The sequence below is a fragment of the Oncorhynchus tshawytscha genome, unplaced genomic scaffold (assembly GCF_018296145.1).
Source record: "Oncorhynchus tshawytscha isolate Ot180627B unplaced genomic scaffold, Otsh_v2.0 Un_contig_3324_pilon_pilon, whole genome shotgun sequence".
NCBI classification, from domain to species: domain Eukaryota; kingdom Metazoa; phylum Chordata; class Actinopteri; order Salmoniformes; family Salmonidae; genus Oncorhynchus; species Oncorhynchus tshawytscha.
This window is the reverse complement of record NW_024609683.1, coordinates 119,112-185,000: the sequence shown is the minus strand read 5'-3', so window position 1 is coordinate 185,000 and position 65,889 is coordinate 119,112. Positions and strand designations below refer to the sequence as shown.

Sequence of the window (65,889 nt, the reverse complement as noted above, 5' to 3'; positions counted from 1 at the left end):
GATGGTTACTCTAACCTGGACTGTTAGGCCAGGTGTTAGGCCAGGTGTTAGGATGTGGGAGTTACTCTAACCTGGACTGTTAGGCCAGGTGTAGGCCAACCTGGTGTTAGGCCAGGTGGACTGTTAGGCCAGGTGTAGGATGGTTACTCTAACCTGGACTGTTAGGCCAGGTGTAGGATGGTTACTCTAACCTGGACTGTTAGGCCAGGTGGATATTCTAACCTGGACTGTTAGGCCAAAACCCAACGCGCAGAGCGAACGGCTGAAGGAATGAACTGCAGAAGACCTTCAGATGGATCTTGGGCTGGATACGCTCTCTAAAACTGTCAGGACCATATGGTTCTGATGAAGGAGGAATATTTTCCATCAAATCTACCAATTCTGCAAGAAAATTGCAAGCTTCTCCCGGGCATCCTGGGTATTCCTGTTCAACCTGAGTGTGACATAATTATACCTCACTTAGTTGATGTAGCCTGGTTTTAAAAGTAGGCCTATGAAGCGCTGTTAGCTGAGCGGTAATATATGGTGTGGTTATTATTCCAGCCTAGTGGACATTAGTTTTAGTCTACCTTCGACTGAAACATGTTAGCCAACTTGTTAAGTCCTTTTCTCTCCCCTTGTACCTGGCTATCAGGGGGATTTGGAAAGGTTGTGGCTGTTTTTATATTATGATAACCCACTTACTGTGGCATATCTGATGCTGTGTATAATAAACAGATTAACAATAGCATAGATTCAGCACCATGGATAGAGCCCCGTGAATCTGACTAGTCAAGCCTGTGATCTCTCTGAGACGGATTTGGAAAAGTCGCTTTTTGATGGTAAAGTTCTGATGTCCGCAATTTTTTCCTCTTTAGACATGTCACCCACTTTGAAGCTAAAACAAAGTCAAGTCACAGGCCTGCAGATGAGACAGAGATCCCAAATAGTTGGTTTCTTAGTAAAAACAAATATTTTCGACAAAAGACGTCCGCAGGCTTCCCAACCGAAACAGTTCGGAAGAGTTTGTGTAAATATTATGATGACATTTTGTGACGTTTTTGTTTGTTTTGGACTTCAGTGAGGGTTTTGTTTGTTTTGGACATCAGTGAGGGGTTTTTTTTTTTTGGCTGTTTGGGCGCAGCCTTTCTGGAGGCAAGCTGAAGTTCGGAGCCGAAGCTCCTTCGTTGGTGATTGGTCAACAGTAACGATTCTTTAATAACGAGAGACGACTCGTTTTCATGCATTTTTTCATTGAGAAATACTGCACCAAACATCTTAGTTAGATGAAAGAACGTGTTCTTAACTGACTTGCTTACTTAAATAAAGGTTCAATTAAATAAAAACATTTAAAAAATGTAAAATTACGAGACTAAAATCTCCTCTGCAAAACGTCAAGGGATTTCTTGAGTTATCTTAGATTAATTCTGACTATTTTGAGGAAATATACTTCATCTCAAAATGGACAAACAGTACTATTGCCACCTTTTTCTAATTTTTCAAGCAAAGGTCTTTTAAAGGAGTATGAGGGCACTCGTTCGGATTCGGCTCGCCGAGTTAGGCTAGGCGCCAGCCGAACTGAAGAATGCTGACGCCTTAAGCCACACACCAGGAAACTTCCTCTTAAACTGTGCATCCTCTACTTAAAGGCTGTTATCACCCCCTTGAGAGGAGCCCTTTTCCATAGGCTAAAACATGTTACCTCTCACGCCCCTGAGTCGAAACAAACGCAATGCTCGGTCCCTCTGGGTTACCCTATCATAATGAATCTGCTATCATGATGAATCTGCTATCATGATGAATCTGCTATCATGATGAATCTGCTATCATGATGAATCTGCTATCATGATGAATCTGCTATCATGATGAATCTGCTATAATGATGAATCTGCTATCATGATGAATCTGCTATCATGATGAATCTGCTATCATGATGAATCTGCTATCATAACGAATCTGCTATGAATCTGTTGATAGACAGCATTCCCCCCAACAGACTTCCACCCACCTCAACAACGCATGCTGGTCATGCCCCTTTGTTTTATAAACCCTGCACCTATTGGAAATCATCTTGTAAGTCATGTGACTATAGGTCTACCTATCCCCTCCCTGGACAGTAAGTCATGTGACTATAGGCCTACCTTTCCCCTCCCTGGAGAGTAAGTCATGTGACTATAGGTCTACCTTTCCCCTCCCTGGGCAGTAAGTCATGTGACTATAGGTCTACCTATCCCCTCCCTGGGCAGTAAGTCATGTGACTATAGGTCTACCTATCCCCTCCCTGGGCATGTACTAGTCTACCTATCCCCTCCCTGGGCAGTAAGTCATGTGACTATAGGTCTACCTATCCCCTCCCTGGACAGTAAGTCATGTGACTATAGGTCTACCTATCCCCTCCCTGGACAGTAAGTCATGTGACTATAGGTCTACCTTTCCCCTCCCTGGACAGTAAGTCATGTGACTATAGGTCTACCTTTCCCCTCCCTGGACAGTAAGTCATGTGACTATAGGTCTACCTATCCCCTCCCTGGGCAGTAAGTCATGTGACTATAGGTCTACCTATCCCCTCCCTGGACAGTAAGTCATGTGACTATAGGTCTACCTATCCCCTCCCTGGACAGTAAGTCATGTGACTATAGGTCTACCTTTCCCCTCCCTGGACAGTAAGTCATGTGACTATAGGTCTACCTTTCCCCTCCCTGGACAGTAAGTCATGTGACTATAGGTCTACCTATAGTCCCCGCGATATGCAACTGTTCAGGGAAGTCAGCAACCAATAAACGCAGTCAGTCAGGAAAGCAAATGCCAGCATCTTCAGGCAGAAATTTGCATCCTGTAGCTCTAACTCCAAAAAGTTCTGGGACACTGTGAAGTCCATGGAGAACAAGAGCACCTCCTCCCAGCTGCCCACTGCACTGAGGCTAGGTAACACGGTCACCACCGATAAATCCATGATTATCGAAAACTTCAACAAGCATTTCTCAACGGCTGGCCATGCCTTCCTCCTGGCTACTCCAACCTCGGCCAACAGCTCCGCCCCCCCGCAGCTACTCGCCCAAGCCTCTCCAGGTTCTCCTTTACCCAAATCAGCTGGGCTTGACAATCTGGACCCTCTATTTCTGAAACTATCCGCCGCCATTGTCACAACCCCTATTACCAGCCTGTTCAACCTCTCTTTCATATCGTCTGAGATCCCCAAGGATTGGAAAGCTGCCGCAGTCATCCCCCTCTTCAAAGGGGGAGACACCCTGGACCCAAACTGTTACAGACCTATATCCATCCTGCCCTGCCTATCTAAGGTCTTCGAAAGCCAAGTCAACAAACAGGTCACTGACCATCTCGAATCCCACCGTACAATCTGGTTTCCGAGCCGGTCACGGGTGTACCTCAGCCACGCTCAAGGTACTAAACGATATCATAACCGCCATCGATAAAAGACAGTACTGTGCAGCCGTCTTCATCGACCTTGCCAAGGCTTTCGACTCTGTCAATCACCATATTCTTATCGGCAGACTCAGTAGCCTCGGTTTTTCTGATGACTGCCTTGCCTGGTTCACCAACTACTTTGCAGACAGAGTTCAGTGTGTCAAATCGGAGGGCATGCTGTCCGGTCCTCTGGCAGTCTCTATGGGGGTGCCACAGGGTTCAATTCTCGGGCCGACTCTTTTCTCTGTATATATCAATGATGTTGCTCTTGCTGCGGGCGACTCCCTGATCCACCTCTACGCAGACGACACCATTCTGTATACTTCCGGCCCGTCCTTGGATACTGTGCTATCTAACCTCCAAACGAGCTTCAATGCCATACAACACTCCTTCCGTGGCCTCCAACTGCTCTTAAACGCTAGTAAAACCAAATGCATGCTTTTCAACCGTTCGCTGCCTGCACCCGCACGCCAGACTAGCATCACCACCCTGGATGGTTCCAACCTAGAATATGTGGACATCTATAAGTACCTAGGTGTCTGGCTAGACTGTAAACTCTCCTTCCAGATTCATATCAAACATCTCCAATCTAAAATCAAATCTAGAATCGGCTTTCTATTCCGCAACAAAGCGTCCTTCAATCACACCGCCAAACTTACCCTAGTAAAACTGACTATCCTACCGATCCTCGACTTTGGCGATGTAATCTACAAAATAGCTTCCAATACTCTACTCAGCAAACTGGATGCAGTTTATCACAGTGCCATCCGTTTTGTTACTAAAGCACCTTATACCACCCACCACTGCGACTTGTATGCTCTAGTCAGCTGGCCCTCGCTACATATTCGTCGCCAGACCCACTGGCTCCAGGTCATCTACAAGTCCATGCTAGGTAAAGCTCCGCCTTATCTCAGTTCACTGGTCACGATGGCAACACCCACCCATAGCATGCGCTCCAGCAGGTGTATCTCACTGATTATCCCTAAAGCCAACACCTCATTTGGCCGCCTTTCGCTCCAGTTCTCTGCTGCCTGTGACTGGAACGAATTGCAAAAATCGCTGAAGTTGGAGACTTTTATCTCCCTCACCAACTTTAAACATCTGCTATCTGAGCAGCTGTACAGCTGATCGCTGTAGCTGTACATAGTCTATCGGTAAATAGCCCACCCAATTTACCTACCTCATCCCCATACTGTTTTTATTTATTTACTTTTCTGCTCTTTTGCACACCAATATCTCTACCTGTACATGACCATCTGATCATTTATCACTCCAGTGTTAATCTGCAAATTTGTAATTATTCGCCTACCTCCTCATGCCTTTTGCACACAATGTATATAGACTCTCTTTTTTTTCTACTGTGTTATTGACTTGTTAATTGTTTACTCCATGTGTAACTCTGTGTTGTCTGTTCACACTGCTATGCTTTATCTTGGCAAGGTCGCAGTTGTAAATGAGAACTTGTTCTCAACTAGCCTACCTGGTTAAATAAAGGTGAAATAAAATAAATAAATAAATACCTATCCCCTCCTTTGGCTGTGTGAGATATGGTACCTGTTGGCCCACACACATACATGAATGTGAATGTGACAATCATTCATTGCCCATCTCCGTTTGGAAAACATGCGGGGCCCACCCAGAGCCTCTAGTCTGTCTCAGTGAAGTGAGAATAGCCTAATTCTAGAATACCCCCCTATCGCTTTAAGACGCCATGTGGGAGGGGCGTGGTCAGACTCACGACAGCAGTGGAAACGCGATGAACGTTGCACCGGTGTACAGCAACCCCTGACAGAAGCACAGAGGATGCATCATAGCTACTATTTTACTCTGGAAACCAACTTCACTATCTTATTTTGGTGCTGATTTGTTTAAAACAAAAAAATTATAATAGAATTGGGAGTTTGGAAGAGTCGATTGGATATATATTCTCTACATTTTGCCTGGTCCCGTTGTTGAGCGGATCCTAGCCTACTGCAAGACAAGCCAACAGACAACGTTGTTGTGTGATGAACGCGCCCTTGTCTTGAACCTGGGGCCTCTTTGAAACTGTCACGCGGATCAACGCCTTGTGGATGGGATGCTTTTCACGGTGAGTTCCGCGTGGCCTATGCATGCGCTTGAAATTAGATTCATTAAAAAAAACTTAATTGTGGATATTTTATTCCGTCTTGATCATAGTGCATGCAGTTTACAAACAGACAGAAGCGCAGATAGGGGGGACCACGGGGGGTGAATATTGGGAGCGGAGACGCTTTTGTAATCATCAACCAGGCTACTTACTGTTCCCTCGTCAGTGATCCTCGGCCGTATTGAAACTGGCCTTAACTGGGGTCATTTCATGATTCTCTTTTTAACAGCTTAATTGGAGTAGTTGTCTCCTTTCTGTCGAGTGTAGATTATTCCTCACATTACAAACAGCCAATTGCAACATGCGGTGGTTTTGGGCGCTGCCGGGTGCCTGTTTATTGAATGCAACGATGTTGCAAAAATAGGCTCGTGTTACTTTGTTGCCTTTTCTGTGTCCGGGTTCATGATCATTTGCTTTGAGTCTTGAACTCAATAGAATAAGACGGTGTTTTTTTTTGGTTTTCTGTTAGAATTCTGCTTTCAGTGGACTTATAATTATTTTCATATTTCTTAACTTTATATTCGACTGATTCATTTAGAAGTTGTGTAGCTTAAAGGAATTCAAGGAAATATGGCGCGAGTCACATTTTATTATGGTAAAAAGAGAACGTCGCTTGTATTGAAGGCAGTGGGGCTGTAGCTCCTGGATACGTTGTCTAGACCAGGGGAGCGTGATGGCCTGAATCTATGAGGACGGTGAGACGGTGGGGTTGTAGCTCCTGGATACGTTGTCTAGACCAGGGGAGCGTGATGGCCTGAATCTATGAGGATGGTGGGGGTAGCTCCTGGATACGTTGTCTAGACCAGGGGAGCGTGATGGCCTGAATCTATGAGGATGGTGACTCCAGTGAGACGGTGGGGTTGTAGCTCCTGGATACGTTGTCTAGACCAGGGGAGCGTGATGGCCTGAATCTATGAGGATGGTGACAGGGTGGGGTTGTAGCTCCTGGATGAGACCAGGGAGCGTGGGCCTGAATCTATGAGGATGGTGACTCCGGTGAGACGGTGGGGTTGTAGCTCCTAGATACGTTGTCTAGACCAGGGGAGCGTGATGGCCTGAATCTATGAGGATGGTGACTCCTGGTGAGGGGTGGGGAATCTGAGGATGGTGAGCTCCTGGATACGTTGTCTGAGACCAGGGTTGGCTCCTGGAGCGTGACCAGGGAGCGTGATGGCCTGAATCTATGAGGATGGTGTTGTAGCTCCTGGATACGTTGTCTAGACCAGGGGAGCGTGATGGCCTGAATCTATGATGATGGTGAGACGGTGATATCTTTTCTGATGTCCTCCATCATACCATGTCCACGAACAATGTCCCCTTTCATAGCCTAACAACTAATTGGTTGCACGAAAGCACTTTCTTAAAGAACATGCATTTGACAGAATGGGAGAAAATGCATTTTTGCCAACTCACTCTGCAGCATTGGGAGAAGTGAGTTTGGATCTCAGGCCAGAGAATTGTTCAATCATTAACCAGCAGACATTAGATAAAGTGGAACTGCTGGTGACAGAATGGACAAACGGACCCTTTTAAGTCCAAAACTGTACACACACACACACTTCGTAGCAGACATTTCACCTACTGTTTAGCCTCTCGTCGTGCGTGTGTGTGTGCTCTAATACACTGGTCAAAGTGCATTCCATTCTCCCAAACCATTACCCTCCCCGCCAGAGAGACCATTGACATGGCAACCAGGTCTGTGTCACTGGGCATCAGATCAGCTCATTGGCTGGGAGTCCTCTACTGCCTGTGTTCCAAATGGTACTATAGTCACTATACGGTGCACTACTTCTGGCCAGGGCCCATAGGGGCGGATAGAGAGAATAGGGAGCCATTTGGGACGCACAGTCTCTGGTCCTCCTGTCATAATGGGGGGGGGGGGGTCAGGGTTTCTAACGTTTTGCTGAATCAAGAATATTGGCGGATAAATCAAATGTTTCAATTGTCATTAAATGAATGGATCTTTTCATGTGTCTGTGTTCCTGTGGCAGCTGTGAACCGCTGTGTTCTGTCTCTCACCATGTACTGTGTAGGGGGGCATGTCTTTGTGGGGGAAGGCCATGTCTTTGTGGGGGAAGGCCATGTCTTTGTGGGGGAAGGCCATGTCTTTGTGGGGGTGTGAGGCCATGTCTTTGTAGGGGGGGGAAGGCCATGCATCCTGCTTTAAACTCTGTCATAGAATGTGTGTGTACATGTGTGTGTGGGGGGGTTGACATTCCAGGAAATTCCAACATAAACTGTTATTTTCTCCTAGGAATGTCTCTGTGGACTGTGACACTTAGCTGAATGATACTCAGTATGTGGTGAAGGGTTGTACCCTGTAGTTTGGTTGACTGATGTTGTGTTGCCAGTTCAACACTTAGAAGTTGGTCTTTCAGGGACACTTTGAAGTTGTAATGGATCCATCTGTATCATTGGTTCTCCTCCTCTGGTCCTGACTGTTTACTGTTCTGACAGGTTGTCCCCTATAGGTTGTATCCCAACTGACACCCTGTCCCCTATAATCTGTATCATTGGTTCTCCTCCTCTGGTCCTGACTGTTTACTGTTCTGACAGGTTGTCCCCTATAGGCTGTATCCCAACTGACACCCTGTCCCCTATAGTCTGTATCCCAACTGACACCCTGTCCCCTATAATCTGTATCATTGGTTCTCCTCCTCTGGTCCTGACTGTTTACTGTTCTGACAGGTTGTCCCCTATAGGCTGTATCCCAACTGACACCCTGTCCCCTATAGTCTGTATCCCAACTGACACCCTGTCCCCTATAGTCTGTATCCCAACTGACACCCTGTCCCCTATAATCTGTATCATTGGTTCTTCTCCTCTGGTCCTGACTGTTTACTGTTCTGACAGGTTGTATCCCAACTGACACCCAGTCCTCTACACTCCAACTCCCAACTGACACCCTGTCCCAACTGACACCCTGTCCCCTATAATCTGTATCATTGGTTCTTCTCCTGTCTATAGTCTGTATAGTCTGGATCCCAGCTGACACCCTGTCCCTATAGGGACACCCTGTCCCCTAGCAGGATCTTATGGAGAGCACTATAGTGGACAGGGTGTCAGTTGGGATACAGACTATAGGGGACAGGGTGTCAGTTGGGATACAGACTATAGGGGACAGGGTGTCAGCTGGGATACAGACTATAGGGGACAGGGTGTCAGCTGGTATACAGACTATAGGGGACAGGGTGTCAGCTGGGATACAGACTATAGAGGACAGGGTGTCAGTTGGGATACAGACTATAGGGGACAGGGTGTCAGCTGGGATACAGACTATAGAGGACAGGGTGTCAGTTGGGATACAGACTATAGGGGACAGGGTGTCAGTTGGGATACAGACTATAGGGGACAGGGTGTCAGTTGGGATACAGACTATAGGGGACAGGGTGTCAGTTGGGATACAGACTATAGGGGACAGGGTGTCAGTTGGGATACAGACTATAGGGGACAGGGTGTCAGTTGGGATACAGACTATAGGGGACAGGGTGTCAGTTGGGATACAGACTATAGGGGACAGGGTGTCAGTTGGGATACAGACTATAGGGGACAGGGTGTCAGTTGGGATACAGACTATAGGGGACAGGGTGGTGTTTAGGATGCAGACATCATTTGACTGTGTTGTCCTCTAATGCTTTTGGCACACAGTTCTAACGGTCTGTAACTAACTAACTAACTAGGTCTGTGATTTGTGCACAGGAGTTAACCTTTGACCTTTTGGATCATTCACTGCGGCACAGCAAACTTGATGTAACCCCTGTTATGTTGCCACAACATATAAATTCCAAGGGGGTTTGGTGAGTCTCAAATGTCACTGTGAATACTGTTTGTTCCTGGGACCCTTTCGTTTCAGGCCTGATAATAATACTGTGTGTGTGTGTGTGTGTGTCAGCGTGATAGTAGAGTTTGTTCACAAGCCAGAGGGCATGTTTATTCAGCAACCCCCTGCTATCTGGGGTCCCAAGGACGTCCGACTCATTATACAGTCCTCTACACTCTCCTCATTATACAGTCCTCTGCTCTCTCTCTCGTCGTCAGAGTCCTCTGCTCTCTCTCTCGTCACACAGTCCTCTGCTCTCTCTCTCGTCGTCACACAGTCCTCTGCTCTCTCTCTCGTCGTCACACAGTCCTCTGCTCTCTCTCTCGTCGTCACACAGTCCTCTGCTCTCTCTCTCTCTCTCTCGTCGTCACACAGTCCTCTGCTCTCTCTCTCTCGTCGTCACACAGTCCTCTGCTCTCTCTCTCTCTCTCGTCACACAGTCCTCTGCTCTCTCTCTCTCTCTCTCGTCGTCACACAGTCCTCTGCTCTCTCTCTCTCTCGTCGTCACACAGTCCTCTGCTCTCTCTCTCTCGTCGTCACACAGTCCTCTGCTCTCTCTCTCGTCGTCACACAGTCCTCTGCTCTCTCTCTCTCTCGTCACACAGTCCTCTGCTCTCTCTCTCGTCGTCACACAGTCCTCTGCTCTCTCTCGTCGTCACACAGTCCTCTGCTCTCTCTCTCGTCGTCACACAGTCCTCTGCTCTCTCTCTCGTCGTCACACAGTCCTCTGCTCTCTCTCTCTCGTCGTCACACAGTCCTCTGCTCTCTCTCTCTCTCTCGTCACACAGTCCTCTGCTCTCTCTCTCTCTCGTCGTCACACAGTCCTCTGCTCTCTCTCTCTCTCTCTCGTCACACAGTCCTCTGCTCTCTCTCTCTCTCTCTGCTCGTCGTCACACAGTCCTCTGCTCTCTCTCTCTCACTCAGTCCTCTGCTCACACAGTCCTCTGCTCTCTCTCTCTCTCTCGTCGTCACACAGTCCTCTGCTCTCTCTCTCTCGTCGTCACACAGTCCTCTGCTCTCTCTCTCGTCGTCACACAGTCCTCTGCTCTCTCTCTCTCGTCGTCACACAGTCCTCTGCTCTCTCTCTCGTCGTCACACAGTCCTCTGCTCTCTCTCTCTCTCCTCTGTCGTCACACAGTCCTCTGCTCTCTCTCTCTCTCCTCGTCGTCACACAGTCCTCTGCTCTCTCTCTCTCTCGTCGTCACACAGTCCTCTGCTCTCTCTCTCTCGTCGTCACACAGTCCTCTGCTCTCTCTCTCGTCCTCTGTCTCCTCTGCTCTCTCTCTCGTCGTCACACAGTCCTCTGCTCTCTCTCTCTCTCGTCACACAGTCCTCTGCTCTCTCTCTCTCTCGTCGTCACACAGTCCTCTGCTCTCTCTCTCGTCGTCACACAGTCCTCTGCTCTCTCTCTCGTCGTCACACAGTCCTCTGCTCTCTCTCTCGTCGTCACACAGTCCTCTGCTCTCTCTCTCGTCGTCACACAGTCCTCTGCTCTCTCTCTCGTCGTCACACAGTCCTCTGCTCTCTCTCTCTCTCTCTGCTCTCTCTCTCGTCGTCACACAGTCCTCTGCTCTCTCTCTCGTCGTCACACAGTCCTCTGCTCTCTCTCTCGTCGTCACACAGTCCTCTGCTCTCTCTCTCGTCGTTACACAGTCCTCTGCTCTCTCTCTCGTCGTCACACAGTCCTCTGCTCTCTCTCTCGTCGTCACACAGTCCTCTCTGCTCTCTCTCTCTCTCTCGTCGTCACAGTCCTCTGCTCTCTCTCTCTCTCTCTGTCGTCACACAGTCCTCTGCTCTCTCTCTCTCTCACACAGTCGTCACACAGTCCTCTGCTCTCTCTCGTCGTCACACAGTCCTCTGCTCTCTCTCTCGTCGTCACACAGTCCTCTGCTCTCTCTCTCTCTCTCTCTCGTCGTCACACAGTCCTCTGCTCTCTCTCTCTCTGCTCGTCACACAGTCCTCTGCTCTCTCTCTCGTCGTCACACAGTCCTCTGCTCTCTCTCTCGTCGTCACACAGTCCTCTGCTCTCTCTCTCTCGTCGTCACACAGTCCTCTGCTCTCTCTCTCTCTCTCTCTCATAGTCGTCACACAGTCCTCTCGTCACACAGTCCTCTGCTCTCTCTCTCTCGTCGTCACACAGTCCTCTGCTCTCTCTCTCGTCGTCACACAGTCCTCTGCTCTCTCTCTCGTCGTCACACAGTCCTCTGCTCTCTCTCTCTCTCGTCACACAGTCCTCTGCTCTCTCTCTCGTCGTCACACAGTCCTCTGCTCTCTCTCTCGTCGTCACACAGTCCTCTGCTCTCTCTCTCGTCGTCACACAGTCCTCTGCTCTCTCTCTCTCTCGTCACACAGTCCTCTGCTCTCTCTCTCTCTCGTCGTCACACAGTCCTCTGCTCTCTCTCTCGTCGTCACACAGTCCTCTGCTCTCTCTCTCGTCGTCACACAGTCCTCTGCTCTCTCTCTCGTCGTCACACAGTCCTCTGCTCTCTCTCTCGTCGTCACACAGTCCTCTGCTCTCTCTCTCGTCGTCACACAGTCCTCTGCTCTCTCTCTCGTCGTCACACAGTCCTCTGCTCTCTCTCTCGTCGTCACACAGTCCTCTGCTCTCTCTCTCGTCGTCACACAGTCCTCTGCTCTCTCTCTCGTCGTCACACAGTCCTCTGCTCTCTCTCTCGTCGTCACACAGTCCTCTGCTCTCTCTCTCTCGTCGTCACACAGTCCTCTGCTCTCTCTCTCGTCGTCACACAGTCCTCTGCTCTCTCTCTCGTCGTCACACAGTCCTCTGCTCTCTCTCTCTCGTCGTCACACAGTCCTCTGCTCTCTCTCTCTCGTCGTCACACAGTCCTCTGCTCTCTCTCTCTCTCGTCACACAGTCCTCTGCTCTCTCTCTCTCGTCACACAGTCACACAGTCCTCTGCTCTCTCTCTCGTCGTCACACAGTCCTCTGCTCTCTCTCTCTCGTCGTCACACAGTCCTCTGCTCTCTCTCTCTCGTCGTCACACAGTCCTCTGCTCTCTCTCTCTCGTCGTCACACAGTCCTCTGCTCTCTCTCTCTCGTCGTCACACAGTCCTCTGCTCTCTCTCTCTCGTCGTCACACAGTCCTCTGCTCTCTCTCTCTCGTCCTCTGTCACACAGTCCTCTGCTCTCTCTCTCTCGTCGTCACACAGTCCTCTGCTCTCTCTCTCTCGTCGTCACACAGTCCTCTGCTCTCTCTCTCTCGTCGTCACACAGTCCTCTGCTCTCTCTCTCTCGTCGTCACACAGTCCTCTGCTCTCTCTCTCTCTCGTCACACAGTCCTCTGCTCTCTCTCTCTCTCTCTCTCTCTCGTCGTCACACAGTCCTCTGCTCTCTCTCTCTCTCTCTCTCTCGTCACACAGTCCTCTGCTCTCTCTCTCTCGTCGTCACACAGTCCTCTGCTCTCTCTCTCTCTCGTCACACAGTCCTCTGCTCTCTCTCTCTCGTCGTCACACAGTCCTCTGCTCTCTCTCTCTCGTCGTCACACAGTCCTCTGCTCTCTCTCTCTCGTCGTCACACAGTCCTCTGCTCTCTCTCTCTCGTCGTCACACAGTCCTCTGCTCTCCCTCTCTCGTCGTCACACAGTCCTCTGCTCTCTCTCTCTCGTCGTCACACAGTCCTCTGCTCTCTCTCTCTCGTCGTTACACAGTCCTCTGCTCTCTCTGAACAGATGTCAACATTCTAATGCATCTAAAGCACAGGTAACAGTGAAAGGTCAGGAAGCACACACACTCACAGTACAGTTTAGAAGTACAGTACCACGTAATTAAAACCGTATTGCTGCTGGTTGGTTTAGAGTAGTGTCTGTTTATTTGTTTAGAGTATGGATTGATGTGTTTCCCCGAGTTAATTTCTGTTGATATGGGAGACTCCTACTCCCCCTGCCCTTCCTGTGGGCTCAGACCTTTATACACACACACTCACACACTCCCCTGTACCGCCGCAGTGCGTGTCACCAGTAATTGCCATGTAAAGCTAACTGATGTCAGTTAACTTATCTTTCTCGTGTAATTAGGAACATTCCTTTAGCGCTGTGCAGTGCAGAACACAGTTCAACAGCCATGGATGTGTGTCTCAGATGTTCACCAATTAGTCCAACCAATGAGGTCAAGTCTTTGGTCCAGCTGGTGAACTGGAAGGCCAAGCCGTGTGGTTTAGGAACTGAGGACAGCAGTAATTTTAAGGAGGAAAACTTAACCATCCCCCATATCCTACTTCTGATAAAACCTCCAAGTGTATCATTTTTAGATGGCTGAGAATTAGAATGCATTTGAATATGTCTTGACTGTTCCGGAGTTCCACTCTGTTCTGATCTCCTTCACCCTCACTGTGCCCACTCTCTTTAGGCTGTGTAGTAAGTCTTCTAAATGCCATGGAGGGAGGTGCCCCCTCTGAAGGCCTCTGCCTGTTTACTTCTAGATGCCACGCTCAGTGCCATTACATCACTCTGTGCAACGGTTGAAAAGGGAGGGTATATTCCTGGGAAATGTCAACGTTTACCAGTAAACTACCAGTGTTTACCAGTAAACTACCAGCGTTTACCAGTAAACTACCAGCGTTTTGGTAATGTTCAAGGATTTAATGTAATTTTTTCACAAGACATCTAGTGTCCTTTTTGGGTCCTTCAGATTGTCCCAGATGTGTGTAATTATCTCCGGCCCTCTGTGTGGCCTTATAGTCAAATATTCAAAGATAAGATAAAATAAATAATAATAATAATAGGACAAGAAAAAAGGTAAATCATTATCCTGAATACAAACCATCAACTTAGTGAATATCATTGGTATTTAATGAGGGTTTCAGCATGAAATATCCTTTTAGTTTTCTTTAAACACGTTTATTTATCCTACTGTATCACGGTCTCTGTCCTACTGTATCACGGTCTCTGTCCTACTGTATCACGGTCTCTGTCCTACTGTATCACGGTCTCTGTCCTACTGTATCACGGTCTCTGTCCTACTGTATCACGGTCTCTGTCCTACTGTATCACGGTCTCTGTCCTACTGTATCACGGTCTCTGTCCTACTGTATCACGGTCTCTGTCCTACTGTATCACGGTCTCTGTCCTACTGTATCACGGTCTCTGTCCTACTGTATCACGGTCTCTGTCCTACTGTATCACGGTCTCTGTCCTACTGTATCACGGTCTCTGTCCTACTGTATCACGGTCTCTGTTGTAAATGTACTGGTGCCAAACTGGTGGTGAAAAAAGTGGATGGTTAGTTGGAGTTAATTGAATATAATGCCTGTGTGTACAGTGGCAGGAACCAGTAGGTATAAACCCTCTGGAATTACCAGGATTTCATCATCAGATCTGATCTTCATCTAAGTCACAACAACAGACAAACCCAGTGTGGTTCAACTAATAACACACGAATTAATGTATTTTTCTTGTGTATATTGAATAGATCATTTAAACATTCACAGTGTACGTTGGAAAAGTATCTGAGCCCCCCGAGGCTAATGACTCTCCAAAAGCTAATTGGAGTCAGGAGTCAACTGACGTGGAGTCTAACCTGGAGTCCAATCAATGAGACCAGATTGGAGATGTTGGTTAGAGCTGCCCTGTCCTATAAAAAAACCCTCACAAAATGTTTATTTGCTGTTCCCTAGTAGGGTGGCACATTTTGGGGAATATTCAGAGGTGGAAACTTTCCATGGGAATTAATAGAAATATGTGCAAAATAATATTTATATCATTTAAATGTAGATGTTTTTTTGTATTGGATATATTTACCTTACCATATATGGAGACAAACCTTTTACCTTATAAGTAGACATAATTACAAATGATTAAATACTTCCAATATACATATTAAATGTAGTTACGAAATAAACTTTAAATAAATGGGTTGACTCTTCACGTGAGATGATTTCACTGAAAAACAAAATAAAGGGAATATTGAATGATCTTCAATGATCCATTGCATCTTTAAAATGATAACCAAAGCTTTGGTTTCCTAGACTGTCTTCCTCTCAGGCTTCCATGTCTTCTCCCTGGACCTCCTCAATGTCCACCTCTTGAACATCAGACTCTGAGGCCTCATCTTCACTGTCACTTTCCAACCGTGTTGAGGATGGCTCGTTGTCAGGCTCAAAAAGCCGCAAATTTGCCTGGATGGCCACCAATCTTTCAACCCTTGTATTGGTCAGCCTTTTGCTTGCTTTGGTGTGTGTTCCCAAACAAGGACCAGCTGAGCTCCGAGGCGGCTGATGTTGGTGGGATTTGGAGGATGATGGAGGCAACAGGAGAAAGAGCCTCAGATCCACAAAGTCCCTTCCACCAGGTGGCTGATGAGATATGTTGGCACGACTGCCATATTGCATCTCCATCCTAAAGCCCTTGCTTGGAAGTGTACGTTGCCAAACTACCAAGAACCATGCCCTCACCCACGTCAAGGTGGCGAGACACAGTAGTGATGACACCATAGGCCTTGTTGATCTCTGCACCAGACAGGATGCTCTTGCCAGCATACTTGGGGTCCAACATGTACGCTGCGGCGTGTTTGGGCTTCAGGCAGAAGTCTTCACGCTTTTTGGTGTATTTCAGAACTGCAGTTTCCTCTGCTTGGAGCAACAGGGCAGGGCAGTACGGATTTATTCTCTTACATCTGCAAGCAGAGAACATCAGACAAGATGACATTGTCTCCCTCAACCTGTGCAATGGCTACTGCTATAGGTTTCAGGCTGCTTACCACTCTCCCAAAATACATCATCCAGGAGGATCCTCTTGATGCGGCCGTCCATATCTGCAGACTGTGATATGGCCGTTTCTTGGAGAGACTACTTCCCCTCCAGGAGACCGTCACACATAATGACAACACCACCCCAACAGGTGTTGCTGGGCAGCTTCAATGTGGTGCTCTTATTCTTCTCACTTTGCTTGATGAGGTAGATTGCTGCTATAACTTGATGACCCTTCACATACCTAACCATTTCCTTGGCTCTCTTGTAGAGTGTATCCATTGTTTTCTGTGTCATGATTTCCTTGAGGAGCAGATTCAATGCATGAGCAGCACAGCCAATGGGTGTGATGTGAGGGAAGGACTCCTCCACTTTAGACCAAGCAGCCTTCATGTTCGCAGCATTGTCTGTCCCCAGTGCAAATACCTTCTGTGGTCCAAGGTCATTGATGACTGCCTTCAGCTCATCTGCAATGTAGAGACCAGTGTGTCTGTTGTCCCTTGTGTCTGTGCTCTTGTAGAATACTGGTTGAGGGGTGGAGATGATGTAGTTAATTATTCCTTGCCCACAAACATTCGACCACCCATCAGAGATGATTGCAATACAGTCTGCTTTCTCTATGATTTGATTGACCTTCACTTGAACTGCATCCAGCAAATGAGTAGATAAAGCATGTCTGTTTGGAGGGGTGTATGCTGAGCGAAGAATATTCAGAAATCTCTTCCAATACACATTGCCTGTGAGCATCAGAGGTGAACCAGTGAACCAGTTGCGTACACAGTTCGAGCAAGACATTCATCATTTCTCTGACTACTTTCCTCCATTGAGTCAAATATACTTCTGATTCCAGGAGGACCGTGAGCTGTTGCTATCGATAAGGAGTCTGATTCATCATTTTCATCTCGAATAGAAGAGGGACTTTTGTCAGAGGTTGTGAGCCCTGGGGGAACTTTATGCACTTGGCCAGATGATTCTGCATCTTTGTTGTGTTCTTCACATATGAGTTGGCACAGTATTTGCAAATGGACACTGCTTTTCTTTCTACATTAGCTGCAGTGAAATGTCTCCACACACCAGATAGCGCCAGTGGCATTTTCCTGTAAATATTAGAAAAAAATGAGTAAAAAACCCGCACATACAACATCACGTACAGATAAATAGTTAAGCAGTTAGATTAAACAACTCCTTTGTAAGATAAATGTTTTAAAAATTAAACATGTATATGGAAGCCGGTGAATTAACACTCCTCAGTTAGCAGGTTCAAGCAAGCTAAAACCCACATGGTAGCAAAAATGAAGTAGCAGAAATTGTTAACAAGTTAGAAATGATTTAAACACACTTCGCTGTAAGCTACTATTTACTAGTTAACAAAAAATTATGTATATCGTATAAAATATTTTCACCCCACCCAGTATTGTAATCAAAACTTACCAGAAAGCGTGTAGTCCTTGGGTCAGACAGTGTAGTAGTGTGGGCTCAATAGCATCTCATTAGTGTGCAAGATCTTGAGAATCAGAATTTTGACTTGCATAAAGCTGGAAAAGGTTACCAAAGTATCTCTAAAAGCCTTGATGTTCAAATGGTCTATAAATGGAGAAAGTTCAGCACTGTTGCTACTCTCTAGGAGTGGTCGTCCTGCAAAGATGACTGGAAGAGCACAGAGCAGAATGTTCACTGAGGTTAAGAACAATCCTAGAGTGTCAACTAAAGACTGACAGAAATCTCTGGAACATGCTAACATTTCTGTTGACGAGTCTACGATACGTAAAACACTAAACAAGAATGATGTTACTGGGAGGACACCACGGAAGAAGCCACTGCTGTCCCTTTCTTCCTCCCTGACCCTGTCCCTCTCTTCCTCCCCTCCCTCTCTGACCCCGTCCCTCTCTTCCTCCCCTCCCTCTCTGACCCCGTCCCTCTCTTCCTCCCCCCTCTCTGACCCTGTCCCCTCTTCCTCCCTCCCTCTCTGACCCCCTCCCTCCTTCCCCCCTCCCTCTCTGACCCCCTCCCTCCCTGACCCCCTCCCTCCCTGACCCCCTCCCTCCCCTGACCCCCCCCTCCCTCCCTGACCCCCTCCCTCCCTGACCCCCCCTCCCTCCCTGACCCCGTCCCTCCCTGACCCCCCCCCTCCCTGACCCCCTCCCTCCCTGACCCCCTCCCTCCCTCCCTGACCCCTGACCCCCTCCCTCCCTGACCCCCCCTCCCTCCCCCTCCCCCCCTGACCCCCTCCCTCCTGACCCCCTCCCTCCCTGACCCCCTCCCTCCCTGACCCCCCTCCCTCCCTGACCCCCTCCCTCCCTGACCCCCTCCCTCCCTGACCCCCGTCCCTCCCTGACCCCCTCCCTCCCTGACCCCCTCCCTCCCTGACCCCCTCCCCCCTGACCCCCTCCCTCCCTCCCTGACCCCCGTCCCTCCCTGACCCCCGTCCCTCCCTGACCCCCTCCCTCCCTGACCCCCTCCCTCCCTGACCCCCCGTCCCTCCCTGACCCCCTCCCCTCCCTGACCCCCGTCCCTCCCTGACCCCTCCCTCCCTGTCCCTCCCTGACCCCTCCCTCCCTGACCCCCTCCCTCCCTGACCCCCTCCCTCCCTGACCCCGTCCCTCTGTAATTCTTTTCCTTCTTCCTGGTGGTGTTCTGGAGGTTTAGTCACATGCAGTTCTTGTCAGTGTTTAAACAGCAGCTCAGTAACAGGACAGAGGTCACAGCACATGGAGTCTACGTCACAAGTGGCACCATATTCCCCTGTTTTAGTGCACTACTTTTGACCTTACAGTCAACACTTTTTGTATCAACAAGCCATAGTTGAACGCACTTTGTTTAGCTTTCAGGCTTATCTTTTAAACCCACGCCGGATCGCCCATAGGGTGCACTAGGCCCCATAGGGCTCTGGTCAGAAGTAGTGGACTATATAGGGAACAGGCTGCTATTTAAAACTAGTAGAAACATGTTCCTAACGGTCTCTGTTGGATCCTGACTGAGAGGAGAGGGCAGCATTCCATAGAACACGTTGCCTCCCCATGTTGTCCGCGTGGGAGGTGTGACACGAGCAATGCTGATGACCTCACACACACACACACACGTTAGGTGAGCGCTGATGGTTGGAGGTGATGGCAGCACTATGGTTTAACACGACGCCGTTCGTTCACACCACAGGGTTGGTTGACACACTGCAGGGTTCACAACACACACCTCTGTGTGGGTGGAGGTGTGAGGAGAGACCGAGGAGTAACCAGCTCACACCATCAGTCCAGCCAACAGAAAGGCCTGTTTTCTGCGTCATGACAATTTATCCTAGACAGACTTCTAAATATAGAACATCTATTTGGCTACCAATGGTTCATTGGAAGTGCAACATGCTCCTTTTAAAATGACGTCCCCAACGGTAAGTCATTATTGTGCTGCTGTCTGCATGGTCCCACCCTGTTGGTCTGATGGAGAGATAATGGGCTGTTTCTCTCTGTGTTTGGGCTGTTTCTCTTCTAAATGAGACGTTCACCTCTGGTAAGTGGCTGTGTAGCACGACCCAGAGACACATGCATTAAGAGCTTGGCCAGGTTTGAGAATGGCTGCCATGGCAACGCCTCTATTCTCTAGATGTTGGTGATGTAACAATACTAGAGTGACAGTTCCCTGCCGTAAACAAACAAAACAGAGCAGCGAATTTCAGATGTTTTTATGGATTAGCGTTCGGGATCGTGAGCATCCAAGGCGGTGTTGTGGTGTCAAACAAATGACGTATCTGCTTTCACTGGACGTCTTCACAGGTTTAAAACCTGTCGGAAATAAACCGTGCAACTCTGAAGTGTGGCAGTAGCTACAGAGCCTTTTCACTTGGTTACTGAGGAGGAAGTGGCTCTCAGAACGTTCAGACAGAAACCTCTCTAGATACATGTATAGGAGTCGGGCACAGCCCCGGCAGCCTGCTAGGAGTCGGGCACAGCCCCGGCAGCCTGCTAGGAGTCGGGCACAGCCCCGGCAGCCTGCTAGGAGTCCGGCACAGCCCCGGCAGCCTGCTAGGAGTCCGGCACAGCCCCGGCAGCCTGCTAGGAGTCCGGCACAGCCCCGGCAGCCTGCTAGCGGGCACAGCCCCGGCAGCCTGCTAGGAGTCCGGCACAGCCCCGGCAGCCTGCTAGGAGTCCGGCACAGCCCCGGCAGCCTGCTAGGAGTCCGGCACAGCCCCGGCAGCCTGCTAGGAGTCGGGCACAGCCCCGGCAGCCTGCTAGCCACAGCCCCGGCAGCCTGCTAGGAGTCGGGCACAGCCCCGGCAGCCTGCGGGCACAGCCCCGGCAGCCTCGGGCACAGCCCCGGCAGCCTGCTAGGAGTCCGGCACAGCCCCGGCAGCCTGCTAGGAGTCCGGCACAGCCCCGGCAGCCTGCTAGGAGTCCGGCACAGCCTGCTACGTTACTTGGTGCAGTAAAGACCGACATCTAGCAGAGACCAACTGTCTGGTGAATTACTGGGACTAGTGGCAAATCTCTGAATAGTGTAATATAACCCAGGTCACTGATGTCTGGAAACTTCCAATGTCATCAGTAGCTAGAGGAGTCTACTGTAAAAGATTGAAGAAGACTATTCTAGTCTGTTCTTATTCCCAGGTCTTATGTCCAACAGTCTGGGGAATGACTGGGATAAGAGGCAGATCTCTGAAGAAACCCAGTCTAGGGTAACCCATGCCTGTGTAGAATGAACATCTAGAACAAGCCTGCCTAGCCGCCATAGCCGGTCGCTGTTTCCAGGTCTTGTGGATTGGGACAAATGCAACCCCCTCCCCCCATGCCCTCAGGTCATCCTTTCATCACTCTATCCAGGTCAGTAGTTTTTATTGGCTCCAGACTGACTGTCCAGACTGACTGAGTGCCACTGCCCAGCTTCAGACAGCTTTTCTGGGGTTTGATGGGCTGCATGGTGGGGGAGGGGGATATCACCTTCTCTGGGGTTGGATGGGCTGCATGGTGGGGGAGGGGGATACCACCTTCTCTGGGGTTGGATGGGCTGCATGGTGGGGGAGGGGGAGGGGGATACCACCTTCTCTGGGGTTGGATGGGCTGCATGGTGGGGGAGGGGGAGGGGGATACCACCTTCTCTGGGGTTGGATGGGCCGCATGGTGGGGGAGGGGGATATCACCTTCTCTGGGGTTGGATGGGCTGCGGGGAGGGGGAGGGGGATACCACCTTCTCTGGGGTTGGATGGGCTGCATGGTGTAATCTGAAGGGTCAGTAACTCCCTCTAATGAAGCTGGGCTGTTAGTAATGTAGAGATCTGAAGGGTCAGTAACTCCCTCTAGAATGGAGCTGGGCTGTTAGTAATGTAGAGACCCTTCAGATCAGTAACTCCCTCTAGAATGAAGCTGGGCTGTTAGTAATGTAGAGTTCTGTAATCTGAAGGAGTGGATGAGGTATTCAGTAGAGGGTTGTAAAACATAACGCACAGTGTTATTTATGAATGGAGATTAGTGAATGTTTCTCCTCGTAACTCAGGTTACAGCTCCCACAGCGACTGTTACTGCTGTCATTTCCTCACAGTGTGTGTGTGTGTGATGGAATAATTTATTTTAGTAGCTACAGTACAACTCCACAGCATTTGTCTTTCAACTCAATCAAGCCAAGTGTGTTTTGCCTCTAATTAACTCTGATTGAAGTGGAGGAAATCTATCTGTTTTAGAGGAAGCTTAACGTTATTAAAGCCTCGTGGAACCCACTCGTTGCCTTTCTCATGATTCCTTAGTGTTCAGGGCTTTCTCTCCCCATAATGTTGGGTCTTAATGAACCAGAAATATACCACAGTCAGTAACCTAGATGTAACCTATAAACACCTAACATTTAGAGTGCACGTCCCCAATGACACCCTGTGTCCTGTATAGTGATGGGCCCTATGGGCTCTGGTCAAAAGAAGTGCACTACATAGGGAATAGGGCGCCCTTTGGGAAGCTAAAGTTAACACAGCGTTTCCATGGCGTTCCCAGGGTAAGAATACTGTTGGGGAAACGCTCTGGAATTCTAGAATGTCTTCCTGACCAGATGTCACATGATGAGGAAAAGAGGAACATATTTAGGGATGGATTGGAACGTGTGTGTGTGTGAAGGCTGTTGGTGAGTCACCGTGGGAACTCGGGGTCACTGCTTGGGAATTGACTTTTCAAACACGTTTACAACACACACGCACACACACACATGCTCTTTGACAAAATGCAACATCCATGTCACGTGAGTCAGAACACAGAGAAGAGAAACAGCTGGGGTGTCTGTACTATAATGGACATTCATAGATTGCAGTGTTCTGTCCTCACTGTACTAAAGTATTCATTCTCCCCGATGGGATTTAAATGCTTGAATATCACGTAGACTGTATGTTGTAAACCATATTTCACCATGTTCAGAGGTAGAGGTAGAGGTAGAGGTAGAGAGGTAGAGAGGTAGAGAGGTAGAGGTGTAGAGGTAGAGAGGGAGAGAGATTCAGTCTAAACATTGCCTTCCTCCAACACACTCAGCACGACCCTGACCTTTGACCCAGAAGTGAATTATGGGGCCTGAGCTAGCAGGATGTCAGAGAGATGAACCATGCATAACATACTGTGGGTGCTGTGAAACATCTCAACTGATGATCTGACATTCAACACACACAGTCTTGTGCAGTGAAAGTAGAGGGGTCTTGGTCTTTGCAAATTGTGGTTTATAATCCTTTCGCAAAAGTGTACTATAGACTGGCATTTGCTTATGAATGATTCTCCTTCCCTTGCTAGTAGTAGCTTGCCGGCAGCCCGACAAGCTGGCTTTAGCCTGGGGAAAAACATAACAAGCTTGCTAGTACCGGTACAAAGTCAATGTGCAGGCTATATACAGGGGTGTACAAAGTCAACGTGCAGGCTATATACAGGGGGATACAGAGTCAACGTGCAGGCTATATACAGGGGATACAGAGTCAACGTGCAGGCTATATACAGGGGGGTACAGAGTCAACGTGCAGGCTATATACAGGGGTGTACAGAGTCAACGTGCAGGCTATATACAGGGGGATACAGAGTCAACGTGCAGGCTATATACAGGGGGATACAGAGTCAACGTGCAGACTATACAGGGGGATACAGAGTCAACGGGCAGGCTATATACAGGGGGATACAGAGTCAACGTGCAGACTATATACAGGGGGATACAGAGTCAACGTGCAGACTATATACAGGGGGATACAGAGTCAACGTGCAGACTATATACAGGGGGATACAGAGTCAACGTGCAGACTATATACAGGGGGATACAGAGTCAACGTGCAGGCTATATACAGGGGGATACAGAGTCAACGTGCAGGCTATATACAGGGGGATACAGAGTCAACGTGCAGGCTATATACAGGGGTGTACCGATACAGAGTCAACGTGCAGACTATATACAGGGGTGTACCGATACAGAGTCAACGTGCAGGCTATATACAGGGGGATACAGAGTCAACGTGCAGGCTATATACAGGGGGATACAGAGTCAACGTGCAGGCTATATACAGGGGGATACAGAGTCAACGTGCAGGCTATATACAGGGGGCAGACTATATACACAGAGTCAACGTGCAGGCTATATACAGGGGGATACAGAGTCAACGTGCAGGCTATATACAGGGGGATACAGAGTCAACGTGCAGGCTATATACAGGGGGTACCGGTACAGAGTCAACGTGCAGGCTATATACAGGGGGGTACAGAGTCAACGTGCAGGCTATATACAGGGGGATACAGAGTCAACGTGCAGGCTATATACAGGGGGATACAGAGTCAACGTGCAGGCTATATACAGGGGGTACCGGTACAGAGTCAACGTGCAGACTATATACAGGGGGATACAGAGTCAACGTGCAGGCTATATACAGGGGGATACAGAGTCAACGTGCAGGCTATATACAGGGGGTACCGGTACAGAGTCAACGTGCAAGCTATATACAGGGGGATACAGAGTCAACGTGCAGGCTATATACAGGGGTGTACCGATACAGAGTCAACATGCAGATTATATACAGGGGTGTACCGATACAGAGTCAACGTGCAGGCTATATACAGGGGTGTACCGATACAGAGTCAACGTGCAGGCTATATACAGGGGGTACCGGTACAGAGTCAACGTGCAGGCTATATACAGGGGTGTACCGATACAGAGTCAACGTGCAGGCTATATACAGGGGTGTACCGATACAGAGTCAACGTGCAGGCTATATACAGGGGGAACCGGTACAGAGTCAACGTGCAGGCTATATACAGGGGGATACAGAGTCAACGTGCTGACTATATACAGGGGTGTACCGGTACAGAGTCAACATGCAGACTATATACAGGGGGTACCGGTACAGAGTCAACATGCAGACTATATGCAGGGGTGTACCGATACAGAGTCAACATGCAGACTGTATGCAGGGGTGTACCGATACAGAGTCAACATGCAGACTATATACAGGGGTGTACCGATACAGAGTCAACATGCAGACTATATACAGGGGTGTACCGATACAGAGTACAGGCACAGCAAGTAGTCTGGGTAACCATGTGATTAGATGTTCAGGAGTCTTAAGACTTGGGGGTAGAAGCTGTTTAGAAGCCTTTTGGGCCTAGACTTGGAACTCCGGTAACGCTTGCCGTGCGGTAGCAGAGAGAACAGTCTATGACTGGCTGGCTGCAGTATTTGACCATTTTTAGGGCCTTCCTCTGACACCACCTGGTATAGAGGTCCTGGGTGACAGGAAGCTTGGCCCCGGTGATGCACTGGGCCGTTCGCATTACCCTCTGTAGAACCTTGCGGTCGGAAGCCGAGCAGTTGCCGTACCAAGCAGTGATGCAACCAGTCAGGATGCTCTCGATGGTGCAGCTGTAGGACCTTTTTGAGGATCTGAGGACCCATGCCAAATCTTTTCAGTCTCCTAAGGGGGAATAGGTTTTGTTGTGCCCTCTTCACAACTGTCTTGGTGTCCTTGGACCATGTTAGTTTTTTGGTGATGTGGACACCAAGGAACTTGAAGCTCTCAACCTGCTCCACTGCAGCCCCATCGATGAGGTTGATATTTTGGCACCACACGGCCAGGTCTCTGACCTCCTCCCTATAGGCTGTCTCATCGCTGTTGGTGATCAGGCCTACCACTTGTGTCATCTGCAAATTTAATGATGGTGTTGGAGTCGTGCCTGGCCGTGCAGTCATGTTTGAACAGGGAGTATATGAGGGGACTGAGCACCTGATGGGCCCCTGTGTTGAGGATCAGCGTGGCAGATGTGTTACCCTTACCACCTGGGGGCAGCCCGTCAGGAAGTCCAGGATCCAGTTGCTGAGGGAGGTGTTTAGTCCCAGGGTCCTTAGCTTATTGATGAGCTTTGTGGACACTATGGTGTTGAACGCTGAGCTGTACTCAATGAATAATACTGTGGGGATGACATCATCGATGCACTTATTGATGAGGCCAGTGACTGATGTGGTGTACTCCTCAATGCCATCGGAGGAATTCCGGAACATACTCCAGTCTATTCTAGCAAAACAGTCCTGTAGCTTAGCATCTGCTTCATCTGACCACTTTTTTATAGACCGAGTCACTGGTGCTTCCTGCTTTAATTTTTGCTTGTAAGCAGGAATCGGGAGGATAGAATTATGGTCATATTTGCCAAATGGAGGTGAGGGAGAGCTGTGTGTGAAGTATAGGTGGTCCAGAGTTATTTTTCCGTTGCACATTTAACATGCTGATAGAAATGAGGTAAAACGGATTTAAGTTTCCCTGCATTAAAGTCCCCGGCTACTAGGAGCGCCGCCTCTGGGTGAGCGTTTTCTTGTTTGCTTATGGAAGAAAACAGCTCATTCAGTGCTGTCTTAGTGCCAGCTTCTGACTGTGGTGGTATGTAAACAACTACAAAGAACACAGATGAAAACTCTCTCGGTAGGTAGTGTGGTCTACAGCTTATCATGAGATACTCTACCTCAGGCAAGCAATAGCTCAATACTTCCTTAGATATCGTGCACCAGCTGTTATTTACAAAAATACATAGTCCATCACCCCCTGTCTTACCAGACACCAGCTGTTGTTTACAAAAATACATAGTCCGCTTTGCCTTGTCTTACCAGGTGCTGCTGTTCTATCCTGCCGTTACATCGTATAACCAGCCAGCTGTATGTTGATGTTGTCGTTCAGCCACGACTCCGTGAAGCATAAGATGGTGCAGTTTTTAATGTCCAGTTGGTAGTTTAATCTTCCCAATAACTCGTTGTTTTTATTGTGCAAAGATTGCATGTTTGCTAGCAGAATGGAGGGAAGTGGGTGTTTATCAGATCGCCTGCGAATACTCAGAAGGCAGCCGGACCTTCGGCACCTCTTTCTTCACGGTGATCGGGGCCTGTTCCTGAGGAAGCATCCTTCTCGTCGGGCTCGTCAAGGTCCTGAAAGGAATAAAGGGGTTCTGCTAGTCCGTGCTGAGTAATCGCAGTCCTGAATCGCAGTCTATAAATTATTTTTGGTCATAAGAGACAGTAGTGGCAACATTATGTACAAAATAAGTAAATTACGTTCTTGTTGTTTGGTTTACTGTTTGAACATTCACTGAGATTATATTTGGTTATTAATTCAAAATAGGCTTCTTTGATGAATAGCCTATATAATGTATAGATCCGATCAAGGAACGAAGCGACCACTTCCCCCACGTCTGTGGAAGGCCTGATACGGGTATCAAAATGTTCACGTAGTAAAAAAGTCAGTCGAATGCCGGAGCGTATTACAAGGAGCCGCCCCTTTTTTTGTGACAAAAAAAACAATTTCGCAATCCTCAGACTTGAGTTTGCGTAGAGCTTGTAGTAAACTTAACATGTGTGTCCCCATGTCAGGTGCCATTAAGGCAGCGAGTGCTTGAGGCCTGAAGGGTGGAGTGGAGGGAGAGCGAGAGGAAGGGAGAGTGGGGGCATAGATGGAGAGTGTGCTTGAGGCCTGAAGGGTGGAGTGGAGGGAGAGCGAGAGGAAGGGAGAGTGGGGGCATAGATGGAGAGTGTGCTTGAGGCCTGAAGGGTGGAGTGGAGGGAGAGCGAGAGGAAGGGAGAGTGGGGGCATAGATGGAGAGTGTGCTTGAGGCCTGAAGGGTGGAGTGGAGGGAGAGCGAGAGGAAGGGAGAGTGGGGGCATAGATGGAGAGTGTGCTTGAGGCCTGAAGGGTGGAGTGGAGGGAGAGCGAGAAGAAGGGAGAGTGGGGGCATAGATGGAGAGGGAGAGTGGGCTTGAGGCCTGAAGGGTGGAGTGGAGGGAGAGCGAGAAGAAGGGAGAGTGGGGGCATAGATGGAGAGTGTGGGCTCGAGGCCTGAAGGGTGGATTGGAGGGAGAGCGAGAGGAAGGGAGAGTGGGGGCATAGAGGGAGTGTGCTTGAGGCCTGAAGGGTGGAGTGGAGGGAGAGCGAGAAGAAGGGAGAGTGGGGCATAGATGGAGAGGGAGAGTGGGCTCGAGGCCTGAAGGGTGGAGTGGAGGGAGAGCGAGAAGAAGGGAGAGTGGGGGCATAGAGGGAGAGGAGAGTGTGCTTGAGGCCTGAAGGGTGGATTGGAGGGAGAGCGAGAGGAAGGGAGAGTGGGGGCATAGATGGAGAGTGTGCTTGAGGCCTGAAGGGTGGAGTGGAGGGAGAGCGAGAGGAAGGGAGAGTGGGGGCATAGAGGGAGAGGCAGCGCGTGCTTGAGGCCTGAAGGGTGGAGTGGAGGGAGAGCGAGAGGAAGGGAGAGTGGGGGCATAGATGGAGAGTGTGCTTGAGGCCTGAAGGGTGGAGTGGAGGGAGAGCGAGAGGAAGGGAGAGTGGGGGCATAGAGGAGAGGCAGCGCGTGCTTGAGGCCTGAAGGGTGGAGTGGAGGGAGAGCGAGAGGAAGGGAGAGTGGGGGCATAGATGGAGAGTGTGCTTGAGGCCTGAAGGGTGGAGTGGAGGGAGAGCGAGAGGAAGGGAGAGTGGGGGCATAGATGGAGAGGCAGCGCGTGCTTGAGGCCTGAAGGGTGGAGTGGAGGGAGAGCGAGATGAAGGGAGAGTGGGGGCATAGATGGAGAGGGAGAGTGTGCTTGAGGCCTGAGAGGAGGAGCAGAGGGAGGGAGGGAGGGCTTGTGGGAGCAGAGGGAGGGAGGGAGGGCTTGTGGGAGCAGAGGGAGGGAGGGCTTGTGGGAGCAGAGGGAGGGAGGGCTTTCTTAGTTTCTTTCCAATGGACTACTACATCTTTCATGTACTGGTTGCTTTCCTGTCAGATCATCATCATGCCACCCAGAAGCAGTGTCTCATAAATATACAGCTCTCTTTGTCTGGCTTTGAATTATTCCTGCTTCCATTTTCTTTCCATACAAGCATTCAGTGGAGGATGCTGGGTAACAACAAACATGTTTGGGTATGTATCCGCTGCAGCCCCTGTGTTTGTGTGTTTTAGACCAGCCTATCAACAGGAACATCACTTGTCATGGAAACTAAAACAGACTTTTATTTACTCACTACAGCTAGACGGATGTTGTTCCATAACATGGCTGGTGTTATTAGATCAAGCTATTTGGCTGCCAACCTATGTGCAGTCGGTGTCATAATGGATTTCTCTGACATCAGGAAACTACTGATATACTTTCACTATATTAGTCAGGATTTGTCACATGCTGTACAGTGTGTACCAAGAAAAGCAGGTGAAGGTGAAGTGGGTATCTTATCTAATGTGTTACTTGTGGTGAATAATCAGTGCAGTGTTTCTCAGTCTTTTCCAAATCAGGGACCGGCAAGCGATGGCTTTTCACTGCTCAAAGGACTTCTTGTAAGAAAGAGGACTTCTTGTAAGAAAGAGGACTTCTTGTAAGAAAGAGGACTTCTTGTAAGAAAGAGGACTTCTTGTAAGAAAGAGGACTTCTTGTAAGAAAGAGGACTTCTTGTAAGAAAGAGGACTTCTTGTAAGAAAGAGGACTTCTTGTAAGAAAGAGGACTTCTTGTAAGAAAGAGGGCGTCTTGCGTCGATCGGGAAGAGGGCGTCTTGCGTCGATCGGGAAGCGAACTTTGTTGATGAATTAGCCGGTACCCTAGTGGTTAGAGCAGTAACCTGAAGGTTGCAAGATCGAATCCCCGAGCCAAAAAAATCTGTCATTCTGCCCCTGAACAAGGCAGTTAACCCACTGTTCCTAGACCAGTTAACCCACTGTTCCTAGACCAGTTAACCCACTGTTCCTAGACCAGTTAACCCACTGTTCCTAGACCAGTTAACCCACTGTTCCTAGACCAGTTAACCCACTGTTCCTAGGCCGTCATTGAAAATAAGAATTAGTTCTTAACTGACTTGCCTAGTTAAACAAAGGTAAAATAACAATGGACCTTTTTTTTGTGGGATACACATAAGGGATTCTAAGTCTTGTGGCGTATTTTAGTTAACCTTTCCTTCTGCATGCACAGTGCATTCTTCCATCACATGTACTTCTGGTTCTCAAGATCTTGCACACTAATGAGATGCTATTGAGCCCACACTACTGCACTGTCTGAGCCAACAACTACATGCTTTCTGGTAGGTGTTGATTACAATACTGGGTGGGGTGAATATATTTTATGACATATATTATTTTTTTGTTAACTAGTAAATAGTAGCCTATAGCAAACTATATTTAAATAATTTCTAACTTGTTAACAATTTCTGCTACTTCGTTTTTGCTACCATGTCGGTTTTAGCTTGCTTGAGCCTGTTAACTGAGGAGTGTTAATTCACCTGTTTCCATACATGTTAAAATGTTTAACATTTATCTTACAAAAGAGTTGTTTAATTTAACTGATTTTTTTTTAAACAATTTATCTGTACATGGAATTGTGTGGGTTTAAAAAATAATAATAATCTAATATTTACAGGAAAATGTCACGGGCACAATCTGATGTGTGGAGACATTTCACTGCAGCTAATGTAGAAAGAAAAGCTGTGTACATTTGCAAATACTGTGCCAAATCATATGTGAAGAATATGATGCAGAATCATCTGGCCAAGTGCATAAAGTTCCCCCAGGGCTCACAACCTCTGACAAAATTTCCTCTACTTCTATTCGAGATGAAAATGGTGAATCAGACTCCTTATCGATAGCAACAGCTCATGGTCCTCCTGGAATCAGAATTATATGGCCTATATAGACTCAATGGAAGAACGTAGTCAGAGAAATTATGAATGTCTTGCTCGGAGCTGTGTATGCAACTGGTTCACCTCTGATGCTCACAGGCAATGTGTATTGGAAGAGATTTCTGAATGTTCTTCGCTCAGCATACACCCCTCTAACCAGACATGCTTTATCTACTCATATGCTGGATGCAGAGTTCAAGTGAAGGTCAATCAAATCATAGAGAAAGCAGACTGTATTGCAATCGTCTCTGATAGGTTGTCGAACGTTCGTGGGCAAGGAGTAGTTACCTCATCTCCACCCCTCAAACAGTATTCTACAAGAGCACAGACACAAGCGACAACAGACACACCGATCTCTACATTGCAGATGAGCTGAAGGCAGTCATCAATGACCTTGGACCACAGAAGGTATTTGCACTGGGGACAGACAATGCTGCGAACATGAAGGCTGCTTGGTCTAAAGTGGAGGAGTCCTTCCCTCACATCACACCCATTGGCTGTGCTGCTCATGCATTGAATCTGCTCCTCAAGGACATCATGACACTGAAAACAATGGATACACTCTACAAGAGAGCCAAGGAAATGGTTAGGTATGTGAAGGGTCATCAAGTTATAGCAGCAATCTACCACACCAAGCAAAGTGAGAAGAATAAGAGCACCACATTGAAGCTGCCCAGCAACACCTGTTGGGGTGGTGTTGTCATCATGTTTGACAGTCTCCTGAAGGGGAAGGAATCTCTCCAAGAAATGGCCATATCACAGTCTGCCGATATGGACGGCCCCATCAAGAGGATCCTCCTGGATGATGTATTTTGAGAGGGAGTGGTAAACAGCCTGAAACTCCTGAAACCTATAGCAGTAGCCATTGCACGGATTGAGGGAGACAATGTCATCCTGTCTGATGTTCAGACTCTGCTTGCAGATGTAAGAGAAGAAATCCATACTGCCCTGCCCACTGTACTGTTGCTCCAAGCAGAGGAAACTGCAGATCTGAAATACATCAAAAAGCGTGAAGACTTCTGCCTGAAGCCCAAACACGCCGCAGCGTACATGTTGGACCCCAAGTATGCTGGCAAGAGCATCCTGTCTGGTGCAGAGATCAACAAGGCCTATGGTGTCATCACTACCGTGTCTCGCCACCTTGGCCTGGATGAGGACAAGGTTCTTGGCAGTCTGAGAAGTACACTTCCAAGTAAGGGCTTTGTGATGGAGATGAATTATGGCAGTCGTGCCAACATATCTCATCAGCCACCTGGTGGAAGGGACTTTGTGGATCTGAGGCTCTTTCCTGTTGACTACATCATTCTCCAAATCTCACCAACATCAGCTGCCTCAGAGCTCAGCTGGTCCTTGTTTGGGAACACACACACACACCACAGCACGCAACAGGCTGACTAATACAAGGGTTGAAAAATTGGTGGCCATCCAGGCAATTTTGAGGCTTTTTGAAACCTGACAATGAGCCATCCTTAACAAGGTTGTAAAGTGACAGTGAAGATGAGGCCTCAGTCTTATGTTCAAGAGGTGGACATTGAGGAGGTCCAGGGAGAAGACATGGAAGCCTGAGAGGAAGACAACCAAAGCTTTAGTTTCTAGATGATCATTTTACAGATGTATGTTGAAAACGTTTTTAGAAGATGCATTGGATCATTCAATGTTCCCTTTTGTTGTTCAGTGAAATCATCCCATGTGAAGAGTTAACTCATTTAATTAAAGTTCAATTCGTAACTACATTCTGATTTTTTTTTTTTTCATTTTTTTTCCTATGGAAGTACTTAATCATTTGCTATTATGTCTTCTTATGAGGTAAAAGGTTTGTTTGTCTCCATATGATATGGTAAATATATCCAATGCAAATAAACATCTTTTTAAATGGTATAAATATTAACTTGCATATTTTTCTGTTAATTCCCATGTATTCCAGTTAATTCCCACGTATTCCAGTTAATTCCCACGTATTCCAGTTAATTCCCACGTATTCCAGTTAATTCCCACGTATTCCAGTTAATTCCCATTAATTCCAACGGAACATTTCCACCTCCTGAATATTCCCCAAAATGTGCAACCCTAGGTGTAGACCAGGGAGAGGACATGTGGTGTAGACCAGGGAGAGGACATGTGGTGTAGACCAGGGAGAGGACATGTGGTGTAGACCAGGGAGAGGACATGTGGTGTAGACCAGGGAGAGGACATGTGGTGTAGACCAGGGAGAGGACATGTGGTGTAGACCAGGGAGAGGACATGTGGTGTGTGGTGACCAGGGAGAGGACATGTGGTGTAGACCAGGGAGAGGACATGTGGTGTAGACCAGGGAGAGGACATGTGGTGTAGACCAGGGAGAGGACATGTGGTGTAGACCAGGGAGAGGACATGTGGTGTAGACCAGGGAGAGGACATGTGGTGTAGACCAGGGAGAGGACATGTGGTGTAGACCAGGGAGAGGACATGTGTTAGCATGCGTGCAAACCTTTTTGGTAGAAGGCTGATGCATTTTGCAGCACACACACACACACACACCCCTCTGCAATATATACACACACACACACGCTTGATGCCTCTGCAGCCCTCAGACATTCACACAGACAGGAAGTAGTGTCGTCTGCTTGCCTCGCGGGGGGGTTGGTAACCACGGAGACAGAAGCAGCAAGAGTGGTTGCCGTGGAGACAGCAGCAGGTGAGGGCATTATAAACAGGAAGTGGATTGAGGCTGTGCCTCGACTGGCAGCGGGGCGGAGCCTCGGAGAGAGAGCGAGAACGAGGTCGACGGCTCTGCTGGGCTGAACACTGCTGCCTGCTACCAGGAAACCTCGGCAGTCAAAATCTGTGGTTTTCCCCTCCACCACCCATCCTAAACCGAGACTTTCTAAATGTGTTATGAGAGCAGAGCTAGGAGGAGAGAGATCTGGAAGGAGTGAGGAGTGAAGCCTGACTGGAGTACACAAAGGAAGAGACAGCCGCGTCATCAGATCAGATACAGGGATTGTCAGTGGAGCAGGTCAGTACATGGGTGATGTGTTGACGTAGTGGAACAGGTCAGTACACGGGTGATGGGTTGAAGCAGTGGAGCAGGTCAGTACATGGGTGATGTGTTGACGTAGTGGAGCAGGTCAGTACATGGGTGATGTGTTGACGTAGTGGAGCAGGTCAGTACATGGGTGATGTGTTGACGTAGTGGAGCAGGTCAGTACACGGGTGATGGGTTGAAGCAGTGGAGCAGGTCAGTTCATGGGTGATGGGTTGAGGCAGTGGAGCAGGTCAGTTCATGGGTGATGGGTTGAGGCAGTGGAGCAGGTCAGTTCATGGGTGATGGGTTGACGCAGTGGAGCAGGTCAGTAGATTGGAGATGGGTTAAAGCAATGGAGCAGGTCAGTTCATGGGTGATGGGTTGACGCAGTGGAGCAGGTCAGTAGATGGGTTGAGGCAGTGGAGCAGGTCAGTTCATGGGTGATGGGTTGACTCAGTGGAGCAGGTCAGTAGATGGGTTGTGTTGGAGCAGGTCAGTTCATGGGTGATGGGTAGAGGCAGTGGAGCAGGTCAGTACATGGGTGATGGGTTGAGGCAGTGGAGCAGGTCAGTTCATGGGTGATGGGTTGAGGCAGTGGAGCAGGTCAGTACATGGGTGATGGGTAGAAGCAGTGGAGCAGGTCAGTACATGGGTGATGTGTTGACGTAGTGGAGCAGGTCAGTACATGGGTGATGGGTTGAGGCAGTGGAGCAGGTCAGTACATGGGTGATGGGTTGAGGCAGTGGAGCAGGTCAGTTCATGGGTGATGGGTAGAAGCAGTGGAGCAGGTCAGTACATGGGTGATGGGTTGACGCAGTGGAGCAGGTCAGTTCATGGGTGATGGGTTGAGGCAGTATTTGTGTACTATGTATGTAGGTCTGTGTGTGGTACATATTGATTTGTAGGGACCCTTATTAGGATGAGCTTTCAGCATTGCACGTTGCATCATTTTCATGTGTGACTATGTTTCCTGGTTGACTTTCACATGTTTCACTGAAGCACTGCAGCTCTTTCTATTAGCCAACCTGTTTTCTATTGTAGTGCCCTTCTCATTCAGGTCAGCAGCCTGGGGTGACTATAGCAGCGGCCTGGGGGTGACCTATAGCAGCGGCCTGGGGGTGACCTATAGCAGCGGCCTGGGGGTGACCTATAGCAGCGGCCTGGGGGTGACCTATAGCAGCGGCCTGGGGTTTTTTAATTATTTTTATTTCACCTTTATTTAACCAGGTAGGCCAGTTGAGAACAAGTTCTCATTTGCAACTGCGACCTGGCCAAGATAAAGCATAGCAGTGTGAGCAGACAACACAGAGTTACACATGGAATAAACAATTAACAAGTCAATAACACAGTAGAAAACAAAGGGGGGAGTCTATATACAATGTGTGCAAAAGGCATGAGGAGGTAGGCGAATAATTACAATTTTGCAGATTAACACTGGAGTGATAAATGATCAGATGGTCAGAGATATTGGTGTGCAAAAGAGCAAGTAAATAAATAAAAACAGTATGGGGATGAGGTAGGTGAAAATGGGTGGGCTATTTACCAATAGACTATGTACAGCAGCAGCGATCGGTTAGCTGCTCAGATAGCTGATGTTTGAAGTTGGTGAGGGAGATAAAAGTCTCCAACTTCAGCGAATTTTGCAATTCGTTCCAGTCACAGGCAGCAGAGTACTGGAACGAAAGGCGGCCAAATGAGGTGTTGGCTTTAGGGATGATCAGTGAGATACACCTGCTGGAGCGCGTGCTACGGATGGGTGTTGCCATCGTGACCAGTGAGCTGAGATAAGGCGGAGCTTTACCTAGCATGGACTTGTAGATGACCTGGAGCCAGTGGGTCTGGCGGTGAATATGTAACGAGGGCCAGCCGACCAGAGCATACAGGTCGCAGTGGTGGGTGGTATAAGGTGCTTTAGTGACAAAACGGATGGCACTGTGATAGACTGCATCCAGTTTGCTGAGTAGAGTGTTGGAAGCCATTTTGTAGATGACATCGCCGAAGTCGAGGATCGGTAGGATAGTCAGTTTTACTAGGGTAAGCTTTGCGGCGTGAGTGAAGGAGGCTTTGTTGCGGAATAGAAAGCCGACTCTTGATTTGATTTTCGATTGGAGATGTTTGATATGAGTCTGGAAGGAGAGTTTGCAGTCTAGCCAGACACCTAGGTACTTATAGATGTCCACATATTCAAGGTCGGAACCATCCAGGGTGGTGATGCTAGTCGGGCATGCGGGTGCAGGCAGCGATCGGTTGAAAAGCATGCATTTGGTTTTACTAGCGTTTAAGAGCAGTTGGAGGCCACGGAAGGAGTGTTGTATGGCATTGAAGCTTGTTTGGAGGTTAGATAGCACAGAGTCCAATGACGGGCCGAAAGTATATAGAATGGTGTCGTCTGCGTAGAGGTGGATCAGGGAATCGCCCGCAGCAAGAGCAACGTCATTGATATATACAGAGAAAAGAGTCGGCCCGAGAATTCAACCCTGTGGCACCCCCATAGAGACTGCCAGAGGACCGGACAGCATGCCCTCCGATTTGACACACTGAACTCTGTCTGGGGGGTGGTCAGACAGGTCTGGGGTAGGTCTGGGGTGACCTATAGCAGCGGCCTGGGGGTGACCTATAGCAGCGGCCTGGGGGTGACCTATAGCAGCGGCCTGGGGGTGACCTATAGCAGCGGCCTGGGGGTGACCTATAGCAGCGGCCTGGGGGTGACTATAGGGGTGAGGTCAGGGCAGTAGAAGAGTCTGGTCTGAACACTGCGGGTCATAACAGTGATGCAGTAATGTGCGTTGTCAGGTGCCTGTCAGGACTCATCTCTCTATCCTGGAGGAATGCTCTGAGTACACACAGACACACACACACACACCCCTACTGCATCACCTGCCTTCCCTAGCTGAAGGGCATAGTTCTGTTTGTTCACTAAAAACAGCATGGCCTCTGTTTCAGCCTGATCTGGTCTGTTCCCTATAAGCAGCATGGCCTCTACATCAGCCTGATCTGGTCTGTTCCCTCCGGTCAAGGTTGTTTCTCACTGGTTACGTCACTATAGTGTCAAAAAAGATGACGAGACCCGCGAATGCCTTGTTCATGCTGCCCGGGCAGAGACTGAAGTGTGATCTTGTTTTTCCCAGTTATTTTTACATTTTGTTCACCCCTACCTGAACAATCATTCTTTAAGCATTGTGTCCCAGTGGTCGGTCTGTGGCCATGACTGTCTGTGACTGGTTGCATTTCTCCACCTCTATCCCTTGACTGTGTACAGGAACAATGGTGAGGTGTTTGTTCTGTCCCTGTACTATAGATTGCCCTTTAACCTTTGGAGCCTTCTGCCTGGTGTGTTTAACTTGTCTAAAGTATGGTATCTTTAAAGCTATTTTTTTATTTGTATTTTTTTTTCTTTCTAGTTGAGTATATTATTTATATTGCTTTGTGTTGTGTGTGTGTGTGTGTGTGTGTGTGTGTGTGTGTGTGTGTGTGTGTGTGTGTGTGTGTGTGTGTGTGTGTGTGTGTGTGTGTGTGTGTGTGTGTGTGTGTGTGTGTGTGTGTGTGTGTGTGTGTGTGTGTGTGTGTGTGTGTGTGTGTGTGGTGTGTAAAACTTAATAAACAGAGTTTAAAAAAAAAATATACAAAAAAAAAAGATGACAAGGACAGTTTCATGTTTTAAAGTAAAAGTAGGGATGTTTTGTTCCCCCCTCCGGCTGAGGCTATGTTTCACTGTTTACACTACATTATGCTACTGTTGTGTCTACAACGATGACGAGGACATTTTCAAAGTCAAAATAGAACATTGATCTTCTTCCACCACTAAGTACTATTAGAAGACCGTTGGCAACAGTTTGGCTCTTTCTCCCTGGGTTCATATAGGCCTGATCTGGGGTTTAACAGTTTGGCTCTTTCTCTCTGGGTTCATATATGCCTGGTCTGGGGTTTAACAGTTTGGCTCTTTCTCTCTGGGTTCATATAGGCCTGGTCTGGGGTTTAACAGTTTGGCTCTTTCTCTCTGGGTTCATATAGGCCTGGTCTGGGGTTTAACAGTTTGGCTCTTTCTCTCTGGGTTCATATAGGCCTGGTCTGGGGTTTAACAGTTTGGCTCTTTCTCTCTGGGTGGTCTGGGGTTTAACAGTTTGGCTCTTTCTCTCTGGGTTCATATAGGCCTGGTCTGGGGTTTAACAGTTTGGCTCTTTCTCTCTGGGTTCATATAGGCCTGGTCTGGGGTTTAACAGTTTGGCTCTTTTCTCTCTGGGTTCATATAGGCCTGGTCTGGGGTTTAACAGTTTGGCTCTTTCTCTCTGGGTTCATATATGCCTGGTCTGGGGTTTAACAGTTTGGCTCTTTCTCTCTGGGTTCATATATGCCTGGTCTGGGGTTTAACAGTTTGGCTCTTTCTCTCTGGGTTCATATAGGCCTGGTCTGGGGTTTAACAGTTTGGCTCTTTCTCTCTGGGTTCATATAGGCCTGGTCTGGGGTTTAACAGTTTGGCTCTTTCTCTCTGGGTTCATATAGGACTTTTCTGGGGTTTAACAGTTTGGCTTTTCTAGTCCAGTCTCCTGATGCATCCCAAACACCCCTCTACGATGTAGCAGTGGTACAGTCCAGTCTCCTGCTGCACCACCAGGTGCCAGAGAGAGATCCCTCCATGTCAGTCAGACAGACAGGAACACAAACAAAGACAGTTCAATCAGTAATACGGTGGCAGGGTAGCCTAGTGGTTAGAGCGTAGGGCTAGTAACCGAAAGGTTGCAAGTTCGAATCCCCAAGCTGTCGTTCTGCCCCTGAACAAGGCAGCTAACCCACTGTTCCTAGGCCGTCATTGAAATAATTTGTTCTTAACTGACTTTCCTAGTTAAATAAAGGTACAATAAAAAAAATACTGTGATATACAGTAATATTGTTAATCAGTAATACAGTAATATTGTTAATCAGTAATACAGTAATATTGTTAATCAGTAATATTGTTAATCAGTAATATTGTTAATCAGTAATATTGTTAATCAGTAATATTGTTAATCAGTAATACAGTAATATTGTTAATCAGTAATACAGTAATATTGTTAATCAGTAATACAGTAATATTGTTCAATCAGTAATACAGTAATATTGTTAATCAGTAATACAGTAATATTGTTAATCAGTAATATTGTTAATCAGTAATACAGTAATATTGTTAATCAGTAATATTGTTAATCAGTAATATTGTTAATCAGTAATACAGTAATATTGTTAATCAGTAATACAGTAATATTGTTAATCAGTAATATTGTTAATCAGTAATATTGTTAATCAGTAATACAGTAATATTGTTAATCAGTAATACAGTAATATTGTTAATCAGTAATACAGTAATATTGTTAATCAGTAATACAGTAATATTGTTAATCAGTAATACAGTAATATTGTTAATCAGTAATACAGTAATATTGTTAATCAGTAATACAGTAATATTGTTAATCAGTAATACAGTAATATTGTTAATCAGTAATACAGTAATATTGTTAATCAGTAATACAGTAATATTGTTAATCAGTAATACAGTAAAATTGTTCAATCAGTAATACAGTAAAATTGTGGTCTAGGGTTTAACAGTTTGGCCCTTTCTGTGTTCATATAGTACTGTAGTCTGGGGGTTAACAGTTTGGCCCTTTCTGTGTTCATATAGTACTGTGGTCTGGGGTTTAACAGTTTGGCCCTTTCTGTGTTCATATAGTACTGTGATCTAGGGTTTAACAGTTTGGCCCTTTCTGTGTTCATATAGTACTGTGGTCTGGGGTTTTGAACCTCAATATCAATGCATGGTGGCAGTATACTCCCCTACAGTTCAATGTCATTTTCAATGCGCTTTTAAAAAAAAACATGCATGTGCCCCAAATATACCCTATAATAGTACACTTCTTTTGTGCAGAGCCCACATGGGCTCTGGTCTAAAGTAGTGCACTATGTAGGGAATAGGGTGCCATAGTGCACTACTTTAGACCAGGGCTTTATCTGGGGAATAGGGTGCCATAGTGCACTACTTTAGACCAGGGCTCTATGACACCCTATACCCTAGATAGAGCCCTGGTCTAAAGTAGTGCACTATGGCACCCTATTCCCTACATAGTGCACTACTTTAGACCAGGGCTCTCTCTGGGGAATAGGGTGCCATAGTGCACTACTTTAGACCAGGGCCCTATCTAAGGAACTGGGTGCCATTAGGGCCACGTGTCATGTCAAATTGAGATGCCAGAGCGGTATTAGTTATCATTCCGGGGTTGAACCATGAATGCTTATGCTTCCTGTAATTAGACAGATGTTTTAGCCTCTTAGATTAAAGTTGGTTATTGGTTTAACAGTTTAAACAGTTCCATTTTGTGGTGGCTGTGAAACGTTCTTTCCAACATCAAATCTGAGATCGGTACGGCTCTTGTTCGATTGGTCATTTCACTGCAAGAAATAATGTTAAAGGCACAATATAGGATAGTGACTGCTGTTCTTTTAAAGGTACGATCTGGGATATGTACTGCTGTTCTTTTAAAGGTACGATCTGGGATATGTACTGCTGTTCTTTTAAAGGTACGATCTGGGATATGTACTGCTGTTCTTTTAAAGGTACGATCTGGGATATGTACTGCTGTTCTTTTAAAGGTACGATCTGGGATATGTACTGCTGTTCTTTTAAAGGTACGATCTGGGATATGTACTGCTGTTCTTTTAAAGGTACGATCTGGGATATGTACTGCTGGATATATGTACTGCTGTTCTTTTAAAGGTACGATCTGGGATATGTACTGCTGTTCTTTTAAAGGTACGATCTGGGATATGTACTGCTGTTCTTTTAAAGGTACGATCTGGGATATGTACTGCTGTTTACATTTGTTATTTCATTGCAAAGTGAAGGTTAAACTACAGATGAACAAGTTAGAAGCCTAAACTGTCCTCCCGGATGGGTTCTGTTCCACTGCAGCACGGCTATCAGGATTACTGATTGAACTGTCTTTGTTTGTCTTCCTGTCTGTCTGACTGACCCGGAGGGATCTCTCTCTGGCATCAGGAGGCTGGACTGGACCACTGGTCCATTATAGAGGGGTGTTTGGGATGCATCAGGAGACTGGACTTGACCACTGGTCAATTATAGAGGGGTGTTTGGGATGCATCAGGAGACTGGACTTGACCACTAGTCCATTATAGAGGGGTGTTTGGGATGCATTCCATTATATGGAGACTGGAGGCTGGACTGACCACTGGTCCATTATTATGCATCAGAGGCTGGACTGGACCACTGGTCCATTATAAAGGATGCATCAGGAGGCTGGACTGGACCACTGGTCCATTATAGAGGGGTGTTTGGGATGCATCTGGAGACTGGAGACTGGTCCACTCAGGAGGCTGGACCACTGGTCCATTATTATGCATCAGAGGCTGGACTGTGGTCCATTATAGGGATGCATCAGGAGGCTGGACTGGACCACTGGTCCATTATAAAGTGGTGTTTGGGATGCATCAGGAGACTGGACTTGACCACTGGTCCATTATAAAGTGGTGTTTGGGATGCATCAGGAGGCTGGACTGGACCACTGGTCCATTATAGAGGGGTGTTTGGGATGCATCAGGAGGCTGGACTGGACCACTGGTCCATTATAAAGTGGTGTTTGGGATGCATCAGGAGACTGGACTTGACCACTGGTCCATTATAGAGGGGTGTTTGGGATGCATCAGGAGACCGGACTGGACCACTGGTCCATTATAGAGGGGTGTTTGGGATGCATCAGGAGACCGTACTGGACCACTGGTCCATTATAAAGTGGTGTCAGATCGGAGTTTGTTTTGATCAAAAACACATTGTCATCCACTCTTGTTTCAGAGCAATGATACGATGACATGGTATGAAACAATGTCTTGTCATGATCATATATATCTAATGTTGTTTTCCCCTCCTTTCTTTTCAGATTGAGCCACCCTGGAACTGAAGACATGTGTTATTGTATCTGGGGACTGCAATGAGTGTGACACGGATCTACCTTGAAGACTTCCCAAAGAGAGAGATCTGTCCTTCTGGGATCCTGACTGACTGACTGTGTGTCTGTGTGACAGACTGAGTATCTGAGGTGTGTGATCTCCACCAGCAACCATGCCCATCCTAAAGCAGCTGGTATCTGGTTCGTCCCAGACCAAACAGCGCCGCTCCCGTATGGACCTGACCCGGGAGATGATCAGCGCTCCCCTGGGGGACTTCCGCCACACCATGCACGTGGGTCGCAGCGGGGACGCCTTCGGGGACACCTCTTTCCTCTCCACCCACTCCGGGGAGGCCCCCCACCAGGCCGAACCCCAGGCCCATCCCCACTCCCCCCGCCCAGGGCTTTTATCCAGAACCTTCCGCAGCAGCAAACGCTCCCAGTCCGTCACCAGAGTGGACCAGAGCGACTGCTCGCTAGCGCCACCCGGTGGCTCGCCCACCTTCGTGAAGAACGCCATGTCTCTCCCCTTCCTCAATGATGAAAACGGTGACCATGTTGATGGAGGATACAGGGTGCCTAAGAGCCTCTCGTCCAGCCCACTGAAACAACTGAATGAGCAGGATGGAGGTGGAGGTACAAGGCCGTCTAATGGGGCCGCTGCTGGGGCCCGATCTCTGGAGCTGGATGAGAGGAGCTTTGGGGAGCTGACTGACCTGCCAAGCCCCAGCCGTGGGTACTACGGAGGAGGGATGAAGCACGCGGTGTCGGTCATGTCGTTCCACATCGACCTGGGGCCCTCCATGTTGGGGGACATCCTGGGGGTGATGGAGAAGGAGGATGATGATCTGGGATACGAGGAGGGGAAGAGCAGTGAGGGACGGGCCTCTCCTACACTACTCCTGGGGAGGGAGGTGGGAGGAGAGGAGGAGGAGGGAGAAGAAGAGGAACCGGAAGCTGAGCTACTGCAGCTGCAGGAGGAGGCGGTCCCTGTACCTGTGAGTCCAACCAGCTCTGTAGAACCTGAGGTGGGAGAGGACGAGGGTGCACCCTACACCCCAGAGTACACCCCAGAGCCCCGCCCTAAACACCTGCAGCACCGATTAGATACCTGTTCTGTGTCCAGCTCCGCCTCTGGCTCCGCCCACGTGGAGCAGGAGAAACCAGCCGGACAGCTCCACGGGGGAGATGCGAACAGCGCCACTTTCAACGCACCACCTGAGGAAGAGGAGCCGGGAAAGTTTTCTTCCTTCTTGGAGGACGAGGATGATGAGATCCGTGTATGAAACGAGACGTACAAGCTCAAACCATAAACGGAACGGATGAGTGTGGATTAATACAGATGGATAGATTCTATACTGAGTGGATATGGATGAGTACAGATGGATATATTCTATACTGAGTGGATATGGATGAGTACAGATGGATATGGATGAGTACAGATGGATATGGATGAGTACAGATGGATGGATTCTATACTGAGTGGATATGGATGAGTACAGATGGATATGGATGAGTACAGATGGATATGGATGAGTACAGATGGATATATTCTATACTGAGTGGATATGGATGAGTACAGATGGATAGATTCGGTACTGTATAAAGTCAACTCTATAAAGCCCCACATCACAACAGAGACGTATAGACTGGATGGCTTACATGAGGCTGTGGACGACGTGTTGAGTTGATACAGGAATGAATGAATTACTACTGTGGATGAAACTACTCTATAAAGGCCCATATTATGACAGAGATGTACAGTCTATACTGGGTGGATATGGATCACAGTGCAGTAGCAGTACCTCCTCTGGTAGAGTGAATGACGTGTTGATACAACAACAAACTAATATTGTGGATGAAACTGTACTCTGTCTAGTCTGGATAGAAGGGTTGTAGTACAGCACCTCCTCTGTCTAGTCTGGATAGAAGGGTTGTAGTATAGCACCTCCTCTGTCTAGTCTGGATAGAAGGGTTGTAGTACAGCACCTCCTCTGTCTAGTCTGGATAGAAGGGTTGTAGTACAGCACCTCCTCTGTCTAGTCTGGATAGAAGGGTTGTAGTACAGCACCTCCTCTGTCTAGTCTGGATAGAAGGGTTGTAGTACAGCACCTCCTCTGTCTAGTCTGGATAGAAGGGTTGCAGTACAGCACCTCCTCTGTCTAGTCTGGATAGAAGGGTTGCAGTACAGCACCTCCTCTGGTAGTGTGAATGACGTGTTGAATTAAATAGAAGAAGAAACTGCTCCCTCTGTCCTTCCTGTGAGAATACAAACATCTGGACTGGGATCTGTAGACTGGGATCTGGGATCTGTGAACTGGGATCTGTGGACTGGGATCTGTGAAGGGTTGTAGTACTGTCTAGGATAGAAGGGTGCAGTACAGCACCTCCTCTGTCTACTGGGATCTGTAGACTGGGATCTGTGATCTGTAGACTGGGATCTGGGATCTGTGAACTGGGATCTGTGGACTGGGATCTGTGGACTGGGATCTGTAGACTGGGATCTGTGAACTGGGATCTGTGGACTGGGATCCTGCTTCAGGGAGAAAGGGGAAGACGGTCTGTAGGACACTGGCTCCTTCTGGATGAATAGAAACTCCATCTGTTACATACAGAACAGCTTGCTAACTTCTCCCTCACACACACACACACCACATTACAGCTACTGTCTGTCTGTACACTGAGAGAACCCGCATGGAAGAGCAGTCCAAGTGTGTGAACAAGTGAATTTAGGAGAGACACTTATCAACATGTTGATAAACATGACTTTATTAAGCCTCTGTCCAGTGCTATTCATTCCCTTTACTTGTGTCATCATAATAATAATAAGGGCTTTTCTTCCTTGATAATCTGTGCCATTTCATATGATGTAGCTCCTCTCTTGTTCTGTGCTCCTCTCTGCCTGTTAAGTGGAACTGTGTTGGTGTAATCAAGTAGTCTGGCCGGAACAGAGATCTACTGTTACCGCGGTGCTGGGGACCTGGCTGCCTGTCTGTCACAATAAAAGGCTTGTGTTGTGTGTATCACTCCACCAGCTGAGATGAGGCTTGTTCCATGCTAGAGCCTGGTAGAGAATCTTTACTAGAGCCTGCTACCTATAAAATTGTGCCTAGAGCCTGCTAGCTATAGCATTGTGACTAGAGCCTGCTAGCTACAATATTGTGACTAGAGCCTGCTAGCTACAACATTGTGACTAGAGCCTGCTAGCTACTATATTGAAACTAGAGCCTGCTAGCTACAATATTGAGACTAGAGCCTGGTAGCTACAACATTGTGCCTAGCAACATTGTGCTAGCTACAATATTGTGACTAGAGCCTGCTAGCTACAATATTGTAACTAGAGCCTGCTAGCTACAATATTGTGACTAGAGCCGGCTAGCTACAATATTGAGACTAGAGCCTGGTAGCTACAATATTGTGACTAGAGCCTGCTAGCTACAATATTGAGACTAGAGCCTGGTAGCTACAACATTGAGCCTAGCAACATTGTGCTAGCTACAATATAGTGACTAGAGCCTGCTAGCTACAACATTGTGACTAGAGCCTGCTAGCTACAACATTGTGACTAGAGCCTGCTAGCTACACTACTGTTCAAAAGTTTGTGGTCACTTAGAAATGGCCTTGTTTTCCATGAAAACTTAACTGAAATTAGTTGCCAAATTAATAATTATTTTAATTGAAAAAATAGTGTCCTTTTGCTTTTGTCAAAGAATCCTCCATTTGCAGCAATTACAGCCTTGCAGACCTTTGTCAATGTAGTTATCAATTTGTTGAGGTAATCTGAAGAGATTTCACCCCATGCTTCCTGAAGCACCTCCCACAAATTGGATTGGCTTGATGGGCACTTCTTACGTACCATACGGTCAAGCTGCTCCCACAACAGCTCAATAGGGTTGAGATCTGGTGACTGTGCTGGCCATACCATTATAGAAAGAATACCAGCTGTCTGCTTCTTCCCTAAATAGTTCTTGCATAGTTTGGAGCTGTGCTTTGGGTCATTGTCCTGTTGTAGGAGGAAATTGGCTCCAATTAAGTGCTGTCCACGGGGTATGACATACAAAATGCAAAATGGAATGATAGCCTTCCTTCTTCAAGATCCCTTTTACCCTGTACAAATCTCCCACTTTACCACCACCAAAACACCACCGAACATCACATTGCCTCCACCATGCTTGACAGATGGCGTCATCACTCCTCCAGCGTCTTTTCATTTTTTCTGCGTTTCATGAATGTTCTTTGTGATCCGAACACCTCAAACTTAGATTAGTCTGTCCATAACACTTTTTTCAAATCTTCCTCTGTCCAGTGTCTGTTATTTTCCCAATCTTAATCTTTTCTTTTTATTGGCCAGTTTGAGAGATGGCTTTTTCTTTGTAACTCTGCCTAGAAGGCCAGCATCCTGGAGTCGCCTCTTCACTGTTGATGTTGAGACTGGTGTTTTGAGGGTACTATTTAATGAAGCTGCCAGTTGAGGACGTGTGCGGCATCTGTTTCTCAAACTAGACACTCTAATGTACTTGTCCCCTTGCTCACTTGTGCACCGGGGCCTCCCACTCCTATTCTGGTAAGCGCCAGTTTGCACTGTTCTGTGAAGGGAGTAGTAAACAGCGTTGTACGAGAGCTTCAGTTTCTTGGCAATTTCTCGCATGGCCTTCATGAAGAGCCATTGCTTCATTTCTCAGAACAAGAATAGACTGACGAGTTTCAGAAGAAAGTCCTTTGTTTCTGGCCATTTTGAGCCTGTAATCGAACCCACAAGTGCAGATGCTTCTTTAATCAGGACAACAGTTTTCAGCTGTGCTAACATAATTGCAAAAGGCTAATGATCAATTAGACTTTTTAAAATTTTAAACCTGAATTAGTTAACAAAACGTGCCATTGGAACACAGGCATGATAGTTGCTGATAATGGGGCTCTGTACGCCTATGTAGATATTCCATTAAACTTTTGAACAGTAGTGTATAGCATCTTGACTAGAGCCTGCTCCCTATAACATCGTGACTGGAGCCTGCTGCCTGTAGCATCGTGACTAGAGCCTGCTAGCTATAGCATCGTGACTAGAGCCTGCTACCTATAACAACATTGTGACTAGAGCCTGCTAGCTATAGCATCTTGACTTGAGCCTGCTAGCTATAGCATCTTGACTTGAGCCTGCTAGCAATAGCATCTTGACTAGAGCCTGCTAGCAATAGCATCTTGACTAGAGCCTGCTAGCTATAGCATCTTGACTAGAGCCTGCTAGCTATAGCATCTTGACTAGAGCCTGCTAGCTATAGCATCTTGACTAGAGCCTGCTAGCTATAGCATCTTGACTAGAGCCTGCTAGCTATAGCATCTTGACTAGAGCCTGCTAGCTATAGCATCTTGACTAGAGCCTGCTAGCTATAGCATCTTGACTAGAGCCTGCTAGCTATAGCATCTTGACTAGAGCCTGCTAGCTATAGCATCTTGACTAGAGCCTGCTACCTGTCAGAATGATAAATCATCTAGTTAGTTCATTGTTACATCAACACCAGTTCTGTTTCACATTCTAACTGACATTTTCCTCACATTATCAGTGTCTTGGTACACACATTCATTACTGTGACATGGTACACACGTTCATTACTGTGACAAAGTAACCTATTTGTCTGTTGGTGTTGCCTCAACCCCTTGTCATTTCCTGTAATAAAGTGGACTGTGGGCGGGAGGAGATTTTCCTCTGTTTCCCTAGCGTTGAGAGTTTAGCCTTAACTCTCCCAGCCCGATGCTGTTGGTTAACTAGCGTTGAGAGTTTAGCCTTAACTCTCCCAGCCTGATGCTGTTGGTTAACTAGCGTTAGGAGGGTCGTAAAGCAGACAGATGGAAGCATAGGACCGTGTGGCGGTTATCAAACACTGGTTACAGCAGGACGTTTAGAGCAGAGAGAAGTGTGTGTACACCAAACTGGAGAGGTGTGTGTGTGTGTGTGTGTGTGTGTGTGTGTGTGTGTGTGTGTGTGTGTGTACACCAAACTGGAGAGGTGTGTGTGTGTGTTCCTCTTTCTCCACCTGCAGATCAGGTTAGATCAGTTTTGTGAAATTCGGATGCAAATTCTCTGCTTCTATTTGCCTATGATTTGTCCATATTTCTCTGCAATGAAAATCCTTCTGCAAGTGTGTGTCAGTCAGGTACTGCAATCATGTCAGAGCTAACAGGCTACAGAGTGTCTGATAATAACAGCTAACCACTTCCTTCCTTCCCCACTTAAAAAGAGAGGTAGAAACTGTTCATAGCTGCAGTAGTCGAGTGCACCAGTAGTCGAGTGCACCAGTAGTCGAGTGCACCAGTAGTCGAGTGCACCAGTAGTCGAGTGCACCTGGCCTGACTGCATCAACATGTCCGTTGCATTCCAAATGGCACCCTGTTCCCTACATTGGGCCCTGTAGGCCCGGGTCCAAGATAGGGTGCCATTTGGGATGCGGTTCTCACTCACCTCTAGGGCCCTCACTAGGACAGTCCAGCTGTCTCACTATTGAACTGGACCGTTTTAGTGTTCATTAGGGCACACCGTAGCAAAATGTTTTGCAATAGAAAATTAACCTTTGTGTTGTTATTGGAGACGTTCAGGTAGAATCTCTCCATTTTAATTTGTTGTTGTTGAACCACACCGACGCATCAGTTCTGCTGTGTTAAACCAGACGCTAACTGTGTTGTGGTCTGTAACATGTTGATGATGCTTTGTGTCTGGACATACAGACAGAGAATATCTGTTAAAATGACTATTTAAATACACAAAGTGTTAATGAAAGATGTGTATAAACGGGATTGCAACTTTCACTGGGAACAGGGGGGACATGTCCCCCCCCCACATTCGGAAATTGTATTTTTGTCGTCCGCCCCCCAGTTTTATCATTGGAACGTGATACTAAACGAGGCAACGGTGTGCTTTAGGACCATGCGGATGCCTCTGAGGTTGGGTAGGCTGTTTGGAGTGTTTATCTGACTGGATACATTTTGTTTTTGATATTTCCTCCCCAACTTCTAAAACCAAAGATTCGCCCCTGTGTATAAATATGTGTGTTTGGCTTCAGAAAGAAAAGCATTATTGAAGAAGACGACTTCTTCACAGGTATCTTATCTGTACAGGGATGCATTAAGGTGGCTGACTGTTCCTTTTTTACCCTGTGTGAGATTGGTCATTTTTCTAGTGTGGGCAACAGTGAGTGAATATGCCAGTGAACAGACCTTATTCCAGGTATCTTAATAGTGACGCCTATATTAATTCTCAGTCATAACTCAGTCTACGTCCCAAATCGCAACATATTTCCTATACAGTGACCTACTTTTTTACCATAATCCATAGGGAATAACCCGGGTCCATTCATCCCAAATGGCACCCTATTCCCTATATAGTGACCTACTTTTTACCATAATCCATAGGGAATAACCCGGGTCCATTCATCCCAAATGGCACCCTATTCCCTATATAGTGCACTAGGGACCAGAAGTACTGTAAAGGGAATAGGGTGCCATTTTGGATGAATCCTAAGACTGACCAATGAGCATCAAGTAATGTAATCACAAATAACTTTGGTTATGGAGCTCAGAGTTATGAGAGCCTGCCAGACTTCTGGTCCTTCCTCCTTGATTGGTTAATCAATGTAGATATCCAGGTAAAGGTCAAATATTCTGGCTCTGCTTCTTTGTTGATTTGAATCATTGTACTTTTTCTATCTGTTATTAAAGGCTCTCTCTCTGATTTCAGTCGAGCCATAAATAGTGTAATTGTTTCAACATTTTATCTCCTAGAAAAGAAAATGCTAACAGAATTTATTTGTTACAGTATAGTCATAGTAGCCTGGTTGACGAGACTATATTCACAGTTCTCTCTCCTTTAGCACTAACAGTCAAGTATTCACAATTACCCACGTTTAAAACCATGAGGCTGCAATGAAAGCAACATGGAGGATTCTGTTATTTCCTACGTATATTCCTATATATCAATTACCCACATTTAAAACCATGAGGCTGCAATGAAAGCAACATGGAGGATTCTGTTGCTATTTCCTACGTATATTCCTATATATCAATTACCCACGTTTCCTATATTTGTGTTGAAGCTGTATATTATCTCTTGCTATTCTTTGTCTTTGTATGAATAATGTATGTTTACACGCTCTCCTTACTCTCCCAAATAACTGCTCTGTTTTGTAATAAAATACAAGCTGACCATCCTTACTCCACCCGTCTGGTATGTTTCAGAGTCATGTTGCTGTGTTTGTTTACTGACCGACTGTATTCACCTGCTCTGTTTTGTAATAAAATACAAGCTGACCATCCTTACTCCACCCGTCTGGTATGTTTCAGAGTCATGTTGCTGTGTTTGTTTACTGACCGACTGTATTCACCTGCTCTGTTTTGTAATAAAATACAAGCTTACCATCCTTACTCCACCCGTCTGGTATGTTTCAGAGTCATGTTGCTGTGTTTGCTTTCTGACCGACTGTATTCACCTGAGGGAGGAGGACAGGCCCTGGGGGAGGACCAGAGGGAGGAGGACAGGCCCTGGGGGAGGACCAGAGGGAGGAGGCCAGGCCCTGGGGGAGGAGGCCAGGCCCTGGGGGACAGGCCCTGGGGGTGGAACAGAGGGAGGAGGACAGTACTTTTGTCTATGTGTTCGGTCTGTCTGTGATCCGCACCATTTCAACAGATAAAATTCCTGGTACATGTAAATGTAGTTGTCTAATAACGATGATTCTGGAGGATCAGTAATGGGGGAGGGTTTGAAGGAGCAGACAGTCATGGAGACCAGGACTGGGAATCGCTTTGTCCTACCTCCTGTCAGCGGTGGCTGGAGGATCAGTAATGGGGGAGGGGTTGAAGGAGCAGGCAGTCATGTAGACCAGGACTGGGAATCACTTTGTCCTACCTCCTGTCAGCGGTGGCTGGAGGATCAGTAATGGGGGAGGGGTTGAAGGAGCAGGCAGTCATGGAGACCAGGACTGGGAATCTCTTTGTCCTACCTCCTGTCAGCGGTGGCTGGAGGATCAGTAATGGGGGAGGGGTTGAAGGAGCAGGCAGTCATGGAGACCAGGACTGGGAATCTCTTTGTCCTACCTCCTGTCAGCGGTGGCTGGATGGGTGAACACCGATCTGATGTGACGGCTGTTTGTTAGGCTGCTGCTCTGAGGGCTGGGTGAACTCAGCTGGGGCCTTGGGGAGGATGGAGGAGGGTCCTACTGTCATCATGGCTGTACTGAATCTGTACATGGAGGTCCTGAAAGACAACCAGTTTGTATCTGTACATGGAGGCTCTGATAGACAACCAGTTGGTATCTGTACATGGAGGCTCTGATAGACAACCAGTTGGTATCTGTACATGGAGGCTCTGATAGACAACCAGTTGGTATCTGTACATGGAGGCTCTGATAGACAACCAGTTGGTATCTGTACATGGAGGCTCTGATAGACAACCAGTTGGTATCTGTACATGGAGGCTCTGATAGACAACCAGTTGGTATCTGTACATGGAGGCTCTGATGGTATCTGTACATGGAGGCTCTGATAGACAACCAGTTGGTATCTGTACATGGAGGCTCTGATAGACAACCAGTTGGTATCTGTACATGGAGGCTCTGATAGACAACCAGTTGGTATCTGTACATGGAGGCTCTGATAGACAACCAGTTGGTATCTGTACATGGAGGCTCTGCCCTGAAAGACAACCAGTTGGTATCTGTACATGGAGGCTCTGATAGACAACCAGTTGGTATCTGTACATGGAGGCTCTGATAGACAACCAGTTGGTATCTGTACAGTTGGTATCTGTACATGGAGGCTCTGATAGACAACCAGTGATCTGTACATGACAACCAGTTGGTATCTGTACATGGAGGCTCTGATAGACTGTAATGGAGGCCAGTTGGTATCTGTACATGGAGGCTCTGATAGACAACCAGTTGGTATCTGTACATGGAGGCTCTGGATAGACAACCAGTTTGCTCTGATAGACAACCAGTTGGTATCTGTACATGGAGGCTCTGATAGACAACCAGTTGGTATCTGTACATGGAGACAACCAGTTGGTATCTGTACATGGAGGCTCTGATAGACAACCAGTTGGTATCTGTACATGGAGGCTCTGATAGACAACCAGTTGGTATCTGTACAGTTGATAGTTGGTATCTGTACATGGAGGCTCTGATAGACAACCAGTTGGTATCTGTACATGGAGGCTCTGATAGACAACCAGTTGGTATCTGTACATGGAGGCTCTGATAGACAACCAGTTGGTATCTGTACATGGAGGCTCTGATAGACAACCAGTTGGTATCTGTACATGGAGGCAAGACCAGTTGGTATCTGTACATGGAGGCTCTGAAAGACAACCAGTTTGTATCTGTACACTGGAATAAATGGCATAGACAGTTTATCTGTACATGGAGGCGATAGACAACCAGTTGGTATCTGTACATGGAGGCTCTGATAGACAACCAGTTGGTATCTGTACATGGAGGCTCTGATAGACAACCAGTTTATCTGTACATGGAGGCTCTGATAGACAACCAGTTGCTGTACATGGAGGCCTGATAGACAACCAGTTGGTATCTGTACATGGAGGCTCTGATAGACAACCAGTTGGTATCTGTACATGGAGGCTCTGATAGACAACCAGTTGGTATCTGTACATGGAGGCTCTGATAGACAACCAGTTGGTATCTGTACATGGAGGCTCTGCCCTGAAAGACAACCAGTTTGATTGCACTGGAATAAATGGCAGCAGTTTTACGGACGCCCAACCAATTGTGCTATTATGTGTTTTAACAATAAGTGCATCGAGGACGTTGTCACCACAGTGACTGTACGTACATACCCCAACCAGAAGCCATGGATTACAGGCAACATTCACACTGAGAAGAAGGGCCGCTTTTGCCACTTTCAATGTGCGGAACTCTAACCCGGAAGGTTGTAAGAAATCCTGCTATGCCCTCCGACAAACTATCAAACAGGCAATGCGTCAATACAGGGCTAAGATTGAATCCTACTACACCGGCTCCGACGCTCGTCTTATGTGGCAGGGCTTGCAAACTATTACAGACTACAAAGGGAAGCACAGCCGCGAGCTGCCCAGTGACACGAGCCTACCAGACGAGATAAATCACTGATTACCAGGACATGTGCTCCGGGCATGTGCTGACAAACTGGCAGGTATCTTCACTGACATTTTTAACATGTCTCTGATTGAGTCTGTTTCAAGCCTGTAATCAAACCCATAAATGTTGATGCTCCAGACACTCAACTAGTCAATAGAAGGCCAGTTGTATTGCTTCTTTAATCAGGACAACAACCTCCATTGCTCCCTATTCCCTACGTAGTACACTACTTTTGGGGCCTGGTCAAATAGGGAACAGGGTGCCCTTTGGAACACTTCCATTATCCTGACGGCCTGAGGTAAAACACATTTAGTATTGATTATGGTTATTGATGATGGCCATCAATACAAAACGGAGTGCCTTAATTGATCCTTGTTCTGTCTGTTTATAAACCATTAGTGGTTACTGTATGTGTATTTAGGCCATTTTGGTTTATTGTATGTGTGTTTGGGCATGCAGATCACAGGAGGCTGATGAGGGGAGGATTCTTTTCCAGCCATTACTTTGAGCCTGTCCTCCCCAATTAAGGTGCCACCAGCCACCTGTGATGCAGATACATGCAATTCTAAATTCTCACCATCTTTTTGTGTCTGTATTTCTGCAGCTGTTCTCCAAGTCACTAAATTCACATTCTATCATTATCATCATCAAGTTAAATTCCAAATCAACCTCCAGCCTCTACATGCTCCTGAGTGGCGCAACGGTCTAAGGCACTGCATCTCAGTGCTAGAGGCACTACAGACCTGGTTTGATTCCAGGCTGTATCACAACCGATTGTGAGTCCCGTAGGGCGGCGCCCAGTGTCGTCCGGCTTAGGGTTTGGCCGGGGTAGGCCGTCATTGTAAATAAGAATTTGTTCTTAACTTATTTGCCTAGTTAAAAAAAATAAATAAAAACTTCCACCCAGGCTTTAGCCTCCCTCTCTGATTGTTGTCTTCTGCCACCTAGTGGACTCTGGAGGAAAGACATGGATAGGGGTGTGTCTGGAACAATGGAAACATTAGATCAGTCTACAGGATGTTAGAGTTGTTTGACTGTTTTTCTCTCTGATGATCTGTTTGTTTCAATGCACAACCTGTTACAAACATTTTAATTCTACGACATTGGTTATTGTATAATTCTGCTTAGGCTATAATCTCTTCTTGGGGGACAGACTGATCTCAGGAAATCACATTTGGTTGTAATTGTAACGTTGACATATTTGTTGTGTTCGACATCCAACTGTAAAAGTACATGGGGAAAATGTTAAATGCCATTTTTTTCATCACTCCCTGAACTGTTATTCTCTCTTTCCACCACTAGGGGGCGATCACAGCCTTCCAGTGAGTTCCCCCATGGAACCCCTGGTGGGACACAACAGCCTTTTTGCCAAATTCCATGATCAGACTTGGGCTGAGTTCCTATGGGCCCTGGGCAAAAGTAGTGCACTATATAGGGACTAGGGTGTTATTTGGGACATTGCAATGCTTCCAGGGCGACGGCGTGCGGACATCTGGAAAACATTAAACATCCTGTTGGTAAAAAGAACTGGGAAAGGAGGGAGGGAAGGAGGTGAGAGAGGAGGTAGGAAGGAAAGGGAGAGGGATGGAAGGATGAAGGGAAGGAAGGAGAAAGGGATTGGAGTTGGAGGTGGGGGATGGGGGAGAGAGAACCAGGAACAAAATGATTGATAGTTTACAACTGTTTTTATCCTGGCTGTTGTTCCCTCTCCTCTGCTCCTACATGCACGCACACACAGGCACACACAGATACACACACACGCATGTTACATTCGCTAGAGTGCAATTCTCTTCCTCCATACTAGACCTGACTGAACCACTCCCCAAAATCCCCTCCACCCATAGCAGATCCTATTTTGTCTTGGCTGCCTGCAGAGTTTGTGGGTGCTGGTTTATGGCTCAAAAACATACCGTTTCTGCTGCAATCCAGATTTTACTGAGGGAGGGAGAGTGTGTTTGAGGTTGGGGTGAGAGAAGGAAGATCTGAATAGCATCCAGACAGATTTTCCCAGGGTCTGCTACACATTCAGTGTCTATGACCGAATATACACACACAGTCCCGAGTGGCTCAGTTGGTAGAGCATGGCACATGCAACACCAGGGTGGTGGGTTTGATTCCCACGGGGGACCAGTATGAACAGATAGTAAAATGTACATGAAAATCACTACTGTAAGTCTCTCTGGATAAGAGTGTCAGCTAAAATGTACATGTAAAAATGGTGCATATCTGTTAGAGGAAATAGTATACTGTATGTTGGTGAGAGGTCTTGTACTGTATGTTGGTGAGAGGTCTTGTACTGTATGTTGGTGAGAGGTCTTGTACTGTATGTTGGTGAGAGGTCTTGTACTGTATGTTGGTGAGAGGTCTTGTACTGTATGTTGGTGAGAGGTCTTGTACTGTATGTTGGTGAGAGGTCTTGTACTGTATGTTGGTGAGAGGTCTTGTACTGTATGTTGGTGAGAGGTCTTGTACTGTATGTTGGTGAGAGGTCTTGTACTGTATGTTGGTGAGAGGTCTTGTACTGTACAGTATGTTGGTGAGAGGTCTTGTACTGTACAGTATGTTGGTGAGAGGTCTTGTACTGTATGTTGGTGAGAGGTCTTGTACAGTATGTTGGTGAGAGGTCTTGTACTGTATGTTGGTGAGAGGTCTTGTACTGTATGTTGGTGAGAGGTCTTGTAGTGTATGTTGGTGAGAGGTCTTGTAGGTTGTATGCAACCCTCCCCTAACCTGGACGACGCTGGGACAATTGTGTGCCGCCCTAGGGGACTCCTGATTACGTCTGGTTGTGACACAGCCTGGGATCGAACCCAGGTCTGTAGTGACACCTTTAGCACTGTGATGCAGTGCCTTAGACCAGCTGCACCACTCGGGAGGCCCAGAAAGTAGTTATATATATTTTTAACCCCCCCCCCCCACACACACACACACATACACACAGGGGCCACCCCAGTCCCTGAGGCCAAACCCCTCAAGCATGTCACAGCCCAGGCATCTCAGGCATGCAGCAGAACCTGGATCTCTGCTCTCACAGCTACATAAACACACCCTGCCCTGCTCACCACATGTGTGACTCCCTATCACTGGGTATGGATGTGTGTGGGGGGTCAGGGTGAGAGAGAGATGAATAGTGGGATGAGGTTGTAACACTGGGTTGTGTGCGTGCATGTGTGTCCTCTCCTCCCATCCCAGGGGCCCATAACAGTGTGACTTCACCATGCTGCCTCCACCCCTCTACATCACACTCCTCCTCTTCTACACCCCTCTACATCACACTCCTCCTCTTCTACACCCCTCTACATCACACTCCTCCTCTTCTACACCCCTCTACATCACACTCCTCCTCTTCTACACCCCTCTACATCACAATCCTCCTCTTCTACACCCCTCTACATCACACTCCTCCTCTTCTACACCCCTCTCCCTCCTCTTCTACATCACATCACCTCCTCTCTTCTACACCCCTCTACATCACACTCCTCCTCTTCTACACCCCTCTACATCACACTCCTCCTCTTCTACACCCCTCTACATCACACTCCTCCTCTTCTACACCCCTCTACATCACACTCCTCCTCTTCTACACCCCTCTACATCACACTCCTCCTCTTCTACACCCCTCTACATCACACTCCTCCTCTTCTACACCCTCTACATCTACATCACACCCCTCCTCCTCTTCTACACCCCTCTACATCACACTCCTCCTCTTCTACACCTCTCTACATCACACTCCTCCTCTTCTACACCCCTCTACATCACACTCCTCCTCTTCTACACCCCTCTACATCACACTCCTCCTCTTCTACACCTCTACATCACATCACACCCCTCCTCACACTCTCTTCTACACATCCACTCTCCACCCCTCACACTCCTCTTCTACACCCCTCTACATCACACTCCTCCTCTTCTACACCCCTCTACATCACACTCCTCCTCTTCTACACCCCTCTACATCACACTCTCCTCTTCTACATCACATCACACTCCTCCTCTTCTACACCCCTCTCACATCACACTCCTCACACTCTTCTTCTACACCCCTCTACATCACACCCCTCCATCCTCTTCTACACCCCTCTACATCACACATCCTCTTCTACACCCCTCTACATCACACTCTCCTCTTCTACACCCCTCTACATCACACTCCTCCTCTTCTACACCCCTCTACATCACACTCCTCCTCTTCTACACCCTCTACATCACACTCCTCCTCTTCTACACCCCTCACACATCCTCCTCTTCTACACCCCTCTACATCACACTCCTCCTCTTCTACACCCCTCTACATCACACTCCTCCTCTCCTCTACACCCCTCTACATCACACTCCTCCTCTTCTACACCCTCTACATCACACTCCTCCTCCTCTTCTACACCCCTCTACATCACACTCCTCCTCTTCTACACCCCTCTACATCACACTCCTCCTCTTCTACACCCCTCTACATCACACTCCTCCTCTTCTACACCCCTCTACATCACACTCCTCCTCTTCTACACCCCTCTACATCACACTCCTCCTCTTCTACACCCCTCTACATCACACTCCTCCTCTTCTACACCCCTCTACATCACAATCCTCCTCCTCCTCTTCTACACACTCCTCCTCTTCTACACCCCTCTACATCACACTCCTCCTCTTCTACACCCCTCTACATCACACTCCTCCTCTCCTCTACATCACACTCCTCCTCTTCTACACCCTCTACATCACACTCCTCCTCTTCTACACCCCTCTACATCACACTCCTCCTCTCCTCCACATCACACTCCTCCTCTTCTACACCCCTCTACATCACACTCCTCCTCTTCTACACCCCTCCTCTACATCACACTCCTCCTCTTCTACACCCCCTCCTCTTCTCCACATCACATCACTCCTCCTCCTCTTCTACACCCACTCCTCCTCTTCATCACACACCTCCTCCTCTATTCTACACCCCTTCATCACACCCCTCTCTACATCACACTCCTCCTCTTCTACACCCCTCTACATCACACCTCCTCTTCTACATCTCCTCTTCTACACCCCTCCCCTCTACATCACATCCCTCTACATCACACTCCTCCTCTTCTACACCCCTCTACATCACACTCCTCCTCTCCTCCACATCACACTCCTCCTCTGCTCTACATCACACTCCTCCTCTCCTCCACATCACACTCCTCCTCTCCTCCACATCACACTCCTCCTCTCCTCCACATCACACTCCTCCTCTCCTCCACATCACACTCCTCCTCTCCTCTACATCACACTCCTCCTCCCCTCTACATCACACTCCTCCTCTCCTCTACATCACACTCCTCCTCTCCTCTACATCACACTCCTCCTCTCCTCACATCACTCCTCCTCTCCTCCACATCACACTCCTCCTCTCCACACTCCACATCACCTCCTCTCCTCTCACTCTCCTCCACATCACACTCCTCCTCTCCTCTACATCACACTCCCTCCTCTCATCACACTCCTCCTCTCCTCTACATCACACTCCTCCTCTCCTCTACATCACACTCCCCTCTCCTCTACATCACACTCCTCCTCTCCTCTCATCCACCCTCCTCTCCTCCACATCACACTCCCCCCCCTCTCCTCTACATCACACTCCTCTCTCTCCCTCTCTACATCACACCTCTCCTCCTCTCCTACACCCCTCTCCGTCTACATCACACTCCATCCTCTCCTCTCCCTCCATCACACTCCCCCTCCTCCTCAACTCCCTCTACATCACACTCCCCCTCTCCTCTACATCACACTCCCCCTCTCCTCTACATCACACTCCCCTCCTACATCACACTCCCCTTCCTCTACACCACACTCCACAACTCCCTCACTCCTCCATTCCTCCACAACTCCCCTTCACCCGTTCCTCTCCACTCCTCTACTCCACCTTTCCACCCATCAACTCCTCCACTTCTCCATTGCTCCACTCTTCTCTTCTGTTCTCAGGAAGGAGGAGAAGAGAGACAGCAGCAGATGAGAGAGACCTGGGTGATTATTATAATATATTATATTACACAAACACATTCTGACTGTCTTATTCTCCTCTGTCCCTGTCTGTCTGTCTGTCCCTCTGTCTTCCTCCACAACTCCCCTCTCACCCGTCTGTCTGTCTCCACCTCTCAACTCCTCCACTTCTCCATTGCTCCATCTGACTCCAGATGAGAGAGACCTCTCATTATCTGTCTGTCTGACCCGCCCTCTCCACTTTCCACAACTCACCCGTCTCTGTCTACTCCACCTTTCCACCCATCAACTCCTCCACTTCTCCATTGTCTGTCTGTCTGTCTGTCTGTCTGTCTGTCTGTCTGTCTGTCTGTCTGACCCGCCCTCTCAATCTGTCTGTCTGACCTGTCCCTCTCAATCTGTCTGTCTGACCCGCCCTCTCAATCTGTCTGTCTGTCCCTCCTCCCTCCTGTCTGTCTGTCTGTCTGTCTGTCTGTCTGTCTGTCTGTCTGTCTGTCTGTCTGTCTGTCTGTCTGTCTGTCTGTCTGTCTGTCTGTCTGTCTGTCTGTCTGTCCTTCCCTCTCTCTCTGACCCGCCCTCTCAATCTGTCTGATTGTCCCTCCCTCTCTTTCTGACCCGCCCTCTCAATCTGTCTGTCTGTCCCTCCCTCTCTCTCTGACCCGCCCTCTCAACCTGTCTGTTTGTCCCTCCCTCTCTCTCTGACCCGCCCTCTCAACCTGTCTGTCTATCTGTCTAGGACATCATACTGCTACTACCAGCAGTACTACACCTGCACCTGTCGACGACACAAGTTGTTCTGCTTCCATGAGCACATCCAATGCTAGCATCAGTAATTCTACATTTGTTGTTAGCCCAGCTTGCATGGACACTGACAGTTGTGAATCTGATGCAGCCGAAGAGCTACTACCCTCTTACCTGGGAAAGCACCGAACAACAGACAGGGATGTTGGAGAACTACTTTGATTTGGGGTTCACTTATATTGGAAGTAGTGCCTTTCCTCAGCCACAGTGTGTTATATCTGCAAAAGTACTATCTCACAACTCAATGAAACCTTCACTCTTGTACAGACATTTAGAAACAAAACATGCCAATGTGAAAAATAAGCCACAGGAGTTTTTTTGAGCGAGAATTAAGATGACTTTCGAGTAGTAAGACATGAATAAAAGCAATAGATACCATTAATAAGAAGGGGCTAGAAGAGTCTTACAGTGGGGCAAAAAAGTATGTAGTCAGCCACCAATTGTGCAAGTTCTCCCACTTAAAAAGATGAGAGAGGCCTGTAATTTTCATCATAGGTACACTTCAACTATCACAGACAAAATGAGAAAAGAAAATCACATTGTAGGATTTATTTGCAAATTATGGTGGAAATAAGTATTTGGTCAATAACAAAAGTTTATCTCAATACTTTGTTATATACCCTTTGTTGGCAATGACATGGTTTTCACACACTGTTGCTGGTATTTTGGCCCATTCCTCCATGCAGATCTCCTGATGAGCTGCCGAGTGGCTCGGACAGGCAAGACCCATACTATTGTAGAGGACTTCATTCTTCCTGCTGCCGCGGATATAGCTGGGACAATGCTGGGGGAAAAGGCCAAAAAACTATACAGACAAATCTTCATCAAACAACACCTTTTCACGACACGTCAGTGACATGGCAGGAGATGTTTAGAAACAATTACTGCTTCACATACAAGCCAGTGAATTCTATGCGTTACAGCTGGATGACTCAACAGACGTAGCGGGCCTGGCACATGTCTGTTACGTTTACGGGGTCAATTAAGGAAGACATCCTCTTCTGCAAACCACTGTAAACCAGGACAACAGGACAACATGAGAGGATATTTTTAAAGTACTGGACAGTTTTGTGACATCAAATGGACTTTGGTGGGCAAGATATGTTGGTATCTGTACTGATGGCCAAAAGCGATGACAGGGAGACATAGTGGAGTGGTAACGAGTGTGCAAGCAGTTGCTCCCGACACCACTTGGGTTCACTGCAGCATCCACCGAGAGGCTCTTGCTGCCAAGGGAATGCCTGACAGCTTGAAAGATGTTTTGGGCACAACAGTGAAAAATGGTTAACTTTGTTAAAGCCCCTGAACTCTTGTGTATTTTCTGCGTTATGCAATGCTATGGGCAGTGACCATGTAACGCTTTTACAACATACAGAAGTGTGCTGGTTATCAAGGGGTAAAGTACTGACACGTTTGTGTTAAATTGAGAGACAAGCTTAAAGTTGTCTTAAAGTTGTCTGACCGCTTGCATGATGACGTGTGTTTAATGACTACACACGTGTGACGTGTGTTTCTCACACGACTGGCCTGTCTGGGTGATGTTTTTCTCGCCTGAATGATATGAATCTGGGATTACAGGGACTCTCCAACTATATTCAATGTGCGGGACAAAATTGAGGCTATGATTAAGAAGTTGGAGGACAACACTTTCCATCATTTTATAATTTTTGGTGTGAAAATGAACTCAAGTTTACGGACCATGTCAAATGTGATATAGGGAGCACCTGAGTGAGTTGGGTGCGTAATTACGCAGGTACTTTCCCGAAACTGTCGACACAAACAACTAGATTTGTTATCCCTTTTATGCCCTGCCTCCAGTCCACTTACTGATATCTGAACAAGAGAGGCTCATCAAAATTGCAAGAAGCGGTTCTGTGAAAAAGTTATTTAATCAGAAGCCACTGCCAGATTTATGGATAGGGCTCCGCTTAGAGTTTCTTGCCTTGGCAAATCGCACTGTTAAGACACTGATGCCCTCTGCAACCACGTACCTATGTGAGAGTGGGTTCTCGGCCCTCACTAGCATGAAAACTAAATACAGGCTCAGAAGGTGTGTGGAAAATGATTTAAGACAGACTCTTTTCTATGTGTGGCAGGCTTACAATGATGGTGCTAGAGGGGAACACAGCTGGAGGTTCATTGTCTGAATAGGATACAGGACTATAAGTTTGGGAACCACTGCACTAGTTGATTTAGCGGAGTCTGTTTGGACTCCGCTAAATCAATATTTACTTTCTACAATCAAAGTAAACAAACACAAGGTGAAGGGACGGAGTAGTGGTGCTTGGATAGACAGTCTATCACGCTCTGGTCTGAGACAGTCTATCATGGCAGCTCTGGTCTGAGACAGTCTATCACTGCTCTGGTCTGAGACAGTCTATCACGCTCTGGTCTGAGACAGTCTATCATGGCTGCTCTGGTCTGAGACAGTCTATCATGGCAATCAAGGCTGGCAGCCCAAAGACAGCTGGTCACAGAAGAGCAAGGCTGTGTGTGTGTTAGTGTGTGCGTGTTAGTGTGTGTGTGTATGTGTGTGTGTGTGTGTGGAGTCAGTTCCTGGCATATACAGTTGCTCAGTGAGCCAGAACCCTGCAGTACTTTCCCCCTTCTCCTCTCCAACTCTGTGACGATGAGGAAAGTAGTAGTTTATATCCCTCGGTACGTGTGGTTTGTACCCCTCCTGTGTGTAGAGCACTGACATTGAGTGTGTGGCCTTCAGTACGTGTGGTTTGTACCCCTCCTGTGTGTAGAGCACTGACAGTGAGTGGGTGGCCTTCAATCCCACAGCTACCTTGATTCATAAGGCTCCTGAGATCTGCTGAGGAGGAACAGGACAAGGCAATGTTTCCACCATGCAATCAGTGATCTGAGGCTGTGTTCCAAATGGCCCCTATATTCCCTGTAGTGCACTACTTTTGATTAGGGCCCACAGGGCTCTTACTGACCCTTTAAAAATATTTTTTAACAGGATGTGATGTCACAGTAATGGAAAAGTCTGCAATGTTATCTGGGCTTGCTGAACACACACATACAAACATACACTCAGCTCTGCCATTACTGCTGATATTAACTGGGTCCATGCAGGCAGGATGACATCACCATGGTTTTCCCTATGAAAACACTGGACAGACTGTTCCCAAAACAGCCAATAAAGAGATGTACAGAACCCCATGGGCCCTGGTTGAACGTAGTGCACTAAATAAGGAATAGGGTGCCATTTGGGAGGCGACCGCAGTCCCCTTCTATAGGACCAAGGCTGAAGTCAGAGAGATGTGGGCCAGTCCCCTTCTATAGGACCAAGGCTGAAGTCAGAGAGATGTGGGCCAGTCCCCTTCTATAGAGCTGAAGTCATTAATGAACATGCACCTGTGGAATGGTCGTTTTGACACTAACAGCTTACAGACGGTAGGCAATTTTAAGGTCACAGTTATGAACACTTAGGACACTAAAGAGGCCTTTCTAAAACACCAAAAGAAAGATGCCCAGGGTCCCTGCTCAACTGCGTGAACGTGCCTTAGACATGCTGCAAGGAGGCATGAGGACTGCAGATGTGGCCAGGGAAAAAAATTGCAATGTCCGTGCTGTGAGACGCCTAAGACAGCGCTACAGGGAGACAGGATGGACAGCTGATCGTCCTCGCAGTGGCAGACCACGTGTAACAACACCTGCACAGGATCGGTACATCCGAACATCACACCTGCCGGACAGGTACAGGATGGCAACAACAACTGCCCGAGTTACACCAGTAACGCACAATCCCTCCATCAGTACTCAGACTGTCCGCTATAGGCTGAGAGAGGCTGGACTGAGGACTTGTTGACCTGTTGTAAGGCAGGTCCTCACCAGACATCACCGGCAACAACGTTGCCTATGATCACAAACCCACCGTTGCTGGACCAGACAGGACTGGCAAAAAGTTATTACTATAGTACACAGTCTAGAGAGAGAGATAATATGTATTCATTACTATAGTACACAGTCTAGAGAGAGAGAGACAATATGTAGTCATTACTATAGTACACAGTCTAGAGAGACAATATGTAGTCATTACTATAGTACACAGTCTAAAGAGAGAGACAATATGTAGTCATTACTATAGTACACAGCCTAGAGAGACAATATGTAGTCATTACTATAGTACACAGTCTAGAGAGAGAGAGACAATATGTAGTCATTACTATAGTACACAGTCTAAAGAGAGAGACAATATGTAGTCATTACTATAGTACACAGTCTAGAGAGAGACAATATGTAGTCATTACTATAGTACACAGTCTAGACAGAGAGAGACAATATGTAGTAATTACTATAGTACACAGTCTAGAGAGACAATATGTAGTAATTACTATAGTACACAGTCTAGAGAGACAATATGTAGTCATTACTATAGTACACAGTCTAGACAGAGAGACAATATGTAGTCATTACTATAGTACACAGTCTAGAGAGAGAGATAATATGTAGTAATTACTATAGTACACAGTCTAGAGAGACAATATGTAGTCATTACTATAGTACACAGTCTTATGTAGTCATTACTATAGTACACAGTCTAGACAGAGACAATATGTAGTCATTACTATAGTACACAGTCTAGACAGAGACAATATGTAGTCATTACTATAGTACACAGCCTAGAGAGAGAGAGACAATATGTAGTCATTACTATAGTACACAGTCTAGACAGAGAGACAATATGTAGTCATTACTATAGTACACAGTCTAGACAGAGAGAGAGACAATATGTAGTCATTACTATAGTACACAGTCTAGAGAGAGAGAGACAATATGTAGACATTACTATAGTACACAGTCTAGACAGAGAGAGAGACAATATGTAGACATTACTATAGTACACAGTCTAGACAGAGAGAGAGACAATATGTAGACATTACTATAGTACACAGTCTAGAGAGAGAGATAATATGTAGTAATTACTATAGTACACAGTCTAGAGAGAGACAATATGTAGTCATTACTATAGTACACAGTCTAGAGAGACAATATGTAGTCATTACTATAGTACACAGTCTAGAGAGAGAGAGACAATATGTAGTCATTACTATAGTACACAGTCTAGAGAGAGACAATATGTAGTCATTACTATAGTACACAGTCTAGACAGAGAGAGACAATATGTAGTAATTACTATAGTACACAGTCTAGAGAGACAATATGTAGTAATTACTATAGTACACAGTCTAGAGAGACAATATGTAGTCATTACTATAGTAGTCATTACTATTACTAGTACACAGTCTAGACAGAGAGACAATATGTAGTAATTACTATAGTACACAGTCTAGAGAGAGAGACAATATGTAGTCATTACTATAGTACACAGTCTAGAGAGAGAGATAATATGTAGTCATTACTATAGTACACAGTCTAGAGAGAGAGATAATATGTAGTAATTACTATAGTACACAGTCTAGAGAGAGAGATAATATGTAGTAATTACTATAGTACACAGTCTAGAGAGAGAGATAATATGTAGTAATTACTATAGTACACAGTCTAGAGAGAGACAATATGTAGTAATTACTATAGTACACAGCCTAGAGAGAGAGATAATATGTAGTAATTACTATAGTACACAGTCTAGAGAGAGAGATAATATGTAGTAATTACTATAGTACACAGTCTAGAGAGAGAGACAATATGTAGTAATTACTATAGTACACAGCCTAGACAGAGAGACAATATGTAGTCATTACTATAGTACACAGTCTAGAGAGAGAGATAATATGTAGTAATTACAATATGTAGTCATTACTATAGTACAGTCTAGACAGAGAGACAATATGTAGTCATTACTATAGTGTAGTCATTACTATAGTACACAGTCTAGAGAGAGAGACAATATGTAGTCATTACTATAGTACACAGTCTAGAGAGAGAGATAATATGTAGTAATTACTATAGTACACAGTCTAGAGAGAGAGATAATATGTAGTAATTACTATAGTACACAGTCTAGAGAGAGAGATAATATGTAGTAATTACTATAGTACACAGTCTAGAGAGAGACAATATGTAGTCATTACTATAGTACACAGTCTAGAGAGAGAGAGACAATATGCAGTCGAGTCTTGCTGCAGCCCAGGAGAAACATCATAGGGAAGGAAGGAACCACATGACTGCAGACCAGGACCAGGGTGTCCTGCAGGAAGAATCAAAAGGCTGCAGGCTACAGTTGTTCTTCTCCTCATGGACTGAACTGGGGTCAGAACTAAACAGAAGTTACAGAGAGAGGAGAGACAGAGCAGAGAGAAGGGAATGGAAAGGAATGGGGAAAGGAAAAGGAATAGGGAATGGAATAGGGAAAGGAATAGGGAATGGAACAGGAATAGGGAATGGAACAGGAATAGGGAAAGGAACAGGAATAGGGAATGGGTAAGGGAAAGGAAAGGAACAGGAAAAGGAATAGGGAATGGAAAGGAACAGGAAAAGGAATAGGGAATGGAACAGGAATAGGGAAAGGAACAGGAAAAGGAATAGGGAATGGAACAGGAATAGGGAAAGGAACAGGAAAAGGAATAGGGAATGGAACAGAAAGAAAGAGACCATCACTGTGCTTTGGTTTTCAGTCAGATGATGAGAAGTCTAAATTCAGTTTTGGTATTACATGTGTAGGAAACAGTAAAGCATGGAGAGGAAAGGGGACTGACAGTGCCAGTCAGATAAGACCATCTGTTAAACTATGACATGACGGTGTTAGAATGAGCACGTGTTTAGATATATGCTACACCTTTCATCCATACTAAAGGTCAGTAATAATCTATTGCATTGAGTCCTCCTGCATGGAGAGTTGAAGTCTGAGTGAGTCTGTCCACTGCCAGATGAGAGATGGAAAAGCTGGGGTTTAACATAGTAGATTTGAGCCCAGCCCAAAAGAGTTACGACAGAATCTCCAGATTCAATAATGGAAACAA

General features: G+C 47.1%; 2 protein-coding genes and 2 long non-coding RNA genes across 7 annotated transcripts; 3 read left to right on the top strand and 1 right to left on the bottom strand.

The window, feature by feature from the left end:
* Nucleotides 1-5,146: 5,146 nt before the first annotated feature.
* Nucleotides 5,147-43,405, top strand: cdc42ep4a (CDC42 effector protein (Rho GTPase binding) 4a). Of its 3 annotated transcripts, XM_042316923.1 has the most exons (3): nt 5,147-5,494; nt 20,649-20,861; nt 41,058-43,405. In XM_042316923.1, the coding sequence occupies exon 3, from the start codon at nt 41,240-41,242 to the stop codon at nt 42,350-42,352; it is 1,113 nt and encodes a 370-aa protein (XP_042172857.1). In that variant the 5' UTR covers nt 5,147-5,494; nt 20,649-20,861; nt 41,058-41,239; the 3' UTR covers nt 42,353-43,405. The 3 variants fall into 3 exon arrangements, with proteins under 3 accessions (XP_042172857.1, XP_042172855.1, XP_042172856.1); XM_042316921.1 differs by lacking the exon at nt 20,649-20,861; XM_042316922.1 differs by lacking the exons at nt 5,147-5,494; nt 20,649-20,861 and adding an exon at nt 32,397-33,129.
* LOC121845475 (keratin-associated protein 21-1-like) lies at nt 33,905-35,873 on the top strand. Its single transcript, XM_042316928.1, has 3 exons — nt 33,905-33,963; nt 34,196-34,327; nt 35,702-35,873. Exons 1-3 carry the CDS (start codon nt 33,905-33,907, stop codon nt 35,871-35,873), a joined length of 363 nt encoding a protein of 120 aa, XP_042172862.1.
* A 2,500-nt stretch (nt 43,406-45,905) lies between the features above and the next one.
* Nucleotides 45,906-49,265, top strand: LOC112240909. Of its 2 annotated transcripts, none has more exons than XR_002952142.2 (2): nt 45,906-47,009; nt 47,068-49,265. It is a non-coding gene; the product is annotated as an uncharacterized LOC112240909 (long non-coding RNA). The 2 variants fall into 2 exon arrangements; XR_006082576.1 differs by having other exon boundaries at nt 45,906-47,013.
* Nucleotides 48,730-49,476, bottom strand: LOC121845474. The gene is made up of 2 exons (XR_006082577.1): nt 49,331-49,476; nt 48,730-49,225 (listed from the first exon to the last, which is right to left on the bottom strand). It is a non-coding gene; the product is annotated as an uncharacterized LOC121845474 (long non-coding RNA).
* Nucleotides 49,477-65,889: the final 16,413 nt, after the last annotated feature.

Coding starts and splice junctions, on each gene's coding strand:
- LOC121845475 (XM_042316928.1), top strand. CDS start 33,905: ATGGGTAGAAGCAGTGGAGCAGGTCAGTACATGGGTGATGGGTTGACG. Junction 33,964..34,195: donor GGGTTGACGCAGTGGAGCAG/GTCAGTTCATGG, acceptor CTTCTCATTCAG/GTCAGCAGCCTGGGGTGACT. Junction 34,328..35,701: donor ACCTATAGCAGCGGCCTGGG/GTTTTTTAATTA, acceptor GGGGGTGGTCAG/ACAGGTCTGGGGTAGGTCTG.
- cdc42ep4a (XM_042316921.1), top strand. CDS start 41,240: ATGCCCATCCTAAAGCAGCTGGTATCTGGTTCGTCCCAGACCAAACAG.